This window comes from Tinamus guttatus, unplaced genomic scaffold (assembly GCF_059628265.1).
Source record: "Tinamus guttatus ecotype Peru unplaced genomic scaffold, ASM5962826v1 Tinamus_guttatus_pri_ptg000052l, whole genome shotgun sequence".
NCBI lineage: Eukaryota > Metazoa > Chordata > Aves > Tinamiformes > Tinamidae > Tinamus > Tinamus guttatus.
Window position 1 is genome coordinate 5,944,705 of NW_028288586.1, and position 63,357 is coordinate 6,008,061.

The 63,357-nt window shown below is 38.4% G+C and overlaps 1 protein-coding gene across 1 annotated transcript; it reads left to right on the plus strand.

Annotated features, from left to right (window-relative positions):
- Positions 1-22,584: 22,584 nt before the first annotated feature.
- Positions 22,585-60,218, plus strand: BOD1L1 (biorientation of chromosomes in cell division 1 like 1). The gene is made up of 25 exons (XM_088540066.1): positions 22,585-22,755; positions 23,169-23,293; positions 24,637-24,827; positions 25,974-26,585; positions 27,060-27,209; positions 28,515-28,684; positions 29,872-29,995; positions 30,292-30,436; positions 30,904-30,979; positions 31,870-38,005; positions 39,579-39,646; positions 40,974-41,043; positions 43,389-43,441; positions 44,267-44,345; positions 45,424-45,503; positions 46,092-46,176; positions 47,156-47,229; positions 48,676-48,748; positions 48,830-48,864; positions 50,498-50,543; positions 53,531-53,562; positions 53,670-53,754; positions 54,197-54,350; positions 57,512-57,655; positions 58,803-60,218. The coding sequence occupies exons 1-25, from the start codon at positions 22,585-22,587 to the stop codon at positions 58,909-58,911; spliced, it is 9,087 nt and encodes a 3,028-aa protein (XP_088396192.1). The 3' UTR covers positions 58,912-60,218.
- Positions 60,219-63,357: the final 3,139 nt, after the last annotated feature.

Consider the following 63,357-nt stretch of genomic DNA (forward strand, 5'->3'; position numbering starts at 1 on the left):
TGAACTTTGTCTTCATACGGAAAGATACAACATTACATGGTCTAAGACAAAACGTGGAATTGCAACCATGTATTTTAGTTTTGCTTGAGACACTAGCATATTCACAATACTGCCAGCTTTTGAAGGGAAGTACAAATTAAAAAATGTGTGTTATTAAATGCTTTCTATGTGAATAAAAGTTAAAATGGCCCACAGCTTTGCTTGACTAAACTAAAGAACTCATATAATATATTAAAATGAAACTATATGTGCTACAATGAAGAAAATATTAGCAGGATATCAAATTCAGTTTATTATTACCTGCTATCCTATAGAGACTCTCTAAAAATGAAGGCTTCCAAATTTGTGATTTTCTACTACAAACAACCATCCATCCTGTTTACTTTTAGAAATTATATAGTTTAAGAAATGTACCCTGGGATGGCTGATATAGCCCACACATGCCTATGGGTGAGCTGGTAATGCAGAGTTGTTAAATCAAGAGCGCAGATCTTGGGAGCTACACTGCGCATTTCAACCTCTGCATCACGCAGCCCGGAGCCGTGACTGCAGGGGTACTGCAGGGTGAGAGCACAGCCGCCTGCACCAGCCCTGCACAGTGGTTTGCTAATAAAAACTGTAAGTAGATGGAAAGGAAGAAGAAAATATATATTATCCTAAGCCGTGTTGACAAAATTTCTACAACAGAATGTTGTTTTTTTCCATGGATAAGTAGAATCTGAACTGCTGTGTTTTTTAGAAATAAGAATAAGGCATCTGAGGACATACAGCAGGTATCTAATTTGAGAGCCCCCTTCCATATCTGTATCTGGGAAAGCCAGAAAGAAATGCTCACAGTGGGAAGTTTTCTTCCACCAAAGGCAAGTGGACACTAAATGAGATGTGAAGACAACAGAAAGAATAATCTAATCAGACAGGAAAGTGTACTGAGTGCAGGCGTTCTCTGCAACACCCTGAATCCTGTTAAATCTATTAGGAAAGGGCACAAACAGTTAAGTAACAGCACTTACTGAAGCCCCAGGTGCTCAAGCCTGAGCTTGCTCAAGGGTGATATAAGGGATACTCTCTAGCCAATGTCCATTTACGCCTTCCTCCTCATCTACTTACTGAAATGTTTTTCCCCACTGAAAGAGGCAGCTAGGCATGATTTTCTGAGCACCTGCTTTGGAGAATTTCACAGTCTGTAACTGTTCCAGTTGCACATAGGGAAAGCTATGAGAAACTCATGTTCCACTGTTTAAATTTTTAAAACATTCATCGCAGTAGATGAGATGAGATCCCATTCTAAGAAAGAACGAGACCAAACAATTGTTGCTAAGAGATACTTGTGTTTAGGAAGGAATAGACATTTTCCTTTCAAAAGAAGACAAGACAGAGACAGAAACTGCTTTCTGCTGGAAAGACTGTACCACATATGCAAAGCTGGAAGATGCCTAGGGGAAAAGACAAAGTTGGTATCAGTGTGAGTGGCATCTTGGGGAAAACCCGAGCTGACAGAAGGAGGCTGCATAGAGGGACGAGTGTTGGGAACTACTAGACGACTGACTGGCACATATGTGGTTTCTGGTGATTAAAATAAGCCATTTAAAAACAGACCTGCTTGAAAAGCAAAAAGTAAATGACATAATACTGGATAGAACAGCTACCAGATGGTCCAGTTATCAGCAGCTACTAGATTTTTTTTTTTTAATACACACATGCAGTCACACGAGCAAACGCTCATGGGCCAAACTGGACTGTAAAAGCCATCTGGCACTGCCTGTGTAAGTGTACTACACAGCAAAACTCCATTCTCTCTAACATCATTTGTGGTTAATTCTAGTTTTAGCCAGACAGCTAGGATGCAATCTGGAGCAGGGGAATCAGAGGGCGAGGAAACAAAGCAGGGAGCCACTAAATGGATTTTCAACTGTGAAGAGAAAAGCAAAATAAACTTTACTTTCTCTACTCTTACCATGATATTGAGATGGTAAAAGCAAATTCTCCTCATTCTTTGCTACAAATAGAGCTGGTAAAAGCAGGGCTCCACAATCCTTTTCTCTAATTCTTTTTTTTTTATACCCACTATTTTCTTCTGCCATCTTTAATTCCTGTCCATTAGGAATTCACTGCCTTTGATGAGTTTCTCTTCTCTAGTCACTTGTCTACACCTAGTTCAATTCTGCTTTCCTGCCCTGACAAACTAATAGGGTCATGATTATTTCCAGGTGTGTCCTAAAAATGACGTAGACCATAGCTGCCACCATGCAAAAACAGGCCATCTGATATGTCATCACAAAACATCCATAAAACACCCTTGTAGGGGGTAGCCTATTAATATCTCTTGTATTTTTCTTAATTTTTCAGGTTTAATGATGTGCATTTCTAAAAGAGCTCATCACTGTAGTGACTTGGCATTATTTTTATAAAACAATCAAAGCATTAAAAACCTGCAAGCCTGAAGACCTGTGTACTGTTGTACTAAAGACAAGGTCCTTGCCTAGCTGCCTGGATCAAAGCCCAGCGTCCAAACCAGGCCTTAAAAAATGCTGCAAACAGAGCCTAAAATAAGCACCATATTTACCGTGAGATTCCTGATAACTCTCCACCTGCACTTTGAATTGCCTGAATGTGAACCAGCTCTGATCCACAAAGCATCTTGACAAATCTAAAAACAGTACAATCAATGCCCAAGCTACTAACACGGCCTTACGGCCCACTTGTGAGGGCAGAGGGGCTTGAATTTATTGAATTCATCTAGGCAGACTTACTGGCTGCGCTTTGCCAAGAAAATTCAAGGCACTGAAATTATGGCTAAGAACATTCACTCAGGGACTGAATGTGGTTCAGTTTGTTTTCAATATTCTTACATAGCAATTTAGAACTCTGAATTAGGAGGCTATAAACCTTACAAGCCTTTAATATAACATTTAAAAAAAAGATTATGAAGGATACAGTGGAAGCTGCAAGTTCCCCTTTGTAAGGCTGCTAATGCTTTATAACCAATTCAACCCAAAACGTTCCTGGGAGAGGAACACTTCAGGGAAAGTTTTTTAAAGGGCCAATTACCACTATATATAACTCACTCTAAAATAAAAAGCAGAAATATCAGTATTTTCATGGTTGTGACCTGAATTATTATAACCAGGCTATCGGAGTTTCCTTTCACTGCATGGAAACACTATACTTCTATTATGATAACTTTGTGGAATTTACAGTAAAAAAAAAATCCATTCCTCAAAGACCTGTGTATCATTCCACCAAATTTTAGAGCAGACCTCCAAATTCTACAGGAGAAGCCTAAACCCATAAAACCTTCACACGTACTTACAATGCCCTTAATGGAATTTCACTGGTGGCAGACAGCTCTTTAAAACTTTTTGCTGTAGGAGTAGAGGGTGGCAGATATATTTCTTTCCCTTAATTCCTAAGAAGGAATTCCTTTCCCATTCCCATTGTAAACAAAGAATAGGCTGGAGGCATCACTTCTTTAAGCTGAAATGATCATTTTGCTTTAAAGCAACTTTAAAGCACTTTACGTAATACTTAATGTGGAGTACTGATTTCTGGTTCACTGGGCGCAAACAGATGGAAAATGCATATCTGTTGATGGTTCTGTTGCATATTGCTGGCCATAAAAGTTACATACCTTAGCTACATACCTTAGCTTTGTAAGTTTTGGACTACACTAGCCATTGGCATTTCTTGCTAGACACTAAGCATCAGCAAGCCCTGTCAAAGCAATGAGATCTGTGAGCATATAATCAAATGCACTATAGCATTGCATGTTCCTGTGTTACTTAAATTACAGGTTACTGGGTATGTCACCTCCTACTTACAATCAAGTGCTTCCATTAAAAAATAACGTATACATCACCGTTACTCCCCCCTTCTGCAATCACCTATCTTTTCTGGTTGCAGTTCCATGAGATTTTTTAGAGGGGGAGGAAGGGGTTAAAAGAAAAACAACCTAATCACCACTCACACATTTGTCACCTTCCCCAAAATAGCTGTAGAATTTGAGCATAGCATGCCTTCCTGACAGGTTAATCTGTTTATTATTCATCCATTTAATGAAAATACTGCGTGCCATGCTAAGTACAAAACAAAACCTCCAACGCCAGTACTCTTTAAATCATGTTCATCATCTAGCACAATGCGATTCGCCTTTGCATTCAGCTTTATTTTCTGAACTACAAGTTAGAAGTAGAAAATCTATTTTTTCAGATTTCACATTGTTGCCTCTGGCCTCGTTTATGGAATATATTCTAGCTTTTTCAAAATTATTAGCGTTTCATTACCTGCTTCTGCCACAGCCATGTATCTACTGTGAAAAGGTCACCTAAAATCACAGAATCGTAGAAGGAATCACAGAATGATTAAGGTTGGAAGGGACAACTGCACAAGCAGGGTCACCTAAGGCATGTCGCACAGCATGGTGTCCAGGCAGGACAGAGTCCAGTCCAGAGTCCTGTCCAGTCTCAAGAAAAGGAGAATCCACAACCTCTCTGGGAAACTTATCTTACAACATAGTTATAGAAAATGATCACATTCCCCTCCAGTATTCAGTTCTTCCAGAAGATTCCCTGTCTCCACTGGAAACACCTCTTCTGATGCATCAAAGATTTCACTTTTTTCACAAATTCAGCAGATTAGAAGCAGAGATACCCAAGTAGTATACTTAGATCTTTCTCCACAGGAATTTTTAAATGGTGAACGTTAGGTACAGAAGAACAATATACTATTATCACATTGATTTTGGACTATCAAATTTCATCCCATTTCTTATTTCAGCCCTTGCCTTCTATATAATATCCCAGTCCTTCTGCATTAACAGAGCCTCCAGCCTGTGGACAGTCAGCATGTTCCCTTGTGTTGGGATGAAAGCATTAATGAGAGAATGAAACAGGATAAGTCCCACGACTAAAATTTGATTCTCTCTTCTGATAATTCCTTTACTGATGGCTGACACTATGTTTTTTGTCTTAAAAGTTCCTTCAGGAAGCCAATATTTTTCCCTTTTGTACTAAAGTAAACATTGACTCTGATAAAGGAATGTCATGATATTAGCCCACCAGAATCTATTCCTAGTGAACTTTTCTTACTTAGTCCATTTTGCATCTTCTAGGTCCAAATATGAGAGAAAAATCTGTGAAAATTTAGTGCACATTTAGCTATTTAGCTCAAACTCACCTGAAACACTTTGTGGAACCTGTCACTGCCTCAGAAAAGAAAAAGCTGCAGTTATATTTGGAATGTGATCTACTACCAAGACAGTAAAAGTGCATGAAGAAGTTGCTGGGGGAAAAAAAAAGACTAGATGTGATTTTATTTATTTATAAGGAAATATGCTTGCACCAAAGAGTACATTCAAAAGGAAATTAAAAAGAAACATGTAAAAGACAAGAGCAGTTGTTTGGGGGTTTTTCTGTTTTGCATTAGAGGCAAATTGCTTGAAAAAAAGAAATGTTTTGTCTTTTACTCTTAGAGGAAGTGATTACAGCATTAAATGTCTGTAAGCGAACCAGAAATAGAGCAAGACTTGAGTTTAAGGGATATTAATTCAACTGAATGCCAAATCTCCTAGACTCTCTGGTGTCTGGGTTTCATTTACTGATAACCAGAGTTGCTAGTTTGAGTGAACTGTGATATTCACCTACATCTGACACCCAGTTCAAGAAATGCCATTCCCAGAGCAAGAGGCTATGCTGTCTCATGCTCTCAGCTGGTGATTAAGAGCTGGCTTCTTCCAAGTAAAAGTGGTATGGAATGTAATAAAAGGCATTTTCTAACAAAAAGCCAAAATAATTATAAGGGATTTTTTTAAATGGAACTATATTGTTTTCAGAGAAAAAGAAAATGTGTTTTTCCTTCCCTACAGAAACTTCCTATCTCCACTTAAAAAAAAAAAAAAAAAAAAAAAAAAAACAGAATGGACAGTCTGAAAAAACCCAGAAGTCAAGAGGTCTGTGATGTCTGTGATGGCCCACACTGGACCAAGGATACTGACTTAGTCTCTCGTATGTCCCACAAGTGTCCTGCCAATTGGTTAATGGTTAGTTTTGGCTCTGGGAGATATGTGTTTCTTTACCTTTCCTTTGAAATGTCTTTCTTTCACTCTAGTCCAAAACAGAAAGAAAAAAGCTGGAGTGAGAAGGGTTCCTTCTCCATCTCCATTACTGAATTCTGATGTCAGCACTTGCTTCTCCCAGGGCCCTTCAGCAAGTTTCTCCGCAGTTTCCCCAACTGCAACATGAGAAAAGAGCTCTCAGAACTACTGAAGGTCAATTGTTTTTTGAAATACACCTTGCAAATGGACAGCAACACTTGCGGCAATGTTGTTCTTAGGGCCAGGACTGAGGCATAAAAGCACTCTGTCCAGGTGCAAGCTTCAAGGTGACATGCCAGTACACATGCAGAAATCACAGAATTGCTTGGGGTGGAATGGACCTTGCAACCTGTCTAGTGCAACTTCCCATTCAAAGCAGGGTCAGCTGTGAGACCAGACCAGGTTGTCGGGAGCTTTATTCAATTGGATCTTGAAAATCTCCAGTGATGGAGCCTGCACAACCCCTCTGGCCAAACTGGACCGAGACTGCATGGACTTCCTCACCAAAATGTTTTTTTTTTTAATATTTGTTGGCCAAGTGCTGCCTCAGAACAGCGGTATTTCTAAGGCCTGAATATTCCACTCCTTTAAAGTCCGTAACCATCCCTACTTATCTGTCTTCACAGAAGCTGTCACCATGGTATCCGAGCACCTGGAACAATTACCTAAGGGACAATATGGAAATTGCGAGGCAGCTCCCAGCACAGTTCAGAGGATTCGAGGGTAACACAGTGCCCTGTGCATCTGCAGGCTTCCAGCAAGCCCATCGTTAATGACACTCAGTTATTTCAGTCTAAACCCGGGTGACTCAGCCTTGGCGTGGAAACCTCAGGCTTCCTGCCTGCAGCAAACTCAGATTACAGAGGCTGCCACTGGATAAGACACTCAGATATCCTAATGAGCAGTGCATAAATACATCCATGGGTAGGTAGAGAGAGGAGGCAGGTCATAAACAAAGTAGATTGTGTTCTTAAAAATAGTAAAGGGCTGAAATTACATTTGAAAATGGAGAGACCTTTCTTTAGCTGTTCCTCTAAGTACACAAATTCCAGAAGGCCTTCACTTTTAACCGAGCAAAAATAATGTTTCGTATTCTCCTTACAATCAACAGACATAATGAACCTGTGTGGGTTCATTTGCTCTGCTGGACTGCATGACCTTCACAGAATTGTTTAACTTGGATGTAAGCTAACTTAATTTCCTAATTATCTTCACCAAATTTCCACAAGCTTTTAGAATACTGACTGTATTTAAATAGCAGATTCTAGGTATTAATACTCCAGAGCTAATGGCAGTTGGGACAATACACAGCATTTCTTCTTTTATCGTCACTGCTCATAGTGCAGCAAGCAACTAGGTGTCTTAGTTTGCTGTGTCCCTCAGAATGCCAGGCTCAAATCAAAATACCTGTTCTGAAAAGACTTGTATATTTCTCTCATTATTTCAGAGAGAGATTCAAACTTCCCACTGAGCTTAGGCAAACAAATCAGTATTCATTCATTTTCACATTAAACCATGCACTACTATACAATTTGGTATGCAAAAGAGCTTTCAGAATGTGGCAGCAAAAGGGGATGTCACTAGTGAAATAGCCTCACATAGATCTGCTCTGCAAGACTGGCACTTACACAGCAGAGCGCTCAAGGACTCACTGACCTTGGTTACATTACTGGCCATTTGTTACACAAGGAAAGGACATTAGATTGCTTGGACCTAATAGGCCAGGCAAACACTTAACAACAGGCAGAGAAATACCAGTACTTTTTTCTTGAGAGTCATAATATCTGTGGTTCATAACATCTGTTTACAAGATTTGTTTGAAATATTAATAAGACACATTAAGTGTGGATGTAGAACATGCAAGTTTATGAGGTCTGAGTGCTGGCATATTAATTAAGGTTTACAGTAGCAAATAAGATATACACCAATGAATTTATATATATTTGGTTTTGCTTTGTAGGAGCTTCAGCACATAATTTAAAGCTGCTGAAAGGAACAGCTATCCTCCAACACAAGGCTCTATAAGTCATGCTTTCAAAAGTACATTGATGACTGAGTAAGCACTTAAATGTTAAGAGAGATGTGGAACGAGGACTTACCTAGCTCCCCGTCTGAGTATGCCCTGCAAAGTAGGAGCATCTATTCGAGCAAGCAGAGTTAGCGTTTGCAGCACAGAACTTTTGTGCGGCTCAGATGGAAATCAGATGCTGCCATCTGCTGCCCCACGGGGAGGTAGCAGCTGCACTGCAATCCACTGGCCTCCGGGAGGGTTCGGCATGAACTTCAGCAGGCTCCGGGTGTCACTTGTGCTCTTAGTTTGCCTAGCCAAAGCTGGAGCCATCTTTGCAAAATTCCTTATTTGCAAAGTTTTATGTGTGGAAGAAAAGAGGTTTCCAAGCAAGAAATATGTCCAGCCAGCAGATCTCAAGCTTTGGTTTCCAAGATCCTAATAAGAAAACAACAGGGAACCGCACATAAATGGGGTCACCTCGTGGTGTGAGGGACCCCATAGGTCTACAGGTGGGGACATGGGATGGTGAACTGCACCTGTAAGGGACTGGGCAGCAGTGGAACCATTATAGGGCATGAAAAATATCTCAGAACAGCATGGATATTTATTGCTGGGTTTCATACGGAAACAAGGCAATGGGAACTGCCTCTCAAAGTGCATCCATAATCATTTCTGAACCTATGGGCTCGTTTCAGCCAGAGGTAACCAAGTCTCAAAGGTACAGAGTCCTTACAAGTTCTCTAAAACAGATGGCAAGGGAAGGGAGAGAGGGACCCTGTTAGACCCTAAGAGGGAGGATGCAGCCTATCACCCTTTATTAGCTACCAGAAAACCCATATGGACCTCCAGTAGCTTTGGCCACAGGAAAAGTTTCAAATCAGAGCTCACATCCCCTTAAGCATTGAAGACAATAAATTTCATGATAAATCTATAGCAAAGTAGAATACTTCCAAGCAGGTCATGAAAACAACTTCTTACTTTACCAGGTGTATCAGGCAATTGCTACTTTGTACTGTTAATTCCTTTCCATACTGACAAGGCAGAATAAAGGACATAAAAATCAAGGGGATGTTTGCTTTGTTTTCTTTCAGAAATATCATAGACTCTTTCAATCCAACATGCATAGTATGCACTTCTGGAGACATATAAAAGTATGAACTCTTTTTCATACTGAAAAGTATAAACATTAAGTTTCAAAATGTTCCTTTTTTGGATGTTGGAAACACATTTTTTCATTCAGGCAAAAAAGTGGCAATCAGTGGTTATTGCCAGAGTCCACTGGACACAGGAGTGGGGTTGTAAGAGGCTGTATGGCACCCAGCACAACTCCTCTGGCCTCTCCAGTCCAGAGATTGTTTTTGTCTGGCCCTACAAGCTCTGGTGTGGACTACTATTAATTACATCACTAGCACCTAAACCCCTGCTTTAAACCATGATGTAGGCACTATGCTGAACTTTTAACAGCCTTAAGAAGACTTTGCCCTTCTCCTGCCTTTCGACCATACCTCCCTACCCCTGTGGCTGCAGCACAGCGTGATGAAATTCTGCCTGTTGTAGGTCCTTACTGTAATCCAAATCAATAAACTGTTATAGGCCTCTTTTCTGCAGACAGGGAAGATATTTTTAACATTGCTCGATCCAGTGATTTGGCATACAGCAAAGCCCCACTAACAATTATATGATCACAGATAAAGCAGTGATGCAGAAGCAGGAACAAGCAACCTGAACTGGCAGAAACTCCTTAAATCTCTTAAGATGACTTCACTACCAAAGTTAGAGTACCATGAAACTGTGGGATCCAAAATTTGTGGCCACTGTCTAATAATCTGAAGCATCACCACCAGGTTTGCCCTGCTCCTCAATTGGGAGTACAGGTACAGACTATTAATAAATTATTTCAGCAAAATGTTTTTAAGCTGTATTTTGTAAGATGAATGGGACCAAGATCACATCAGTCATACTAAAAATACAAATATACATCTCAAAACCTAAAATATATGTCCAATATACATCTAAACCAAAAGGTGGAATGAATTAGGCATGGCAGTGGCATCTGTTTCACATGCACATTAAGCAAAACCAGGAGTTTCCAAACTGTCAGAAAGTAATTTATTCCTGTCTAAAAAAATGTTACTGCAGTAATATTCCAAGTGAAAAGCACTTTCCTGTACTGCAGGCACAAGCATAGGCTCTGAACCTGCACATTTCTCAATGCCAGCTTGCTTGTGTTCATAACCTTTAAACAATTTATTTGTTTTGGATAGGTATGTGTTAGTCATTCACTCTTCCCTTTTGCTTCTTCCTATCCCTGCAGCCAACTGACTTACCACCCACTGAAGCTGTTGATGGTGAGTGCTGGTTTAGTACTTGTCTGCATGGACTAGGACTGGGTTAGTACATGTCTACGTGGACTACAGGAACATATTAGATGTTACAGGGAACCTGGGAACACTGTTCTCAGTAACAAACCTATATGCAGACTAAAGGAGTGAGTATGTCCCCCTATATAAATACTAAAGATTTTTTTCCTCTGAAGACCTAAAAAATTAGGTTCAAATATGCTTAGCTTTTGAGCTATACAAGTGTCACTAACAACAGAGTTTGATTCACCGTGTCTTAGAGAAGGTTAAAGGGAAAAAAGAGCATATGGGAATTGTCATCCTGGAAAAATGTGATGGCCATTACTATGGACCAGAAGAAACAGAATTGCATAATTATTTTCCAGAAATTTACAGTAAAAAAATGCACATCAGATCTAAGTAAATGTGTTGGCAATATGCAAGCAATATCTAAGTAAACGTGTTGGCTTTTAATAGACATGTAAATATTGCTATAGGTAGTAGCGTATCTAAACTGTTTCCTATTTGCCATTTTATGTCAAACTGAAGGAACATAAAGGAAGGGTTAAATTGGAGAGTAGAAGGAAATAAACAATGGCAAAGTTTTAATGAGTTTTTCCATTCTTTAAAACACATGAAAGAGGACTGGAGGTTTAGCAACGAACAAAGAAAAGATAGAAAAGGAAATCAGGTGCATGTTAGTGGAGATAAGAGCAGCATGCAGCCAAATGCCACATACTTAACTGAAACATTCACTTCATTAGATTTAGACCTTGAAGAGAAACTTTTCTTCTTTGCATTATCACAATGTGAAGCCTAAAAGTAAAATTGTGCTTTGAGACCCTAAATAGATCGTGTCTCCCTGGCAATTTTAATTAGTATGCTTCTGTTTATACAAATGTGTCTGTGGGGACCTGGTTTTGGAGAATGGAAAATAAGCCTGGATGAATATATTGAATATTTTTAGCATCCATAATTTAAGATTCTTTTGTCTGCCCATGAGCAAAAGAACCAAATATATATAATATATAAAAATTATTCAAAATCCATGGTAATGTACTATTTACATTTTCCTAGCTTGCTCATATATTAGTGCAAATAACCATCTCAAATAGCAACACAGTTACTCAGAGAAATATTTCAATAAAATAGCGTTTTGAGAACAAACTTTTAATTGCATGTAAACTTAGAATTGAAAAAAAAAGAGAGAAAGGGAAAAGACAGAGAGAGAGGAAGAAGGAGGAGAAAAGGCACGAAGGCAAGAAGGAATGAACTTTGAAATATTGTCAGAAATATAGTCAGAAGACTCTTTCTTCACTGTTTTAGGATAGGAAGAGAATTTCAAAATAAAGGAAACAGCTAGGAGAAGGTCTCCCCTAACCATTTACACAGAATGTGTTAATATCAGAAGAGTAATCTATAATACACATCCCAGAATGTATAGATGTAGATGTTTCTAGATCCCAAGAGGATCTAGAAATATTTTTATCTTCTCCAAAGGTTTGGATTACTCGTCTAATAAGTGAGGCAAAGTGAGAAATTTGGCATGTGGCAAATTTGTCCTTGCCTCCTCAGCTACATTTAAGGTAAAATACCGTACTGATTTACATGCTGTACTCTAGCACTAAAGGTAATGGAACTGCAGCAGGATGCGTCAAAGTATAATCTAGCTCTATGTACGTTTCTCTGGAACGGTTGCTTTCACAAACTTTCAATGTTACCAGCTTTTACTGAGTTCTGAAAGTTCACATATCTCTCCCCTCCCTTCCTCACTTGAGTTATTTTATTGTAGGCTTGTAAATAAAGTTCTGTTATGCTGTACAGGATTTTATAGAGTGTGTGTACATCTTATTTGTGGTCATTATGTCTCTTCAGACTCTTTTCATCAAGCAATAAATCATGAAACTGTATCTCAAAACTACTCAGAATTTTGGCTGAAACAAGCAAGTACATAAGGATATTTCTATTAAATGACAAAAAAAAATCCAGTTCTTGCCAAACACCTTTTTGTGCTAGCTTTTAAATCAAATTGATTTTAGCAGACATTCAGCATTCAAGACTGAAAAAACTTCCAGAGCTTATGCCATGACAGGCACATAAACCAGGGAACAGAGATTAGTTCTGTTCATATAGGTAGAAGATAGTGGGGCAGTCTAACAGATTTGCTTGGATGCAAACTCTGTGGCACCACCAGTCCTTAGAAAGTCTTGTCCTTTGAATGCTCTCAACAGCTACAGTTTCAGGGTTCTCCTCCACTTTACTTTAAAAAACAAGAAAGAGGAGTGTGAATTTTGTTCCCACTTCTCTCGCATCTATTCGTACTTCTGTTACTGCAATTAAATACAGAAAATGGCATCAATAATGTTCCTTCATTCATAACAATTTGACGAGATAACTGAAATGGCTGTATTTGAGTATTTTGCATCAACTGCTCAAAGCAAAGCTGTGTGAAAGTAAGTTTTGAACTTGTTTGGAAAGGTTTGCAATCCACAGTCATTCTACTTTTCTGTCATTCTGAGGGAGTCGGTGCCTCTCTGTACATTGGGCTTTGACAGCTTTGTCATCCGACGCGCATGTTTCCTGATCACTGCAAAGCACAGCTGGTTTATGAAGACACAGCCAGGGAAAAGTGACTTCTGCGGAAGTTCTTCTAGAAGTCCAGAAGTTCTCCCAGTTCTGTAGCAGGGCTAGCTGTGAATCAGATGAACTAGCACAAAGAATATAAATGAGTTTTGATCTTGCTGGGGAGAAAATTTCAGGTAGAGTGCTGCAGAGGAATTAGTGTTTTGGTAGTGAAAGGCTTCCTTCTTAATCTACAGACTGTAATAATGAAGACAAGTCACAAATCAGTGGAGATCAGCAAGAGCTTTTAATAAAAATATGCTGTTTTTTCTATTTTCCACTAGTAATATGAGCAGCAGTGGTGAAAGACAATGTTCTTCATTGCCATAGCTACCTAGGAAGAGAAAGGACTAGGCTAAAAGGAAGAGAAAATACTAGAAGGAAAACATACTTTCTCTCTACATCCATATTAATTTTGTGGAAGAATTGTTTGTGGAAGAATTGTTTGAAAGCAGGAACTGAGAGGAAAACTAGGGCCTAACAGAAGTTTTGGCATTACAGAGGGCTGCTTGGGGTGATACACAGTTGCCACTTCCAGGATGGCTGGTGCGCACGGACTCTGCTCCTCCACAGTTCCCTAGGCAAGACAATCTGAAACCTGCTTTGTAAATGTTGCATTTGAATAAATCATACTGTTTGTGAACTCGACTACTTGTTTGGGGGGAGGTAATTGGACCTATGGTCCACGGACTGTTTGTGAATCCAATACTGATTTGATATCTCCTTCCCCCCCCACCACCACTACCACTACGGCTTTCAAACTGCAACATTTTCACAATTTAAACCATAACAATTACAATAAAAGGCACTATTATTTGGAAAAGGTTTATTTCTACTACCATGATTAGTTCATTCTTGTCCGGTACCGCTTTAGCCATCAATTATTCTATCTCAGTGAAAAGAGACCTTGAAGCTCTTGCTTTTTATATTATCATGCAGAATTAAGTACAATCAAAATGCTGGAAAACTTCAGCCTATGTTTTCTCACAAGACAACAAGCAGTCCTGGGAAAGGACTGGCCATTAAGACTCTGGGAGAAGTCAAAGGAGTAGATATCCATCCATACTCGATGTTCAGCCTGAGAAAATCGTAACAATCTTAGATCTATTTCTTTGATTCCAGTAGCCTTGGCAGGACTGCAGTATTTTATCCTCTATGGTAAATCCTGGAAGATGAACCTCAGCATGTATCTATCACTCGAGAGCAGCAGCCTGAAGTCTGGGAGCTGTCCTGGGTTCAAGGTAGGTGTCCCACCTCTGAATCTGACACAAACATTTTAATCAGGCCTAAATACACTGCAGCATACAGAAGCACTTCCTTCCCTGCAGAAATGTCTGCTGACACTATCCAGAAGCACTGGTACTGTGTGATGGCTAAAGACACAGAGATGGTGAGTAAGTTCTTGCCCAAGAGTTCTTAAGACAGAGGCTGAAGAAGCAAGGAGTGCTTAGGCTGCAGAGGAAAGCCAAGGATTATTGATAGTTTATATTTTAGCTTTCCGAACCCACAGATTTTCTTTTTCTAAACCTGCCGTTCTTGAAATTGGAACTTCTAAGATGTTCCTGCAACTGCCAAGCAAGCAGATGCTTGTGAAAATCAGGTTTCGTTTTACTGATCTGCTGTCACATAACAGTATATGGGAAAGTGGGGCATTGCCCACAGTTTTCAGTGCCTTACAGTTATATGCCTGAAGAATATGCCTTTTAACTTGGTATTGTGCATATAGAGGAAGAAATTGAAACTGTCTTAATGTAAAACACACCATATAGCTAGATATAAGGGCCTGCAGCAAGCAAGATAGTTTTTAGACATTTCTAATTACAAAATAAATGAGCTGTAGTGCAACACTGCTCTATTAAGAATTACTCTTACAAAACAAACTATCTGACAATAACTCAATTAGTCAGGTGGTGGCAGTTAACAAAGACTGTGGGGTAAAATAGGAAAATAGCAGGTTAGTGGTGCCTGAGGCAAAAGTTTGCAGAGGAGGTTGCAGACAAACCAGTCTCGTCCCCCGCACCTCAGACCAGCTGTAAACAAGGCAGCTGGGTCCAGAAGCTGCAGGCAGTTGGTGTCAGGATGTGCATCAGCCCCTGGTCCCACTTCAAACCAGAAAACTCTTAAAACATGTTCTTTTTCTTATTTTTTTATTCCTAGATATAAAGTGAAGGAGGTATGGGAAGTAGGTCAATAGCCACAAATGACCTCTCTCGTTCCCCCCTCCACCTCTCACTTCTTCTAAAAGTATATGGCTGAAAGGTGATTCACAGTCCCTTTTCACCTGAACGTGTGGAACAAGTCAAAAGCCCAGAGTTCCCATTTGAAATATTTAATATTTTAGTAAATTTTTAATATTTTATTTTTTTCTATACGATTTTCAACAATTTCCATGAAAAAATGCAATTTTTGTATTAGATACAGTAACTTTATTTTTTTCTTGAGGATTCCAACCAAGCTTGCAAAAATGATGGCATGAGCAATTCTGAGCCCCCTTTTATTTAGCGGCAAAGCCCTGCTTTGATCCATCTCCCTGCTGACTTCAATGGAGCTACATGAGGTATAATTAAAGCAAAATTCAGTCCATCAGCTCTACTGTAGGCTTCACGCATCCCATTTAAGCAATGCCTCCACCTTGACTTCACCTTGCTACAGTCAAGAAAGAACGCTGATACAAAAGGCATCTTGCTTTTGTGTATCCACTCACTATGCTTTCCTACATTTAAGCAGTACCATTTTACCGCACCATTAAAATTACATTTAGGTAAAAGTGAAAGAGCACCTAATCTCTTGTGCGCTTTCTGGAGAACAAGCCTCCATTATGTTTTTCTCTGTCTCCCTACACACAAATAACAAAAACATGTATTTTCCAGTCAAAAACAAACAACAAAAAGTCTATTACACAGAGCACAATCACTCATTCTAACATTTTTCATCTGAATGGAGAAATAAAGTGGTATTTCTCCAGCAGACAGGCACCTACATTTCACAAAAAGGGAGGAAAAAAAAAGATACACTGAGATCATCCATCAAGTTAGAGGGAATTAGATGTCCAATCCCTTAGATGCCAATAACAATCCGAGCCATATTGCATCAATTAGTCATTGATTGCTTGCGAAGGGAAGGAGTGAGAAAGCTCCAGTGCTCCTCTCCCTTCCCTCATTTCCATGGAAGAGTGCAGCACAAATAACCGTGTCATGAGATGTGGAGGCAGCCATGGCGATATGCATTCCTCCCACAGGCAGGTCAAGACTGCATCTGCCCCTGAAGATTTCTTTTGATTAGAGAAAAATAAATCAAGTAACTCCATGGGTTATACTTACTTGCCACAGAAATCTTATTTTGTTTCTAAATGTCATTCCCTAACAGGCTCTGCTCACCTTGTCACAGGACCTGGGGGTCCAGGATCTCATTTTTTGGTCTTAAAGAAGATATTAGATGAGATTAAAGGGAAAAGAGGCCTAGCTGTATCTCCAAAGTAACATATTTTAAAAGCATCATGTGCAAATTATATGTCACATTGGCATTCTGACACTGGGAAAAATAATCTTAATATTTCAGGTAAAATTACGATCAGAAGTATCTTCTAAATCACTTTTACAGGGTAAAACTAGATAGATGAGTTCATTTAATGGCATGTGAATTGAATGAATTGAAAAAACCCTATGAAAACTAGTTTGTTGAAATGTGACTTAGAACACTTTTTTTTTCTCCAAACTTTAATCATTTAATCTTCCAGCAAATGCAAACAAAAACTATTGCTTACTGAATAGGAAAGCCACAATATTTTTAAAGAGCACTTAAGTAAATGGTTTTGACTCACCACTTTGAGGAATTACAACCTGCTGTCTCCATTGAACTGCGCTGTCACTGACAACAATCATGGCATTTAGTTCCTGTGTGAGAACCAAGATCTCCCAGTAATTTTAGTTTTGTTCTAGGAATCTCTTTAGAAGTGCCTGAAAAGTACTGGAGATGTTAGCACCAAGGTCATGACATGCTGGTTTAAATAAAAACTTTTCTTTCATCGCTTTAAAACCTGTTGTCCAGTGACTGTCTTCAGTTCTGCCAAGTATTTAGCCTGCCACAGGCTTGCCTTTGGAAAACACTTAGGACAGGCAGCCTCCCACTGACTCAAACTGTGTTTGTTGTTCAGCTGGATAACACACCTAAGCCATCAAGCATCACCTTTTACATAAAGCCTGCTTGCCAGTGCCAAATGAAAAACACACACATACACATATATATATGCACACACACATACTCGAACAAATAAAAGCGACAGTAACAACCTGGAGAGGAAACATGGTCTTGAAGCCAGAAAGAGTGCATCAAGAATGCTTTATTAAGCAATTAGTTTATCCATATATTTTTTTAACCCAGAAAAGACAACCAAATGACATCCTTAGATCTTGGCAGTCCAAGAGAATTTCACATACCATTACCATATAACTAGATGGACAGCAAGCTGATCATACCACAGCTAACAGTCTGTGTCTTGGCTACATCTCAGTCGTACAAATAGAGCATTTTATGCCACAGCTCAGCTGATACCACATTTACTTTTATTGACAAAGCATAAAACTTCAGCATTTCTCTGCTGTTTCAAAACAGTGGACTAGACTGTGATTACTGGTGTTGTTCTGAGGCATAATAATTTTACCCTTTTAGAAAAAATGTCATCAGCAAGCCTCAGAAAATCTGAGACACTTTCTTCAATTGCAGACAATCAAAAAAATATATATAGTTTATGCACAGGGGAGAAGCAAATGTGAAATACGCATCAGCAGATGCGCATTCATTCAACAAATCCATCACTGTAGGTTCTAGGCTTATTGTATCACAATAAACAATACATAGACTACAGGGGAAAAGAGAATAACCTTCACAGAATGAAACAACGGTGGTAATGTGGACAGCGCAAGGCACAGACATGTCACCATATATATAGGGGAAGAATTGAGCAATTTATCCTAGGCAGATCTTTCTTTAGTGGTGTTAGGGAGCCTTATAGTTTTCACTATGCAAGAACCCGCTCTAGCGTTTCAGTCATTCCTGATTAAAGGTTTTTACCTTTCCCTAGGAAAAGCAAATTACTTCTAAATAGCTCTCTCTTCTGTGTGCCCCTTCTTGTAACGAAGTCCAGATATTTAAGAGGCAGGTCCCACTTGCAAGGTTTTCAGCCTCATAGTTCAACACAACCAACAACCCTTTATCTTTAAAGAGCACAAAACCTCATAACAGAAAGCTTATCATAGAGGAAGTGCTAATCTTTGCAAAACTGAACTTTCCTTTCCACTGGGAGTTTACTCATATGCAAAGAAGAGGAATATCTGCCTTCACTATTTAGGACCCTGGAAGGAGCTTTTACATGTGCAATTTAAGGTCATTTCTTCTGTTCTGACTTACTTACTCTCAGATAAGCACCTTTAGAATTAAGTTAGCTGCCCTCAGCTAACTACGTAGACAAAGAATTTACTCAGATTAACAGTTTATACACGCAGCAGTCACACGAACTTCAGATATTTCATAAATCTAGATAGTTTAATCAGGATATACTGAGTAAACATAAGTTTTTGAGATAGATAAAAAAGACAAAATGATATTTTCCTCAAAGAACTAGCTAGCCTGCCAAATTTTGTTACCATTTCTTATCAGTTCTGTTATGATGGTTATGATGGATCTCTCCTCAAGAGAGTTCAATTCTATTCACAACCATAAAACCCACTAAGGATGTTGACCACTATGAAACTCATGTTTGTGGAAAGCATTCACAAAAACAAAGTAAAATAAAATAAAATAAAATAAAATAAAATAAAATAAAATAAAATAAAATAAAATAAAATAAAATAAAATAAAATAAAATAAAATCTTGCAGCACTGTCTAAAGAGAAAGAACAGGCACTTTATTGTGATTTGCACTAGTATCAAACTTTCCGAATCCAACTCCAACGTGTTATTTTATTCCTACTGAATTATTCCATTGATGTCCCCAACTACTCAGCCAAAAGCCAAAAGGGTCTTAGGCTGCAACCACGAGCTGCGTGCCTCAGTGCCGTGACAGGCAGGACTGCAGGGTGTCTGCCCGGCCTTTGCGTGCGCTAAGGGACGCACAGCAGACACCCGGGGAGGATGTAAAGGCGAAGATACTCAAACACTCTCCCAGGCCTTGAGAGCACATAGGGCAGGTACCTTCTGGCCCAGATTTATTTCCTCTGTATTTCATGACTTTTAACAACTCTCTCTTTCATGTATTTTTCTAATCTCCTCTTGCAAACACACAAACCTTTAGTTCCCACAGCACCTTGTGCATCTCCTTTTGTTTGTCTTGAATTCTAGTATTTATTCAGCACCTTAGATGTTGCCAGGACTTTCAGAACTGCCTGTGGAACTGAGAAATATTTGGTAAGTGGTCTACTGAATAATTAAGTAGGATGTTTTACTAAAAGACTGGGAAAGGAACATTAGTCATTACTGGCTTGTAAATTCCCATAGTGGTGATTGCAGGGTATGAAAATACGAACTAGTAAAAGTAATAATTGATTTTTTATAACAAAAATTAGATTTCAATAAAAGTTACCAAATAAAGTAACATGTAATATAGTTAGAAATTAGAGTAGAAATGGTTGAGAATTCTCATACTATGATTTGATGTTAACACTATAAATATTCCAAATATGTTGTGCATGACATTAGCCAAACAGACTCTACTCGCAATTCAACTTTAGTATATAAAAAGTGAAGATGTGAGGAATGAGGTGAATATAGAAGAAGCAGAAGTTAAGGAGAGATACTCTTAGGACTGTCCAGAAGAATTGGTCTAAGCACAAGCTAAAACATGAGGTGTGTGCTTGGAACAATTAGGTTTTTTTCTGGGTAGTCCAAGAAACAGAAATAGTAACAGAAATATAGGCTAGGAAAATTAGCTGGGGTTGTAAAGTTAAATGAGATGACTGAGCTCAGAAAGAACTACAAATTAGTGAAGAACAGGTGCTCTGCATCTGTCAAGATTTCAGCTCGAACTGTCTCTCTCAATTAGCTGACAAGCCCTTCTCAAAGTTATCTCACAAAGAAAGACATTTGACTATCACTGCATATCAGGCTTCACTAAATGACCATATTAGATGGCAAAAATAACTACAATAAACTATAAAATAAATAGCTTCAAGAACTGAATAGTATGAATGGTCTGGAACAATTGAAGAAAAGAAAATGCTTATGAATATAAGGAAAACATTCCTTTGTGAGCTCACTGAAGAAAGTAGGATTGAGAGGCACATTTCTAGTTGTTTGCATAGCTACACTGTAGTGGAATCAAAAAATACTTCATCTTTCTACGAGCAAACAAAGGCTTTTTGTAGTCAATTCTCAGCTAATATAAGAGTGCAAAGCATCTTTAAGACGAAAAGACAACTGAGGCCAGATTTCAGTTTAATTCAAACTAGTGTTTTATTTTCAGGAGACTTCCAGTTTCCCCTACAGCATTTTCCCACAGGTCAGTGTACAGTTAGACCCAAACAACAAATAAGACATTTTCAGATGCATTTAGGACTGAAGTTGTGTGGTGCTGGATTACTGAGGTTGAGACGGGACAAGCCTGGAACGGGCACTCCACAAGCTGCAGGCAGCACGGGCAAGCACGTCACGCACAGCGCCCAGCAGCCGTCCACGCTCACCTGCCGGATCCGTTGCAACGGGGGCTGCTCCTTGCAGCAGTTTCAGACCACTGCATATAATTGATCCCTCTGAAATTCCCAAATTGCACCAGGGAGTTCCTGCTCCCCAGTATCCCCTGCAGCATATTCGTTGATGTAGGTAACAGCCACCGAGTTGCTGGTAGCTGGTGACACATCTTGTAGCTAATGGCACGCTACTCGGTGAGGCAGGCGCCTCGCCTGTCCTGTTAGACAATCACGCTTTTCTTTTTTTTTCTTCTTTTTTTTTTTTTTTTTTTGCATTGTGCTGGCTTCTTATTTTTCCCCCTCAAAAAAGTGAGTGGCAGTGCTTTTCCCTGGCGCTCTATTTGAAAAATTTGCTAGCTTCCCCATAAGCTCTGGAAGTTTCATCCACAGTTAAATCAAACAATTTCTAAAATCAGATGCATTTACTAAAATGACACCGTTCTCTTCTGCCCTTTCTTGCTTACTGTTACATGGGTAAGAACAGTCAGAAGTGAAGAGACTTCTCCCTATGGAGGGATGCATGATTCCCTCCCATCCCAAACCCTGCAGCTCTCACCCTTCTGGGCATCATATATTAAATATGAAATTACACAAGCAAAGGCCAGATTTTTTTAGTTATTCTGGCCTCCAAAGATAAAAAAATCACAATATTTTTAAGTATTTGTCAAGATTTTTTATCATAGGAAAACTAGTGGGGAGCTTATGGTCTACTTCTTTTAAGTCTGCAGTAACAATCCTGAAACTCTTGCTTTGACGATCAAGATTTTTAATCAATACTATAGCTGCAAATGGCAATTTCTAGTTATTTGTAGCTGGACGGAATCTCCACTCATTACACCACAGAACTTGTGCAGTCAAAACATTATTACTGCCGAATCCCCTTTCTTCTACTGTAAGCCTTTCGATTTTCACACAGATTTCTTTCACTTCCCCTCACACTTTTCCACCCTGGGAGCTAGGCAGGACAAGACGGCCGCACCAACTCCTCCTCGGTCACTCAGTGGCCCTACAAGTTATCTTCCCAAATGCGGGAGATTAGGATGAACGAACTTGTCCCAGGAAAAGGTAATTTCTCCATTTACGGATTTATTCTTCACGGACCCCGCTGCCCCGCTTCAGCCCTCACACGGCCCTCAGGGCCTGCGCATCCCGCCTGCGCTCACGTACAGCAGCGCGGCCGGCTGAGGCGGTTCCGGGACGCGAACCGGGGCCCCACGGTCATCGGGGGGGGGGGGGGGGCGCGCATGCGCGAGGGGGCGGTGGGAGGACGACCGCCTCCCCCCCTCCCCCGCCGCGGGGAGGAAGCGCGCGGGGCGGCGCCGCCATCATGGCGGCGAGCGCAGGAAGGGGCGGCGCGGGCCGGGCGACGGGCGGGGCGGTGGTGCCGCCGCCGGGAAACGCGCAGCGGCGTCGGGCTCGACGGGCGGCTGCGCTGCCCGCAGCGCCTCACGGGACCGGGTGGCGCGGGGAGCTGCCGCCATCGCCGCAGGGGGTGGGCGGGCGGGCGGACACCGCGGACAGCGTCGCTCCCCCTCCCCCCACAGCCTCCCCCCGACTCCCGCCCGGTGGCGCGGTTGGGTCCGGGTCGCGGCCGGAGCAGGGCGACAGCGGCGCCGCCGCCGTCCCCGCCCCGTTGAAGGCGCCGCGGCTGCGCCCGGCCGCGGCGCGCAGTGCTCGCGTGGCGCCCATGGCGCCGCTGGCGGCCGCGCCGCTGCGTCCCCTCTCGCCCTCCCTCGCTTTCTCCCTCCGTTCCCTTTCGCTTCCGGGGCAGCGGCGCCGCGGCCGCTGCTCGGTAACCAGCGCCCGCGCCCGGCCCTGCCGGCAGAGGCGGCCGCCGCGCCCGCCATGGCCACCAACCCCCAGGCGCAGCCCCCGCAGCAGCCGCCGCCGCTGCCGGGCGCCGGAGCGGGCAGCGCGGCGGAGCCCGAGCTGGTCTCCATGATCGTCAACCACCTCAAGAGCCAGGGGCTCTTCGACCAGTTCCGCCGTGACTGCCTGGCCGACGTGGACACCAAGGTGCGGGAGGGGAGGAACGGGGGGACCTCGGCCCGCGCCGCTTGCCTCGCCCCACGGTACCGGCCCGGCCTCTTGGCGAGCGCGGCCTCGCGGCCCGGCCCCTCTGCGCGGGGGGCACGCGGTGCGGCCCAGCCGACGGCTCCCGCTCGGCCCTCGTGCCCCACTCTGCGTTAAAGCCCCTTTTGGGCTTCCCCGCGGTTCGGGAGAGTGTGGGCCGGCGATGCCAACGCGAGCGGCCGCGTTGGGTGCTTCCAGCCTCGCAGGCCCGTGGGACGCGGCTCGTGCTCTGCAGCAGAGCTCTGAGAGGCTCCTGCTGGCCCAGCTGCGTCCCAGGGGCTCCTGCTGCCCCTGGCCATGCCCCGGGGACAGCAGTGTTTTCCAGGGGCCACAGCTAACCTCCCTGTCTCTTCTAGCCAGCGTATCAGAACTTGAGGCAGCGGGTTGACAACTTTGTTTCCAACCACTTGGCCACTCATACCTGGAGTCCGCATCTCAACAAGAACCAGCTGAGAAATAACATTAGGCAGCAGGTTCTCAAGTAAGTGAAACATTTGGAGATCGTCTGTTTGAACGCGCTTATGCACTCTTCTTCATGACTGACACCCTGTGTTAGTTGTAAAACCCTGGTTTTCTTTAAACCTGTTTCTAAAGAAGCATTTCTCTCTTAATGTTTAAAAGATGCCACTATTTCAGATAGCAACTTTTTACCAGCATTAGTTGGAGTTACACTGCAACTATTATTTTGTCTGACCTGGCTTGTTCCAGGCATGGAAAGCTTGTATCTGACTCACGATGCAACATCCTAGCTAGGGAATTCGGTTTTACTCTTTTATTTGCTTATTAATTTCTCACTTGGCTCAAAATTAGATGATAATAGGAACTGTATTTATTTTCTCTAAGTAAAGTTACAGGGAGCAGAAATCCATTAATGCATGATACAATTTGACAAACTAAGGTTTGCAGAGCATGAACTTAAGTTCATAGAACAAAAAAAGTGGAAATAAATCTGTCCGGCCAGAGAAGAGTTGTCAGGGAACTAATATTTAGTTATGTCAAAACAAAATCAAGCACTTTTTCAGTGTTATGTTGATTCATGAATGTTTATCTAGTTTGTTTTCAGCATATAAGAGTCATAAGAAACATCTGGAAATCTCTTCAGAGTAGGAAGGGTTTGGTCACTAAATTGGATCAAAAAAGGGTTTTGAGAAGGGATTTATTTTTTTCCCTGATAATGAAATGATGCCTTTAATAATTGGTAAAGAGAATCTTGGGCTCTCTTTTAATAAGCAATAGCGACAAGAGTTATTGTAGTCATTTCTGGAATGTAGAGGGGAACTGGATAAAGCTGTAGATAAAAAGCTCTCTGTTATGATTTATTTGATTTTATTGGAAGGTTGAGAGAGTTTGTATAAAGCAGCGAAACTCTGAGCTGTCAGACAGTTTTGGGAAAAAACAATGGTAGTTATGACTGATGTAGTATGCATCTGTGCCTTGTGCTTCCTATAATTAATTCCCATAGAGAAAAACAATAAGATTGTGTTTCTTCTTAAGTTCTTCCATGATGGTCACTTTTACAACTAACTTTTTTTTTAGGCATAGCCAATGTTGACATTACTTGTTATTTTAATTCTCTATGTTTGGGGCACTTTGTTTCTTTACCATAAGTTTTTTAGGGGGAAAGAAATGTTTTACGTTCATAAGACATTGTTAGAGCTGTTGAAATGAAGGTAGCTAACTAAGTATACTCGTGGTGCTCGGAATATGTTAATGCTTCACCGGGAGTTCTTAAACATGTTTACTTCACACCTAAATGAGCATATTTCATTAAGATGCTCTTGAAAAGATATTTCCTTATTAAGTATTAATGTAACTTTGTTCCAGGTCTGGAATGTTGGAATCTGGAATTGACAGAATTATTTCTCAGGTTGTGGACCCAAAGATCAACCACACGTTCAGACCTCAGGTGGAGAAAGCTGTCCATGAATTTTTAGCCACACTGAATCACAAAGAGGAGGCAGGCCCCAGTACAGCTTCAAGTGAGGAGAAAGCAGATGCTTCTATTACAGTACAAGGTATTCTACCATTACTCTAAGCAATCTGTTACCAGAATTTTGTTTTACTCAAGAGAGGAAGCATTCACTAGGTTTACTACTAGCACAAAATGCTTAGCATCAGTATTAATAAGCTGAGCTCCAGGCAGTGTACCATAATATTTATCTCTTGCTGTGTGTGTAAACCTAAAGGCATGAGAATTGCCAACCATGCACCAAACTGTCTCTTCTACCTGAGGTTACAAGAAATTAGCTTAATGTAGAAAAGCTCATCACAAGATTTAGCCCTGTAAGTATTATAGGGTCAGATTAGAAAGAGCTACAAGGTTTTTTTTTTTTTTTAAGGAATTGTTAGATCAAAAGAGATCATCTACAAGACATTAACTGTCCTATTGCAGTTACTGTGTGCAGTAAAATTTGAAAGGCTTCTCTCAAGAGCTTAAGTTTACTCTAAATCAGCCATTTTCTTATTTATGAATGTAGCACTTGCTTTATGATTTTCATCTATGTTGCAAAACATGGTATATGCTTCTAAACACTCCTGCAGGTAGCTCTACACTCTTTCCTTCCAAGGAGGCTCCAGAGCAGTCTATCTAGTTGTAACCAGACCCTTTATTTAAATCCTAGCTCTTTTCCTGTGAGGCCCACTTCCTTTAAAGTAAGTTGGTTAACAAGCCAGCTGCAATTCTTAGTGCTTGTCCAGTTAACTATTTCTCATCCATCTTCAAAGTTCCTTCTAAGAGAATGGGAAAATGATATAGGATTTCTGATAGTTCATTGTCTTCATGAAGTCTGAAAATGCAGTATCGTGAGTCCACTTTCCAGAACATCCTTCATAGACAACTGCTGCTTCCTTTAATGATCTCAGGAACAGCCATATGACACAAAGCAACTCAGGTAACAAGAGCTGCATCATTTTACAAGTGCAGCTTCTTGTTTTTCTCTTTTGTAATCCAGAGTGTCTATATAGTGAGATTCAAAACCTTTTGGTTAAGTTAGTTTATTTTAAACAGAGTAACAGTATTTTTGTTTTACTAGATGCATATACTATCTGAAACACTACTTCCTTTCAAATGTAATCTCTCCAGAAATAAATATTTCCTTCCAGGAAAGTTATAATTGTTATAAAGTTTGATGAGCTAAAACTATGTTTTCTTATTCTTTAAGGTGTGCCTACTACCGCTCCTAGTGGCAACGTAGCTAGTGATGCAATGTCCATTTTGGAAACAATTACTTCTCTTAATCAAGAAGCGAGTTCTGCGAGGGCTTCAATGGAGAATTTAAATTCAAAGACTAATGACAAAGTTGTGAGAAGACTCTTGACTCAGCAGAGTGTTGATGGTAGCACTGAGAGAGACCGAAGTGGAGAGGACTTGCCAGACAGAGAGAAAGCAATTTGTGATCTTTCTGGAGAAGGAGCAGAGACGTTTGAAAAGTGTGAAGATTTAAATGAGCTTCCCTGTCAAAGCGAAGAAATAAAAAATGCAGCAAAGGATTCTAATAGTGTAACTTCTACAAGTAAGGAAATTCAACAGGAAAGTGAAGATCAAAAGAATAAATTGGTTGATAAATGTGACAGGAAGCCAGACAGCATTGAAAAAGGGGAAAGAAGAAAAGAAAAGAAAGAAAAACTTGAGAAGAAGTCTGACCATTCAAAGAAAAGTGATGATACTACAAAGCCAAAAGAGGAAAAGCAAGGGAGAGAGTCAGAATCACTGAAACAGTTAGTTCCAGAGAAAAATAGCAATAAACATAAAACAACTGAAAGCACAAAAGAAGGTATGATGTGGGAGAGTCTTTTTCCTTAGGATATGGCTGTTTATTTTTCAACAGTGTATTTGGGAGGTATGCTGGAAGTATATTTGGAACAAGTAGCTGTGCTGATTCTGCAGAATGTTTCTAGCTGCAAAACAGGTGGTTGTTTGTCATTCTTAACTGAGGAACTCGCATCAGGAATCTGATCATCCTTGATCATTCAAGCACATGTTGATTGAGAAAGCTCACCAGAGTGAAGGCAGGTGGCCAAAGAGTCTGGTTTTCATACAGCTTCTAACTGTACCTCAGCGGGATTTTTGTTTTAAGTAAAGTCAGTCTAACAATATTTCTGTACAAAGTTATAAATACATTTTTTTTTCTCACTCTTAAGACAACAGTACATTTTCAGTGGCAAAATAACTGTTTTGGGAAGAAAAGCTTTGCAAATACAGTGTAGTGCATTATAACTTCTTTCCTTTTTTTTTTCTCCTTTGCAAGACCATACTTTGATAGATTCAGATATGGATGTACTCAGTGACATCACTGTCAGCTCTGTCCATACCAGTGATCTTTCTTCCTTTGAAGAGGAGAGTGAAGAGGAAGCTGCAGTTTCTGAGAGTACTGAAGAAGGAGAGATCACATCAGATGGTAAAATGAACAAATTGTTAAATCTGGTGGTAAAATAACACTAAAGAGTATGTAATGCTTTTGACACACGAGGAAATCATGTTGTATATTCCACATTCTGCAGTATATTTTATTGTGCTTATTTATGCAGAAGAATTCAATGCGAAATTGATAGAGCTTTTGCAATTAATAGAGTTGAATAATGGTACATATTTTGAGTCTGTCTTTTAATAGCATGATACATTCAAAATGTAAATCTTATTTGTGCTGCAGTGTTTCATAGGTAACAAGAACACTTAGCGACGATGGGTTTTGGCTTTGAGATTTTTACCCTCTGTTCCCCATTAATTTGATTAACATGGGACTGCTTCGTCTGGTGCCTTACGGTAGTATGTAAAGATGACTTGGCAGATCAGGGCACTGTTAGAGCTTTTTGACTGCAGGGACAGCCAAATTCTGTACGGCCACAGTGGAAAAAAAAAAAATGAATGAATTTTAAAGCGCCAAAGCTGTTTGCCAGGCAGTTTGCCTCCTTGTGTTCTCTTGGTCTGGAGCAGACTTTGAACTCTATAGCTTTTGGAAATGTGTGACTTTTGTAATTAAGACAACTTCCATCTTACAAGATAGAGTGCTTAAGAGCCTGCATGAATTGTCTCTAGTATGCCGTGAATTTATCTTTTTGTCTCTAAGAATATTATTTAGAAGCACTGAATTGCTCACTTATTGCCAGACAACATTTTGGCTTTGACCTGTAAATATAACAGTTTGCATTCAGGTATGACAACAAAACATATTCCTTTCAAGGACACAAATTTATTGTATGGCATGGTATTTTGCTTGTTTCATAATAAACCTGATGAAATAGATATATTTACTTGAATAGTACTCACGAGTATGAACAAAAATATTTTGTTTATATATTTCAGTAAACTAATTTTTAAGTTCTGATCTTTTGGTGGACATAGCAGAAATTATATTTTGATTTCTTGCAGAATATTAGCTTGATAAGTGGACAGATTCCTGTAAATCATGTTGGGTTTATATGTTTTAAGAGAGCAAGCACCTCTGTTTTATCCAAGTTTATTGTCCTTTTTGTAATGTGCAACTTTTTGCCTGAATAATGTGCACAAATGGATGAATATCCCTTTCAGGCTTTGATCTAACAATATTTTGGTATATTACTGTTCTTGTTTTTATTGTATTTTTAAAGAAAGTAGATGTATTATTTTACCTTGTCATAAGGTAGCACTTGGCGTGTTGAAACTTCTGCCATATTTTATCAACATATCTCTAAACTTTGTTTTTTTTTTTTTCTTTCTTTTCCAGATGAAGAGGAGAAGAACAGTCGCAGTAAGACGAAGTCTCAGGCCAGCGAGTTGGGTGATGGGAGAGCGAAACCTGTTCGTCACGCTTATGTTCACAAGCCATTTTTGTACTCCAAGTACTTCAGTGACTCCGATGATGAACGAACCGTAGAGCAACGGCGTCAGTGCATTGTAAGTCTGAGAACTGTTACAGTTCTAAAATTCCAGCATCTTAAGCCACCACCACCAATTAAGAAAATTAATTTTTGTACTGAAAAATTAAAGTGCAATAATTCGCAGGGTTTTGAGGGTGTTTTTGTTTTGTGTGTTTCAGCTGCCCCTTCTTCCCGCTTTGACCAGTATTGTATGATTTGAAGGACTGTACTCCAAAAAAGTGCTCTGCTGGGTATAGTTTGGAGATTTTTAGTCGTCAAGCCATTACGCACTCCCCTCCCACCCCAACAATCTTTTCCCTCTTTAAAATGAACACGCTTCTGGTGTTCACAGAGGAGTTGTTAACTATGTGAAGTGTCTTTGCAGAATCACAGCAGTAGATTAATTCATTCTCAATTGAGTCACTTGATGTGGAGATTGAGAATTACTGTGTTCAGGAGACTTAGTGACAATTCAGTAGATTTAGTGGTAGTTTGAATGGAAAAAGTATATCATTTTTCATGTGTGTGTGTGGTTCATGTAGAGCAGGCTTGAACTGGCTGCAGGCTACTTCCTTACACTGTCCGCTTACAAATACATTTCTTCCTGTCCATGAACCCAGTGGTCTGTACCATGTCTGATGGCAGTGAGAATGGGTAGAGAGGTTTAAACACATTCACTGTGCTGCACACCTGAAGGGCCGGCAGTTCTTTTAGATATTTCTCCTTTGGCTAAATACATGCTATCAGGATAGCATAGTTTTTCCCCATTTATTTGCCTCAATAACAGTGGATACAACAGGGTCTGTATTTTACTTACACAATTTAATATGATAAAATACAAAGATGGAAAAAAAATTAAATAATTGGAGAGATAAGTATGTCTAGAAGAAAAATGTTCTGAGCAAATGAGACTTATAAACTACTGTGCAGTCTGATTGTGGGCCCATATCTTGGATATATACTTTAAGAAAGACTCATAGCTTTCCTTTCTTTGCAGTGTCAAGCCACAGTGAATCTTTGAGGTTTAGCATAATTTTACCTCACAGAAGTGTTAGAGGATTCAGTTAACTGTCTTTCTAATAGCTATTTATTTTTTATTACTTTTTGCCTCAAGGTAAAATATCTTGATGTCTACAGGATTTAAAAGTATACCTGTATAATCAAAGAGTACTTCTTGTTTGGTCAACGGTAAAAATAGTCTTTCCCTTGTTCTTATATCTTCAGGCCAAAGAAAAGGAAGAGAGACTACTAAGAAGACAAATTAACAGGGAGAGACTTGAAGAAAAGCGTAAACAGAAAGCTGCAGAAAAGACAAAGTCACTGAAAACTGGGAGTCAAAATGCTAAAGGTATTGGAAATATAGTATCTAACTTTGGGGGGTTTTGGAGGTCTTCCTTTTCCTCTTTTCTTAAGAGAGAAAAATAGCATCCAAGGTAAAAACATTGGTAGCCTAAGGTTTTGCTAGAATGCAACAGAAAAACTATTTATGAAAATATTTTTACTGTAGTTTCATATATCCTATGATTATATTGCTGAGATGCAGCAGCCACACCTACAGATTAGTACTCTGCACTTTGCATTTGCAAATAATACAATAATATAAAGAGATGTTTCTGTAGTTCACTGTTTTGTCCTGTATTTTAGGAAAAAGTGGCTTGAACTTAGAAGAACCTTCGGCAAGAAGCCTCGAATCAAAAGCTACTGGAACCAGCATTAAGGATGTACTTAAAGAACAAAAATTTTTAGAAAAAAAAGTATTCCTGAGCAGAAAAAGAAAAAGAGATTCAAGGTATATATGTGTTTGGTCATAAGGCATAAAGTTTCATTTTTTCAGCTTGAAAAGGTCCTGCTGAGCTTTGTAAATAGTCTTCTAAAAAGTCCTCTTAAAATGTATGAGCAGTTTTGCTGCTAATAAGCGTGAAATGGAGGCATTAGTAGTGACTGCTTATTGTATTGCTGCTCAGCCAGGCTGCAGTAGGAGCCTTTGTGTGGCTTTTCACACAATGTGGTAATAAATACACGAGAATAGGCAGCTGTTTGTGTGTCTAATGTGAAAAATTCATATGATGTGTTTCCATTAACTATTATATTCTGATCTGACTGTGTTTCTGGTAGATGTCTACTAGATTGTATAGTGAATCCTTTCAATGTTTCTCTTTACAAAAAAAAATCTATCTCCCTTTGTGAAGGCATGCTTTTTGCAGGCTTTTGTTGTTTGTTTGTTGTTTTTTCAATTGCTTGCTTTTACTGTTTCAGGCATGTTGAAGATAGTGGGAAAAAGAAATATGAGCCATCTGAAGATGACTCTAAAGATACGCAAAAGACAAATGAGGTAGGTATCTTAAACTATTAAACATATTTCAACAAACTTTTTAATGTAAATAAACTTCATATTTATTTAATTGTATAACTTTCAAAATATGCACATGCTAAGTTGAATGCTGCTGCATTCATTTTTATGAATTAGGATTTTTTTCTGCTAGTTCTTTCATTCAAGTTAGTGAATCTACTGAATTCTTAGAAGTGCTAGTGTAGATTTATGTAACTATTATGTCTAGTGTTGATATATACATGGCACCTAATTTAAGGTCTTATTTTGCAAAGCCCGTTGGGTCCAAAAAAGAGCAAAGCATGTCTTATACCCAGAGATATAAAGAGCTTGATCTATTTAGGTTTATGGAGAAAAGCTTAAAGTGAAAACAGAATGTAGCCCAAACAGTACAGGAAAGAGTTTGTTTCATTTGTTTGTTTTTCAGATTGGGACTTTTTACCACTAATGTTATCACCAAAAAGTGATAGCTGGAAAAATTGCTTAAAATCAAGAATTATCTTTTGGAGATCCAGATTTTTCATTAACCAGCTAGCATATTGGCTCTTAAAATTTTGTGAAATATTCGTAGTCACAATGGTCCGTTTAAAAATAATTTTAAAAATCATTAAAAGAATTAAAGTGATACTCTTGTTAAAAATGCTTGAGCTTAATTTTTGTTTGGTTGGTTGTACCACAAATTTGTGATTTTTCCCACAATGGCAGATATTTGAAGTAAAAAAAAAAATCTCACATTTTGAGGTTTTTTTTTTTTACTGTTCACATTATACGATTAGCTTTTATTACAGTAAGTGGATTCCCTGATATAATGTGCTTATGGAGAACAATTCTGTTCAGTTACAGAGTGAAGGAACTATGTAACACTTGCTTATCTGTATGATTTCCTTTTGTAGGCTTGTGAAAAGAATTCTTTAAAAGAAGTGAAGCATAATCAGGGAAAAAATGAAATATCTAAACCTCTTAGAAGGCTCTCAGAATCAGTGCATTCAGCTGAAGAAAACAAAACTGATTCTAAAATGGAGAAAGAACATAAAAGAAAAACATCCACCCATCTTCAGGTTGAAGGAAACCAGCAGGACAGTGAAATAAAAGATTCAAAAAAACAAGTAGATAAAGCAGATGTTAATACTGAAGAGCTACAGAAGCAAAAATCTGTATTTAAGAATGAAAAACATCCCAAAAAAGATAGTGATGCAGAAATTCAACATGTAAAAAATGCTGCCAAAAAAGAAGCCAAGTCTTACAGAGATAAAAGTGAAAAGGAAAGAACTGCTTCTGAAGATAAACTTTCTTTAAAGCACAAATATAAAGGAGACAGTGTTCATAAATCAAGTGAGGAGGTTGAACTCCATTCTTCTGAGAGAGGCTTGAAAGGAGAGGATGGTGCTCAGAAGCATAATCAGCAAATAAAACTTTCTTCAGATGACAAATCTGAAAGAAAAATTAAGCATAGAAGTGAACGGAAAATATCAGTATCTGAAAAAGATGGAAAAAACATTTCTGAATATACTTTAAAAGCTGAAGAGTTGCTGCGTAAAGAAAATAAAAAAGACAGGCATCTCTCAACTGAAAAATCAAGAGCAGAACACAAGTCTAAAAGGTCACTCAGTGATTCTAGGCCACAAAAGGATTCTACAAGTGCCTCAAAACAAGCTGCTTCTGCATCACACAGGAGGAGTGAAAGTTACTCAGAAGACAAACATGAAGTAGAATCACCTAACTCTGATTGTAATTTGAAACAAGCAGATAATGTTCACAAAGATAGACGAAGATCAAGGAGTGTTGTAGAAGACAAGTTTTTATTAAAGTCTAAGTCAAAGAGTCATAGTAAACAATCCAAAGCAAGTGAAACAGAGGTACAGGAAAACTTAACAAAACAAGACATGGTTCAGAAACTAGACAAAGATAAGAGCATCGAAGAGAATAACTCAGAAAAACAGAATAAATCAAAAAATGAAGATAAACATTCTGAGGAAAGTGGTGGTGTGTTTGAGTTTGAAAGTGGTATGCAATCAACTCAGGGATCACAAAAAGACTTTAGTCACAGAGTTAAGTTACATTCGGGAGAAAGAGGATCTGTAAAAGAGAAAAGCAGGAGTGATAAAGATTCAAGCAACTCCAAACTAGAAAGAAGGTTATCTGAAACTCATAAAAGCAGAAGCTTAAAGCATAGTAACAAGGAAATAAAGAAAAAGGAAGATAATGGCAAATTAGAGGATAAAAACATTAGAAAAACAGATAGTAGTCATGAAAAAATGTTGGGCACTGTAATGGCGATGGATAAAAAATCAAGTAAGAAAACGTTGTGTGAAAATAGAAAAGGCAGTATATCAAACCAATATGTGCAAGCAGGAGAGGAAAAGCAGTCAGTTGGCACAACTACCACCAGCCGCACTCCAGCCCTTCAGAGGTCAAGTACAAATAGTGATGCCTCTTATTCTGCCCATGAGGGACAGCCGATGGAACTTGATTTGGAACAAACAAAAATACAGGGAATACCTAAAATTGAAGGAAAAAGGGTTCAGAATTCACTCCAAGCTACAGATGCTGAAAATACAACAAAAGAAAAAGTCTCTCTTTCTGTTTCAAATAAGAAATTAAAATGCAGCTTGGCAGATCTTGATACTTGTGAATCTCAGCTTCTGGCTGCAGTTGAAAAAACTGCTAAACAGGAAAGCATCCCTAGTAAAGACATAGGTGCCTTAGACTCTTTGTCCAAACAAACTTCCATGGATCAAGGCCCCAGTAAGCAAGGGGCTTACCAGATGAGCATTGTATATGAAACAAGTGGTAGAATCTTACTGAATGCTCCCAATACGGATCAATCTTCAGAAGACAGCAAAAAACCAAAGAATTCCAAAACTGTGATAAACCCTAATGTAGATAATGAACCTTTAGCTATTAACTCTTCCAGACAAGATGCTGCTGATGTGAAGACCATGGTTACAGATATCGCCAATTTTACAGATTCCTCGGGTGGTACATCAAAAGAAGAACGCCCTAATTCAGATGGGACTTCTCTAAATAAAGGTGCTTTCACTTTAAAGAATGATGCAGCACAAACCGCATACATGGAACAAGGCAGTGCCTCAGTAAGTTATTTTGTGAAAGATGATGGCAACAATGCTGTGACGGACAGCATCCAAAAGGATAGTGAGGTTCCCCTACCCGATAAACAGGCAATGAAAAGCAAAGCTAACTTATGTGTTCAAGATTATGACAAAGCAACTAAGTTGGAGAGTTTTCAAAGGAGTGAATTTAAAATAAAAGATGAAAGCTTGACGACTGACATAACTGAAGCTTGTGAAGATGCAACAACAAAAGAACTTGCCCCAAGAAACCTAAAAAGAAAGGAAGGAGAATGCTTGAATACAGACCCTTCTACAAAGGGAGAAAGAGGCAGGATAATAGATAATGTGAAAAGCAATGAGGTATGTGATATTGCTGATACGATACAATCTTCCTCTGTGTTAGTAAGAGTTCCAGAAGAAGCGGACAAGGACTCTGTTATAGCTAGTAGAGAAGAAGAGAGTGGTGTGACTGGCATGGAAGATAAAAATGAAAGTAGTGCAGTAGGTAGCAGTGCAGGAAGTAGTAAACTTAGTTTGTTGCACAGCAGCCTTCGAACAACTGCAACCACTGTGATAGGAACTAGCACAGAAACAATCGAGAGCACTGTAATAGCCACTAGTACAGGAGAAGGAAGATCTGAAGGTGCATCACGTTCTGAAAAGGAAAGTGATGCTACAACCACTTGCTCAGAAGAGAGTGAGGTGACATTAATTTGCACAAGCATAGAAGCTGATGAAGGCTTCACAACCGGCATCTGGGTAAAAAGTAGCGAGGGAGGTGACTTTGTCACAGGAGCAAATGGTGAGTGTACTGTTGCAGCAGCTGAAGAAGGTGGGAGTGGTGTTGTCACCGCAGGATTAGCAGAAAGTGAAGGTTTCCTAACTAGTACAAAAGAAGAAAATGATGAGTATAACATGGTTGACACAGAAGAAAGTAGTAAGGATTCAGTCAATGCAAGTGGAGTAGAAGCTGAAGACAGTGTGAACAGCGCTGGAGTGGAAGAAAAAGATGATGCTGTAACTAGTGCAGGCTCTGAAGAAAAGCGAAAAACTTCAACTTCTGGAGATGTTGGCAAACTTGAAAGTTCTGTATCCTGTTTAGGCGAAGTAGAGAGCGATGGTGCCGTAACCAGTGCAGGGACAGAAACAGGTGAAGGATCCACAAGTGGTGACAATTTGGGTGAATTTAGTAGCAGCGTGGTAAGAGGTGGCCAGCTCAAAGAACACGAAGGTACTGTGACTTGCACAGGTGCAGAAGAGAGAAGTCATAACTTTATAATCTGCTCAGTGACTGGTACAGATGCCCAAGGAGAAAGTACTGTAACGGGTGCGTGTATAGAAGTGGACACAAACAACAGTGCCACAAGTGAAACTAGTAGTGACAAATGTGAGGATCCTATAAATGGTGAAAGTGCAGTGACAAGCACAGGCATAACTCCAGAAGATGATGCTGAAGTTTCAGTAGTCTGCACAGGGCTAGAAGACAGCAATGAAGGGTTTGCAGTTTGTTTGGATGTTGAAAAATGTGAAAGCCTAATGGACAGTACAAGAGCAAAGGAAGAAGCCAGCATCACTGTGGTCAGTGTAGGTCCTTGTGATGATGAGGACTTTGTGACTAGTACAGGCTCAAAAGAGGAGGATGAAGAAGGTGAGGATATTGTGACCAGTACTGGAAGAGGAAATGAAGAAACTGAGCATGCTTCTACTTGTACAGGAATGGAAAGTGAGAGCACAGTCCTTTGTTTAGGTGGAGAAGAAGGTGAAAGTTCCATTATTTGTATAGTTGCTGAACAAATGGAAGCTGAGTCAGGAGTGGCTGGCACAAATATAAATAAGCTTAGTGTTGACAGCATGACAGGTGTGGAGAAAGAAAGTAATTGTGGCACAAACTGCAAAAATGCCAAAGGAATCGTTGAAAGCAGTGTAACCAGCGCCAGTACTGCAGCAGAGGATGCCCTGACAGCACATGGAGGAGAACATGAAGATACCCTGATTCCAGCAGATGCTGAGGAATGTGAGGGTCCTATGACTGGTGCTATGACAGTGCAGGATAAGAGTCAGGCTGGTACTGCAGCGGAGCTCGAGAATGCCATGGTGTCCTTTGGCAGCAGAGAACTTGATGGCTCTATAAGCAGTGCAGTTCCAAAGGAAGATGAGAATTCTCTTACTTCTGCTGACAAGGAAGAAGAAAATAAAGGTGATGATATCTCTACCAGTACAGTGGAAGAAAGTGATGCTCCCTTACATTCAGCTATGGATGCTGGGGAAGGTCCTCTCACTGTAGCAAGAACAAATGAAAGTGGGGAAAGCTCTATGGTCCTAATAGACCCTGAAGGCACAGAGATGCCAATGCCTAGTACAGCTACAGAATTTAAAGAGAGTGTGCATGCTTCTAGCAGTAAACAAGAAAAGGATGAGTGCACTATGATTTCCACAAGTATTGTGGAGGAAATTGAGACTCCTATGTCAAGTGCCACTGTTGAATATGATGGCCAGCTCCCCTCTATGAGATCAGAAGAAATAAATGAGGATAGTATGGTTTCTATAGATATGGAAATATATGAAGTTCCTATGCCCAGCGCATCCAGTGCAGGAGGAGATGATGATGATGAAAGTCACCCAACTGCTAGTGGCAAAGAAGAAAAAGATGAGTGTGCTATGATTTCCACAAGTGTTGTAGAAGAACAAGTAATCCTCATGTCTGGTGAAGTTACAGAAGAGGCAGTTCAACTTGTCTCAGACACAGAATCAAAAAATGAAACCGTGATGATCTCTACAAGTACAGCAGAATGTTTTGAAGCTCCAATGTCTAGTGTAGGTGTGCAAGATGAAAACAAACTCAGTGCTTCAGAAACAGAAAGAAGATATGAAGCTGCTATGATCACTACAAGTATGACGGAAGAATGTGAGATAGTCCTGATTAGTGCAGCGCCACAAGCTGAAAGGGAGCTCGTTGTAGCAGGAGGAGATGACGAAGCCCTTCTCTCTGCAAATGCATCAGAGGAACATAAGGTTGTGGAGACCAATAAAACTGCAGATGAACAGTCTGAACTAGCAGCTTTCAATACAGATGGAAAAAGCAAAAGGATTTTTGTGGGAGAATGTGGAGCTCCTGTGCTTGGAGATCCTACCAACAGTGAAGATCAACACACTGCTTCAAGTGTAGGAGAAAGAGAGGAAGGGGCAGTGATTGCACTAAGCACAATGGAAGAGTGTGATAGTCTCTTTACCTTTGCAGTCATAGAAGAAAGTCAGCTTGCTGCTGAGAGTACAGAAGTAAAAGAAAAAAGTGAGGAAACTTTTAATACAGCTAACCAGAATGAATGCATCCTCTCAGCTGCAGGTCCAGAAAAAAGTAAGAATTCTTTGTTTGTCATTGGTAGAGAAAATGAGACCTCTGAGAGTATTGTGGGGGGAGTGTCATTAACATCTCAAACCACAGTAGACAGTGAAATCACAGAAACAAATGAAAATTCAGTGAACCTTCTGAGTGTAGACGAAGCCCTTTGTGTGGAGGTTAGTACGGAGACTGCTGCGAGTCCAAGCCCTTCCACAGAGGCAAATGAAGATGATGAGGAAGCCGAAGCCCATGTATCCCATGAGGATGTTGCATCAGAGCTTCCCTGTGTGATTTCAGAAGCAGCAACGGAGAATGAAGCCGTGAGGAATACAGACTATGAATTTAATTCAAACTTGCTTTTAGAAAGTGACTTTTCTGAAATAAGGACTCCACAGCCTAGGGCACAGGCTGTTTCCTTAGTTTCTGCAAATGCAACTGCAACTGTAAATACCAGCCACAGTGAAGTGACCCTAGAAGCAGAATTAAGGGAAAAAAGTGACACCCCTGTGTTGGGTGGAGAAGAACTATATGAAAATGATGGCAAGATGAACTTGGTCAAAATAGATGATGTTGGAATTGAAGTTACTTTCCAAAAAAGTAAAACAACCTCCAATTCAGGTGAGGTTCGTTTTTGTTTGTTTGTTTTTGTTTTTTCTCTTCTTTGTATAAGCTGATATAAATGCATTTTACCATGAATAGTTAGAAATAACTTAGACTGTTTAAACAGATTTGTTTGTCTGAAGGTTGCCAGATAAGTTTCAATAGTTTATTTAAGAATTGATGATAAATGCTCATTTTAGCATGTGATTCTTTGAGCATAAGAGTGATTAAAAAGAATACGGATGCATTTCACTTAGACGTCTCTTCAGCATTTTAAAACGGTAACTTTTAAGCAGTTGTGAAGATTGAGTGGCCACCCTTAATTTTAACTACAGATTTTCTCTGAATACTTATTTGATGGTTTTATTCACTCGCTGGGACTGAATTTCTGTCTTGTGGATACATTTAAAATTGTCCTGCTTCACATTACTAAAAGAATCAGATAATGATACTATATAAATGAATACTTAAAGAAAGTGTTGTGTTAGATCTAAAACTTAAGTTATAGCACTATACAGCACTAATCACTCTTTAGCTTCTTGAAAAATTGATATGAAAATAATGTAAAATGAGCTTCCACAGTTTCTAGTCTCTAAAATGCTGTGTAATGAACAATCTACTATTTTCAGCTTTTCTTCTCTTTAAACTTCCAGAGTAATTAAAGTGCCAGGCTTATGAAATAAACTCTGTAGATGTCATAATGAATTCAAAATTATTACTTCATTAGAGATTTTGGAGAAAATAAACTGTAAAAGAAATAATGGAGAAATCTGTTAATTCATTTTGCTTTGGTTTAAATAAAGATAATGCTTATCAAGTACTTGCTTTAAAACTTTCTCCCTCTTATGACTCATCACCATGATTTAAAAAATACGTTAAAACATTATAATATGATTTTAAATACAGCTTTACAAAGATACCCAGCTATTTTATTGATACCTGTGATGAGAAAGTTCACTCTGCGGATTTGGGGATTTTAGAAATAGGTCAGAAAAGATGCTAAACTTGTAAACTTGTAAAATGTTACTCAGTTTTTTATGCAACACAGGCAAGCACAAGCCATGAAAGTGTAAACTCCCACATTCAGATATTATGTTGTCTTTTTGATGCAGCTTCTGTGAATGCCAGTGGTAATAGCAGATTAGGTATTTTTATGGACTGCAACCACAACTTAATCATTTCAGCTTCTGAAATAGGCGTCTGAAAAGACTATGGAAGTTACGAGAATGCCATCTGCATGGTCTGTCTTTCAAGTGTTTTAAGCGCAGTGCTGCTCCCTTATGAGATAAAACACGTGGAGTTCAAGTTTTTATAGAACAACTATCTTTTCACAGTAGCGGGAGCTACTGAGCTCTCAGTCTTTATGAAATACAAGTAATTTGAGTGGTTATGTATTTAGAATTACTTGTGTTTCTGCAGAAGTCAAGTTATATTCTGAACTGGTATACTTTAGAGAAAAACGCTGTTGCATCCGTTGCCTACAATTAAATTCACGTGCCGTGTTTGTGAGAAACTACTAAGGAATAGTATCCTACTCTAGCATGAGATAAATGTAATATAACATACTTTTAATGTATTTTTATTTAATTAGGAAGTAATGCAGCATCGCCAAACTTGGCAGAAGAACTAGATCTTGAAACCAACTTGAGAACTGAAGAGGTACCTTAAAAATTTTGATTATACTTTTTCTTGTGTAATTGTACTTTTTTAGTATTTATTTTTATACCTTTTGATTTCTGTGCAGCCAGAACTGTATTGAACTTAGAAACTTTCAAAGGATCATTTCTTCATATTATTTAACTGTATTTTTTCTAAGCAGCTGTCATTTTTAAACTGTCCTTGTTGTCCTTAAGTTGTCCTTGTTATCCTTGTAGAACCAATTATCTTCAGCCACATCCTTTCCATAGCATCTAAGTTTGGTCTTTTTAGAATTAGCCATACTGTGAATATGCTGCTTGTGATAGTACTTGTAAAAGGATCATGCTTGCTTAACAGAGTTGATAGTCATGAGTTTAGTCTTTTGAAATAGTGAGCATACAGTGCTATTTGTTTTATTGTACCACTTTTATGCTAGTCTTTAGATTGAATAATTCTCTCTACATTTGAAGAAGGCTTGCTGTAGTTTGCCACTCCAATAACCACAGTTGCACTGTCTGTTCCAGAAGGGTGGGTTAATTCAGATGCAGGAGATGGTCCATGTGTGCGTATGGTCCAAGCCCACATTATGATCACTCTGATGGAGAATATGGGTCAGATAACCCTTTCAGAAACATTTGAAAGTTGCCTTTGGGCCTGAACAGATTCATTGGTCCCAGGGCAGACCAATTAAATATTTCCATATCATGGGTTTGGTGCTAAGGGTTCCACTAAGGCGAAAAAAATAAGTCAGCTTGTTTGGTGGGGTTTATTGGTGTGAATGCAAGTGGCTATGGTGTCAGCCAGCCTGAGCTGGTCCTGAAGTCAGGATAGCCATGTTCAGGAGTTTACAATATCCAAATCTGCCTTTTGTGCTGCATCAGGCTGTGTGTTCTCCATGCTTCTGTAAATACCTGCAGCCTGAATAAAAAAGTAAATCCATGAGTCACTAAGAGTTGACTGTAGTTTATTAAGCACTGCAGATGTATATTTTTCTATGAATGTGAATATTTTTAAAATAAATCTCATAATCAGAACTTCTCTTAGAGTAGGAGTAGCACCTTATGTTCATGAAATTCTCTTCAGATCAGCTTGTTAAACTTACCCGTTTTTATTATGTCAGTTTTAACTCCAAGGTCAAGCTCATAGCAGAGCATTATTTGTCAGTAATGTGACTAAGCTCGGCCAGAGTTCTTTATTATTATTTGTATTGCTGTCTGATTAGAAAACCTTAAAGGTTTTTATTGTAAATGCCTTGTGATAACATGTTCCTTTACATGAGGAAGGGGAATAAGACATAACTTCATTCTGATTGTCTGCAATATTTTTGTCTACTTTCATTTTTGTTTAGTCTCAACAGCCTGGAAGGCCAAGAAGTGAAGAAGTATATGTGGATCTTCATACTGAAGAGTTTCAAAAAGGTAGATAGCACTTTACATTTTCATATTGCTTTGACTATTACTCATGAATTTCTTTGTAGGTTAAATATATACTGTGTCTAGAGGAATTAATACAAAGCCAGCAGGAAATCTGCTTGAAACCTTTTTAATGGGTCATGTGGATTTGCCTGGGAGGGGAAGTCCTCCTTTCAACATGGTATCTTGAAAGAAGAGTCAAAAGTTTTCAGTGCTTTAAAAAAAAAAAAAAAAAAAAAAACTTAACATTATATCTAAAAATCCATAAAGAGAAAGAAATATATTCTGTGTTCAGGCAAAATGCAGAAACTTCCCCAGAGAATGACTTTCTTTTTTCTGAACTTAGAACATCCTTGTTTCTGGTGTTGTAGCAGGCCCTGAGAAGATTTGACAGTAGTAAGTACTGTATGATTAAGTCACAGAACCTTCAGAGAGATTTATTTCTTTAGTCTTGATGTTCAAATGAAGAGAGTATTTCTGGCTGTCCACTGAGATTTGAAAAGCACTTATAAGTAGGTAATAATCTAACTAGTCTAATTTAATCTCAGTTAGTCAGATTGTCTCTATACTCAGTAATTACTTTTAAAAGTACTAAACTAATCTTAAATGCAGAAAAAAAATCCTGTTTTCCTCCACAAACACTACGCTAAAAATGTATTGCCATTGTTTGGCTTCCCTGTTAAAGCATGAGCAAACCCATACTTTGTTCCCATTTTGATGAATTTTGTGCTCCAGATGCTTTACAAAGATGTTTATAGCAGTACCAGATGAGAGTTAATCTTCAGTTAATGGAATAACAAGCAAAACTGAAGTGAATTCCATGCAGTACCAGCATTACTATTGTATATAGAGTTCAAAGAGATTAAAGATGCATTTCCTCCTATGGAAATTTGCAGCTAAATGCAAGAAAGGAACACACTTGCAAAGATGTAAAGCTTATTTTATAATTATTTACACAAGTATGCTGAAATAAGTATCACAAAAAGAAAAAAAAGACTTAGTAGTAAGGTGAGTTAGAAGCACTGATGATTGTAGAGTCTTATTCTTGAGGGATGTTGAAATCACATACCTATTTTAATGTTGTAGTGTGCTCATTTAAGTGATGAGATATGCTTTGCTTATAAGAAAGAAAATACATACTCCGAGAATGATTTTGAAGAATATGATCTTCAGAACAACAAATCCAAAATTGTAAGAAGTTTTTCTTTGTTGCGAGGTTTCTTGGCAGTGCCTGGAAATTTTGGCCACTTCAGATCATTCAGTCACCCGGACAGACAATAATTAACTTTTTAAGATGTTCATATTGAATTAGCTGTGATAATCTTGTTTTGTGTAAAATGTTTAACAAAACTCCATTTGTTGTGTAAATCATGTTGGATATGACACACATTGAAGAATAGGACTTTGTTGTTCTTCATAGAGTGTTGCATTTTTTTCCTTACCCACCACTCAATAATCTTTTTAATATATAAATGTATATGTATGTATATATACATAAATGTATATATATCTCAGCATACGTAAAAGGAAGTTGTTTAAAAGACAGATGTGTGTCCTGTCATGAGTATGAACAGCAGACGCAGTAGTTTAGTAGTCCAAGATTCCTTGGAATGTAAACATATCATTGCTGTTTGAGTGGGTAGGATCTAGCTCTTCATTTGACACTACTTTAAAAATTGAAAGATGTTTTGCAACCTAAGGGCATAGCCATAGAAAATTGTTTTTAAAACATGTAAATTGAAGAAATTGACTACAAATTATATAAAATACATAGATTGTTTGTGCTTTATCATGGACTTACATTCTTATTGTGTGCTTGGAATGTTTAAGTAGTATAATAGTGGTGTTTGGGTTTTAAATTCAAGGACTAATTCGGTATCTTCATGATATGACACAAGAGTGTCCCGAAACTTTTAGCTCTGCAGAATCTGACAACTTGTGCATGTGTGTTGTATCAGCCACAGGTCTTGCTACCAGAACTAGGCAAGCCTTAGTTCTTTGTCAAGTCTTATAGTGCAGCATAATTTTCAGCCTATTTTATTCTATCCTGTGATCTAACATCTCGGTTAGTGACTTCAAATTTATGGATGACCCATTCAAGTGCTAGAACTATCCTGTATTTGAAATTCCAGAATTACCATATATTTAAATGATCCTAGCCTCATGATTACCTATATTTTAGCTGTTGTCACCTTTCCTGTAATTTATGCGTATTATTTATTTTGTTTGTTTACATATGATTATGGAGGAGATAAAGTGCTTGGGTATTTCTAATCTGCATCATCAAAAGAAAATTGCATAGTTTGAGAGATGAAGTAGATATTTTACTATTGCTGATTTTTCTTTAATAGGTTTGCAGCAGAGGAGTATTTCTCTGGAAAAAGAAGCTGTATGTGTAAGTTCTGTTTTTAAATTTAGTAAATTATTCTGCTTTTTTCTTACTTGCATTCCTATTTACATTATTCTCTAAGGGAAAATGGTATTTCTTGTAAATGCAGAGCCTATATATATTGAGATTGTGCAGCTGTGTTGGTGGATGTCTAATTATTCTTTCGAATTTGCCAGTAGATACGTCTTCTTGTATTGTTGTGTGATATTGCTAGTTCAAAACTGTTGTTTTGTCCTCTTCGAGAATAAAGGACAAAATGAGGAACTGTATTTGAGGCTTTGATCAGGATTAGAAAGCTGTTCTTTTAACACCATTCACTGTGATCCACATGTACATGGAGAAAGAATAAGAAAGTGTGTGGGTTTGGTCTTTTTTATTTTGCTTTCTTGAGACAAAGTACATTTCTGTGTACTATGTTAAATGTTTATTGCTCACAGCTCTATTCTAATGAGGTACTGTTTTCTTTCTGTCTATAGGGAAGTGTTGTTCATTAAATTCAAAATTAAAATCATTTAAGTCCAAAAATATTTTAAATAAATTGCTAATGCTCTATGGTGTTTTTAAAGCATATAGTAGTAAAACTGAGTGCTTCTTTTTTATTTAATAAATAGCAGTTAGAAATTCTAAAAGTACTAGAAGTCTAATTTTTTTTCATGATGCTGCTATATAATAGGAGCAAATTCTGTTTTGTTGTTCTTATGTTTACTACTGATTTTCATTTTAATGCATGTTGTATTTGAAAGTAGCAAGTAGGAAAACTTAGTCCATTCTGTTCCTATAAGGTTTATGGAAAAAAAAAATGAAGGTAGAGTGTTATTGTTCTTTGCATTTTATGCCTAGGTGGATCAAAAGATAACTGAAGAACATAAAAGTAGAGAAATGAAATCTAAATCTTCAGGAACAGTGGATAAAGAAAAATGTAAGTAGTACATATCTACGCAAATTGGTTTAAAGCTTTTCTGATGGAAAACAGTGTTTTACTGAAATTAGTGTATTTAGCCAAAGATACTTTTTGGAGGAAAGAATGGAGGGAGAATTCCAAATTCAAAAAAAAAAAATTACTTTCCAGAATAACTATTAATATTTTGTTTCATACATTTGACAAAAACATAGTAGTAAATATAATTACAGCATGGAAGAGAATAATGTGGTTGTTATGTTATATATATATATATATATATATATATATATATATATATGTATATATATGTATATGTTGTGTATATTATCAAAGCATAAAAACATTGGGAAGGAATATAAAGCTGAGAAAAACAGAGCACCAGGGAAAACTCTAGGTTTTACTCTGGAGTCGAATGTTTCCTAATGTTAGTCTGGAAAGTCCTAAGTTTTACTGTAATGTTCTGTCTAGAAACAAAAGGTGAGTAAGATGTCAATCCATTCAACATCATAATATTTCTAGAATAGTGTGGTCATTGATGTCAATAGTGTTGACATTATTATGAGATTGACTATATAACATCTATGCAAGCCCTGCCCCAACTGCAGCCAAAGTTTTTAGTAATAATTTTTGCTTTCTTCTCTCTAGCAGCAGAACAATAAAAGTGAAGAGATTGCATTAAATTAATTGTTAATGTCATTTCTTTGATTCTTCTGCTTCTAAGAATGCTGATTTAATGAAGCGACTGATTAGAAGTCATGCAGTGTTCGTTATAGTGTTGTATAAAGTGTTAACTACCTCTTGTGGTTGGGTTGCAGTTGGTTTGATTTCTTTGTGTAGTGTCTCTTCAGTTTTAAGGTCATGCATGAGAAATGAATCACAGAATTCTTTTTTTTTTTTTTTTTGTATAACCATAGTGTCTTTTCAAACTTCAGTATAACTTTCTGTTAATGTAAATGTTTCTATTTTGTAAGCAAGGCGTTACTTAAAAAAAAAATCTTTTGACTTATGCTAATGATGCACTGATATAAAATAGTGTCAAGTCAAAAAATGCAGGAGGCACTTTTTAAAATTCAAACTATTATTTATTTTTCTTCAGGCAACCAACTGATTGTCCAGGATGCTAGAAATGGTGAAGAGCAAAATTGGCATTCCAAAACAAAAGCTAATAACATCAAGGTGTGTGTATGTGTGGGTTTTGGGGTTGGTTGGTTTGTTTTCTTAACGTGTGTTAACTGTAACACAGGTAATACTGAACTCTCAAGTTTTTATTTCAGTGGTTTGGGGAGGCATTTTTCATCATTAACCAATTTACTTCTACATGGCTTTGAATAAAAGCATCTGTGACTAGAGAATGATTTGCTTTTCAACCAGTTTAAAAAAAAAAAAAAAAAAAAGCAGGCATCTGGTTTCTGCGTAACCTCTGTGCAGCACCCAGATTGCTGTGGGATACAAAGGGCAGACTTGCACCATAGTTATGAGTTTAGCACATTCAAGGCCATTCTGTTTGGAATCAGTCCCGAATCCTGGGTTTGCAATGGTACCCTTGCGTGTAAAACAGAATTTAAGGAAAAATAGATGTTCCTTGTAGGATTGATTGCAGGATGTTTTGAATTATCCTGTGTATTAATTTTGATGAAGGTACTTGGTCTCAGAGGTTTTGAGACGTTACAGGGTCTTAAGTGAAACAGCTATGTGTGTGTTTCTTGAATTTTAAATATGTACCTAACGTGCTCTTTTTTTTTTTATTGTTTCAAAATAATGCAGGAAGCTATTTTAGGTGATACTGCAGAAGTGACCCAAGAAAGTGATGTAAAATGCACACCTCCTAAAAGTGATGTGGAAGAAAAAGGTAATAAAAATGCATTTTCAGGGCAATTTCCTGAGCCTGTACTAAATATGATTTCGTTTGAATGATTCTAAGAGAATCTTAGTCCTGGTCAAATATCTGTGTCTATTCTATAGTTGTTTTCTACTCTACTACTGCTATCAAATAATGCATTTTTGATAGATGCTTTAATGGTTAGAGTAACACTGATGTTTCCACTAATGATAGTGTGGCTGAAGAGAGGAGTACACTGGTATCACCTGTGCACATTGTTGCTCTAGCTTCAGGATGTGGCCTGAGTAGGGCAGCCCATCAGAAATAAACAGTTGGCTGGGGAATAGTATAGTCAGGACACATGACAAGGCCACCTTCTAGCTCTCGTCAGACGTAAGAAATGCCCCTCCTTGGCAGAACTGTGACATGCTCATCTTTAAAAGCAGTTCTTTTTGCTTCCCTAGATAAACCAGTCAGGAAAGAGCATAAATTGCACTGTTTTAGATGATTCATTAAGCCTACCAAAACCAACAAGTAGGGGTCGCATGTCCTCAACATATGGACTTCAGTGTGACAGTAGTCTGCTTTCATGTGAATAGGGTGATTCCCTTTTCTATTACTAGTTGCTCTGTTGATAGGTTTGGCTCTTCAGTGAGCCTGTCAACAATTCTGAATCTGATTTGCAGTACATTTTGAGTGTATCCTCAGCTTCCTGTTCCTTGGAACATGGGAGAGAACGAAGTAGTGGTTTGTCTTTATCTTGCCTTTTTTAAGAGTTATGCCTTCAAACTGTTGTTTTTATCTTAGATTCAAAATCTGTGACTGTGCCAGTGAGGCATACTAACAAATTCAGTACGTTAGTGCGAGACAAATCAAGTTTTTAGTTTGGATGTTTCAGGGAGGTTGCATTTTGGACTGTTGAATGAAATAATGCTTCGACTAAATGCCAATATTCATGTACCTTTTCCAATGTCTAAAAACAAAGGTGTGCTCTTGTGTGTGTGTACAGATGAATTCGTTATCAAGCAGGAAATGTCTGAAAAGGCGAAGCAGAATCCAGAATCAAATGCAAGTTCAGTAGAGGTGAGTGCTTTTCAGGTAACTAACTGAGATAATGTATGCTCGCAGTACTTGCCTTCCTATTTTTGCTGACAGCAGTAATAAAACTTTACCAAACAAAAATAGCTGGGAAAATTTGTCTGTTGGTACTGTTAAATCAAACACTCATGTAATTCTTCATTGCAAAGTATCAACTCACAGTGCAAAGTATCAGTGCTTAATTATTTACCTAGAAGTAACTCTGCAGAAAGTAATCTGAAGAGACACTAAAGAACTTCATTTAATGTTTTCTTTAGTATTTACTTTGTTTCATGGTCTAAAGAAGTCAGGACCAAGAGTGTGCCAGAAACCCATCAAAATGGATAATTTCAGATATCTTGTTTTTAAAGCACAGTTGATCACATTTTTCCCTTCATTTTCTCAGAAAGTAACTTTCTCAGAAAGTATGCTCCAAAACTATATCAGTGCAGAACACACACAATATCAGTTTCAGAATAGCAGCAGGTCTGAGTTCCAATACTTTGACTGCTCAAGGTTTTGAAAATATTACCACTCAAAAGCTTTAAAGCTCTTTATCTTTTAGTCACATTTGTGGCATATTCTGCAGTGGTGTATGTAAAAGACTGTCTGAACCCAAATTGAAGGCTGTTGCTCAGCTCAAGAAGTGGATAACTCGGTGCTCATAAAGATCTTAAACGTCATCATTTGCAGTTTTGCCTCTTAATTGGAAATGGAAGAGGACCTTTTAAAGACTAGATCATTTGTTCCCTCAAGATTTGAGGCACTGAGATCCATAGGAGAAAGAAATCACCTTAGACCTCAGTAAATTTTCAGTGGGAAACTTAACAACTTTCCATAGTGATAGAAGAAAGGAATTTATTTTTGAGGATTATTTGTGAACTGAGCATATGACCAATTTCATTATTTGTAGATTTCTCTCAAAGCTTAACTTGAAAGTGAGGTACATTTTCTGCTAAAGACCCTGTTCCTATAGAGATTTTTCTGAGAAACAGGATAATTAAGATGCTGAGGTAGACATTTCCTCAGTTGCTATGATACGCAGTCTGCATTACATTACATTGCAAAAGGGACTTTCAAGACGCAAAGTTTGGAGCTCTCAAGAAAGTGGAAAAATGTAGTGGGATTTCTTTTTGGAAGATGATATTATTTATTAGACTAGGAAATCTGATTGATGGGACGGAAAAGTGTTACCTTCCCAGGTGTGCCTCGGGCCAGTCACAGTCTGTATATTCAGTAGCTTTTCTTTTTTCCCTGTTCTCAGTGTGTTTCATAAGAATCGATGTCTTTTCCTTATAAAACCTGCCTCATCTATGATTTTAAACTAACAAGCACTACTTCAATAGGTATTACATTAGGTCATTATCATTCTTTGTGTTATGTTTTTGAAATGGAAATCCATGCTAAATGTCAGTTGTAGTTTCAATTGTTTTTGTCCTTTTCTTTTCAAAGGAAAATCAGCCTATAGTAGTGAAACGGAAAAGAGGAAGGCCTCGTAAATATCCCCTTGAAGCTGTATCTGGTGGTAAGTATTCCATAATACCTACAGGAGCAGATAATGAAAATAGTCAACTCTCAAGTTCTGAATTCATATTTCTTCCCTCAGGTGGGGAGTCAAAAGCTGATATGAGCACTGGGAATGTAAGTGCCTTTATTTTTTGGGTGCATTTAAACATGGTAATTCAAAAGCTGTTTTTTTTTTCTTATTCAATATTTCAGAAGTATCCTTGGAAAAAAAATAAGTTCAGTCTAAGCTTATAAAAAATATAAATAAACCTAGAAGCGCCCTCTAATATAACTGAGCTCTGTGTCCCTAGACAAATAAGTTATGAAGTCTAATCATAGCAAATAGTTTGGCTGCAGTGAATGTAGGGAAACGTATTTAATATAAATGATACAAGGTCTAGTAATATGCTCCTACACAGGATGGAGCTGTGATTGCATGCACTTGTGCCTCCTAATTTGAGTAGGGTTGTTTTTGTCTGAGGTTCAAGAGTGGCTTCATTCAAACAAATTGAAAATTTTGTTTCTCTGCTGGTGTATCCTAACAGTAGCTCATAATATCTGTGAAACAGAATATTGTGTGATGTAATTGTATTGTCTATGTTGTGGTCCATGCCATTCATCTGGAAGACAAAGTCATCCTGATAGCAAATTAATAACTTCTGAAATATACCTCTGCCTTTTAAATATCACTGATATTTAAATTTCCCAATCCACATGAAGCACACTTACTGCCAAGGATTTATTCTGCTGAAGGTATTCTTGCAATCCAGTTGGATTACAGTGCATGCAGTGTAGTGCTGAATCGCACATTTGTGGAACGTAAGTAGAGAAGAGCCTTCTACCAGAATAAATCCAACTCAGGAATTTCTGTATCTTAAAATTATTGCATATCAAAGAGATGGTTTGTAAAGATTTGTGCTGGGGGTCAGATACCCTGGGTGCTTGTTTGGGAAGGAGCCAGCTTTGTGAGGAGCCTTGGCAGTTTGCATAGCCCATATTTGTTTGATCCCAACTCTCCGGTTGTTCTGCCCATGCAGCATTTCAGGCAGCCCTTTCAGAGTACTGTTTCTTTGTACTAGTCCATTTTTAGTACTAATTCAATGAAATATAATGTGAAGTGCTAACTTTGTTTCAAATAAGAATGAAAACTAATTTTAAACCCTGTTCTGAAATAGGTTTGCCTTGGCACTCAGAACGGAAACTGCATCTTCTTTTTGTAGTTTGACCATTTCAAAGGACTTGTACCTCTAGTGATGACTTTGACAGATTTGTCACTCAGTTACAGGTTGGCTCCAGAAGGAGCTGAATCAGCCCTCCATCTAAAATTATAAGGGAGCTTAGACATACTTTAAGTGATGAAAGCAAATGTTGTTTGATGTTGGTTTTATATATATATTGTTAAATATATTATATGGTTGTCATAGGAGATCGTACATGTCTCTTTCTGTGTATTTTGAGTAAATACACAATTTTGTTGATGAAAATTATGCAGGTTTGAGTGTGTGAATGACTGCTGAATTTTTATTGGTAAAATGAGAATACTTTTCAGAAATATATTTGACCAAAACTGCTTTTCACTTAGTGTTATAGTAAAATTTCAAAATTTTATCACAAATAGAAATACAGGCTACTGTTAATTCAAGAACAGAGATATAAATTTTCTGTATACTGATTAGAATATACTGCATTTATTAATGCAATGACAAATTTTTGAGTTACTGTTTTTAAAAATAATAATAATAATAATAAATCTTTGTTTTAATTGCAGCAGCAGTCTCCTACCTCTGTGAGTAGAGGGAAAATTCCTCAAACAGGTAAGCAAGTTTGACTTGTTAAAGCCAATAGTCAAAAAAGTGTTGGCAGAAATATGAGAAGGTTTTGAAGAAAAGCCACTGGGTCCTTCCTGAATGTCATCTCTCCCAATTAGGATTATAATTTTGTGAAAGTATGTGAGTAAAGAGTGGAGGTGTGAAGGCTTGTACCCAATTCCTGCTAAGGTTTGCATTTCAAGAAAGTAGCAGCTTGATAAGAATGTATTTCAATAGTCCTGGTGTATCTTTAAGTGTTGAATAATATATTGGAAGAATGTAGCTGTGCATTTGAGTGTGTGCATAGGCACATGACAAAACTTCACAGAAGCAGGTGGGTGCCCCATCAAACTGGTTCTTGGCTGTTAGTGTCTGTTCTCCTTTTGTTTCCTTTTATATAGTAAACATTAAAATAACAGGTATTTAAAAAAATACATGTAGATAAAATTGATCTAATTTTGTTCAGTTAATTTTATTATCCATGGATGTGAGACTAAAGAGGTTAGTAGCAGCTTGAGAGGGTATCTCTTCTCCCTTTCATGGCAACTGTAAGATCCTTAAAAGATGATCATGTAACTTTACTTAGAAATGTTCTTCTGGTGCTTTACACTAAAATTAAGTAGAAAGATCACATATTTTTGTTTTTTTTTCTCTTCAAACCTTTGTTATTTGTAAGAGGTCAATCTTCTTGTTGAATTTTGAATAATAATTTTTCCACTAATATGCTGATGTCTGAATCTGTGGTGGTTGTTTAGGGATGTGTCTTTAATTATAGATATTCATAACATTTTAAAATCCTTTCAGGAAAGAGGTGAACCTGGAAGGAGGGTTAGAAAGTTGTTTAGGAACAGATAAAAACACTCAACATGGAACAACATCTGAAGAAAGAAAAAAAAAGTCTTGAAACCTTCAGGAGTTTCCAAAAGCTTATGCTTCTACAGAGATGCTATTCTGGCTGCACTGCACATATGGACTGTTTCCTGTTTTTGTTGCACTTTTTAAATGTCAACTTTAATCCATACACTTTAGAGTTATGGTCTCTGGAGGGCTAACTGGTTGCATAGTGCTTGGTTTCTGTCAGCTGCAGACAGAACAGACAAGTATGTGAGAAAGGTGTAAAAGTACCTTCTGGATTGCTTTTTATTAAAGAGTACAGACACTTGACTGTTTACTTAAAGGTTAATTTGGTATGTTATGTAACACTTGGTTTTATAGGTAAAAGGCTGTTACATCACAGCAATGCTATGATGAGTGTGAGTGAATGAATCTCATGAAATACTTTTTTAGCATTGTGTGAGGGAAGAGCTTGAAACCCCTGGCAGGAGGGGAAAAAAAAAAAAAAAAAAGGAAAGAAAAGTGCAGTTCACTTAATTTTGAGATAATTCTGCACAAGGATTTGTGATAGGGACAGATTGGTATTTAGAGTGGCAGGCAGAGAGAGCTTCCTCACATTCAGTACGTGTAGCTAAAGACACCTGATGCCTCGCAGCATCCTCCCATAACATTTCCTCTGCTGTAAATACTCAGCAATGCAAAAGGGCCGTTCTGCCAAATTCTTCCTGAATGAATAGAAATGACTGATGCTGAATCTGGAACTAAAATCATATTACACCAATTAGTGGCTACTGCTGTAAAATTAGTAAGATTTTAAAAGCTGTAATTTATTATAATTATTTTCATATTCATATGTTGAGGCAAAAGTGCTACGCTCCCACTTGTAAAAGTATTGTACACTTTAAGAAGGCATGTGCTATGCTTGCATACATTATTTTTAAGATATAAAACATTTTGCTGTAAATTTGCCAAAAGAAACCAGGATTTTAAGTCCCTGTCTTTTGATCATGACAGAATCGATTAACTCTTTTATATATAAAATCCAGTGTAAAAATCATTTATACAATGGACAGCCCTACATTTTATTGCATTTCTTCATTGGTTGAGTTACACATTGTGTTTTATTTCATTTATCTCTGTGTAAATATTTTCCCCTTAATTTCAATGACCAAAAAGATTACTGTCTATGAATTTCAGAATATTTCTGCCTTCGAGGTCTGTTTTGATCCGTTGCATTGACAACATAGAAGGATGTGCTCTAGCAGAAAAGCAGTGGTAGTCTAGAGATTCTGTTGCAGGTTTCAGATAGCAAAGGAGCAATTTTATGGCAGGAAAAGAGCAGTAAAAATGTCTGCTTTTGTTTAGCTTGCGTCTGTCCTTTTGTTGCTAGGGATTTTTATCTTAACTGTACTGCAGATCGTGCTGGTTGTCAGACATCAAAAGTTTTTGAAAGTAATCTTCTACTCATCATACTGAGGGTAGAAGTTTTAAGTGCCCATCATAGAGAGAGACCTAGTGAGACAACATGAATGAAAAGGTTCATAAAATGTATTTTAAAATACGCAGGTCACTCTGCCAGAAGTACTGAATTGAGTCTCTAGGCCACTTCAACAGAACAAGTCAGATGGCATAATTTGCATGCCAAGTTTTAGACAGGGTTTTAATTTTCGTTTTTGAGCTATTACCATCTTTCTGCCTCACAATGGAAACAGTTAAGCACTGGAGCAGGATCCCCAGAGGGACTGTGGAATCTCTGCTTTTGGAGAGGCTCAAAATTTGATTGAACAACTTGAACAGTATGATCAGATTTTGAATTTAGCCTGCTTTGAAAAGGATGTTGGACTCTAGGCACCTTCCAAATTAAGTATTTCTGTAGTTAGTTTACTGTTATCAAAAGAGTTAAGTAACCAACCTTTGCTTTTCCATTGAAATAAAACAACATACACTTATTACATTGTTGCATAATAGCATTAGTCACATTACTACCTAAAAATAATTAAATCATTATCTTGTACAAAAAAATCCAAACCACTTGGATACAGAGTTTAAATGTTTTCTGAGTATCTGTGATGTTCGTGAGAAGTTGACAGTTTGAAAGAACTCATTTTTAAAGTGATTAGCAAAAGAAATTGAGAGTTGTATTCTTTTTCTTTCTTTAGGTAAAGAGCCATCTAATACAAAAGAAACAAATGTAAGTGAGAGCATTTTAAGTTTGTGAGTAGTATTTAATGAAAAATGTCTGTCCTCTATTTAAATTTAATGGATCTTGCCTTACTTGCTTCCTTTTTATTCCTCCAGGAAGAGGAAGCTGGGAAAGCAGAGATGGTTGTGCGCAAAAGGGGAAGAAAGCCTAAGCGTTCTGTGGCTCAGTCGGAGGAAACTGGTAAAAACATGAAATTACACTGCTCCTCTTAAGATGATTTTACTGTGTCTTTCTGTATGCTAATAGCAACAAGATAAGCTCTATTCAATTTTCCTTTCTTGAGGAAAAAATCATTGAGTTACAGATAGTGTAAATATTATGTAAATATGTGTAAATTGCTGTAATCTCATGTCAGAATTGCTACATCCCAGATGCTTCTATAAACCCTCATGAATTTTCTATGAATTCTGGCTATGAGCTGCATAAGTAAACTTTTGCGAATGTATTAGCCAGATTAAGTCAAACAAGTGTGAATTTAAAATGCTCAAGCACAAAGGAAATGGAAAATTACTTACTTAAAATGGGATTTGTGAATAGAATACTTTTTCTAAATGAAGTGTCCATATCCTTTTGGAGGACTTTTGGAAAATTATAGCACATGTCTAAAATTTTACATGGACAGAAATGCAGGAGCCAGAAAGAAAACGTCGGAAACTAACATCTGGTGAAGAGGAAATAAAAGAGCAGGAGGAAGGCGAGGAAGAAGATGGGGAGGAGGACGACGAAACATGTTCTGGAGCCACAACTAGATCAGTGACAAGATTGGAGACTCAAAGGTAACTGTTCAGAGACACTGCTGACCGTTTTTTTTTTTTTCTGCATTGTTCTCAAGTCTTTGGGGTTTTTTTTGTTTGTTTTGGAGAGAGAGGTATTTAAAGGAAGGGAAAGGTAGGTAATGCTTAAAAAAAATAATCATTCAAAGGAGTCAATTATGAAAAATCATATCTGTGTGCTACAGCTGCAAGGTTGTGGTTTAGTGTAAAACTGAACTCTTGCAAGCAACATACCTTCCTTGGCTGCATCAAGGAAGCAGTGTAAGAGGTGTTAGCTTGGGCAGAACTATGGGTCAGAGAAGTACTGGGTAGCAAAGGCCGCTTGGTAGCACCCAGCTTGACTCTTCTGGCTTGGGCTTGCCAGAAGGGGTAACTAAAAGATTTATGTTTCTAGTATACCTGCCTTCTTAGCCTTGTTTCTTAGTGCTCTGGAAAAGCTTATCCTCTCCAAGTATTAACTTTATGTCATAGTCTGAGCAGTGATTTATGGAACAGGCACTATGGCTTCAGTGATTATGGAGTCAACCTTTTCAGCAGTTGTACCTGCTGTACTGTATCAGTTCTGTACTGGTCTTGCACTGCTCTGCAGTGGGTGAGAAAAAGACAGTGTCAGAGAAACATTTCAAAATTTACAAATGTAGTGTGTGTGACAACTAGAAACACCCTCTTCCAGGTGAAGGGAAGAGCTGTACATTGGCAGATATGTCTTATAGACAGTATAAGCATAACCTGTTTCTTTGGTAAATCTTGGGGGTTTTCCCCTCTATAACTTCCAATAGTAATGGATTTAAGGTGGTGTGTATTCCTGAAACGTTTAGGTTGTAGGAGTGTGGCTCTGCTGAGCAGGAATACAGGTTTCCTGTTGTACAGGTGATCAGTTGATTGGCAACAGCCCTTGAAAGGATCTTGGCAGTATTAGATAACATAGTCAAGAAGGTTAAATATTCTAGGTTACATCTTGCCTTGCATGATTGCTAGTAAACATGCATTAAATAAATCAGAACGTCAGGACCTTTTGGGCATGGCAGGAAGACTTTACTTAACTCTACAGGTTGAAGCAGCAAGTCAGGGGAACTGATCGATTCTGGTTGCTCCGGTGGTTACCCTCTTGCAAACCTGTTCTTCCTAGGCTGTTCTGTCAGCTTTTGTTTTCAAAGGAATTGTTGATTGGAATATGCCATGGCTTGGTAACAGCTTACAGTTGAGTGTTATGGTGGGGTAGGATTTTTTGATGGTGTTGTCTATTGTTATTAATGAGAGCTTTCCAAATAACTTTGATTCTGATTACACCCCTCTAGGAATGAAGAGGCATAAAGGGAGGTTTCGTAAAAAGGGGCAAATGCTCTTGTTTGTTTTGGTTGTGAAGAATAGAAAGCCTCATTAGGAACTGGAGTTTAGATCTTCAGTATTACAGAAGATAACCTCATTCTGATTGTTCCTCCTGGCTTATTTTATGACAGTATTGACTATGTTTTACCTTAAGTCAAGGTGCCTGGGAGATGTTGAAACTGTTAGGGTCTCAGAAGACACACTTGAATATGTTAGAAGGTAAGAATTGATCCTGTTGTCAGCCTTCATCCTAGTGATACCTCAAAATTTGCACCTGAGAGATTTCAGTTCTGGTGGGTAAAAGGTTGAGTTGATCTGAAGATCTCTGAGTTGATTCTGTGTCAGTCTATTTTGTATTTCAGTTTGGGTCAAGGCAGAGATGTAATTTCCAATGTTCATTTCTTTTCCAAATGTTATGCGATTAAAATACATGAATCTGCAGTACTGAAGAAATTCATCCATATTTTAGTCATCTGCAAACTCAGAGCAGAAAATAAAACAAAACAAAAAACCTTAATGCAAAGCAATAGTTTGGTGTGGAGGATAGTCCGGCTTTTTGGAGGCCGTTCTTGCTATTCCTTAGCACAGGTCTGTTGTCTTGTAGGCACTGAAAAGTATCAGAGGCCATTGGCCTGACTCTGCAGAAACAAACAAACAGGAGAAGGTAGTGGCTTTGTGAAGTGTTAATCTGTGTTGCTGTCTCCCAGGGTAGAAATGAAGTCCAGGCCTTGTTCCGTGTTCACTGAGTAAGTTTCTGTAAATACAGTCTTCGTTCTGATGAAGACTTGGGATGCTCACCATGTTTCCTTCCTTCCTGAGGCCGTGTTACTGTATTTTAGCCTTTTGGAACTTAACTAAAGCTCTAATGACAAGGCAGTACATGGTTGATTTTATTGTTTTAGAGCTGACTCAGCAAGTAGTTATGCAGTCTATGATTTATATTAATCCGTAAAGGTTTATGTTCATATATATATATAGGTTTTAAATATGAGTTTCACATTGGTTTTACAGACTTATTTGTGACTTTCTATAGAGAGGTTATCTTTACTGGCAGTATCTACCCACAGAACAAGCTTCATGCTTAGAAATAATTCCGCATGTGCACTAACACTTCTTTCCACAATTATGCTGTACAAGGAGACCTTTTTTTAATTACAGTTTACTTACAGTTTTGTTTCTTGGATTTCCAGTGTTATTTTGCTAGTTCTGACTGGGAAAAGCATCTCTATATTAAAATGCTGCAAACGTGCATTTTAAGTAGTGTTCTTGGATGATTCCACGTGGAAGGAGCTGCCTCTTCAGCATTGCTGAGTTTTTGCTACTTCTGTAATTAGGTTTGTTTGGGAGCTGTGAAGTCAGTTGCCAGTAACCAGTTTTCCATGTTTCTGAACTGACGATGACTGAAGCTCCTATTGAGCTCTTCCTTTACAATAAAACAAACAAATTCTCTGCTCTTCAGTAGTCTGTTCTCCGTTGCCACTTTGGTGGCTCTGCTGGTACTCTAAGCTTGTATTTTTAGCATGGGCATTTCTGTGTCAGAATTATTGCAGATTTGAACTAGGAGTTTTATTTAAGTATTGAAATATTGTTAGTAAAATAGCCTTTCAGTTCTATGTTTGGTATGAAAATACATTACTCTGCTTTGGATTTAGTCTTGAACACAAGATTCCTCATCATGCAGGTGCTATATTTTTTTTTCACCTCTTCTTCTGGCAACTTTGATTTACTTGTTGCAAATACTGTATAGTCCTAATTTTCTGTGCTTGAAATGTGTGCAGAAAGCGACGTGGTAGAAGTGTTTCACGATGCACATTTGTCATTCTTTCGTGTTACAGAAAGCAGCCCAGCAAGCCAACCACACGTGCAGCCTCGAAAGGCAGCAGTCCAAATTCAGCTTCTCCTAGAAAACAACAGAAGTTAGCAGGAAAGAAAAGATCTCCAAGTGATACAAAAATGAATAAATCTCCTCCCTTGACACAGTAAGTATGAAAATTAAAACCGCTTCTCTTGTTTGTTTTGGATGCCACTACATTGATCCTTTGTTCTTTATTGTACTATAAAGATAACTGCTTCAGAATCTGAACGCAGTACTGTTTTGCTCTGTTCCATTCTTTTGTGATATATAAAAGCTCTTGGAGGATTTTCTCCTGTTCCTCTCTCCCCTTCTTTAATATTTGAAAGATTGGGGGGTTCTTTGTTTGCTTTTCTGAAAATGCTATCATGCAGTACTTCAACCTGAACTGTGATTCTCTCTTTAGTGGTGGGGAAAGCAACTGTAGTTCAGGTTAAAGCAACATATGATAGATATCTTAGTTCTGATACTTCAAAGATATTTTCAAGATCATATGGTAAGAGAATCTTTGTGAGTCCTCTTATCAAATTTTGAAAGTATTTCCCTTTCTTTTCTTCTTTGGCACACTTAATTTTTGAGACTGAGATCACTGTATAAGTAAGTAATAAATGTGATGCATAGTTGCTGTCCATTGCGTTGCTTACTTGTAAGAGACTATATGACAAAAATTTACTCTTAGCTGTCCTTCATTCTGAAATATAGCAGTGTTTGCAAGTTTAACTGCTGGCAGAGTAACAGACATGAACTGATCAGCTGTTACTGTTCACCTGAGGAAAATTATTTATGTAGTTATGAAAATGGCCAGGAGTTTAAGCCACACTTGGTTGCAGCTGAACTGTGATGGGCTTTTATGTGGGTGCCTAACTGGTAACAAAGGTACTTGGTATCTGCCCTCTTTTCCCTCTTGTGCGTGTGAGACGTAAGCCATTATTTCTGTTCCTGTGTGCTCGGGGTAATTCCGTATATTCTGTCCTAATCCACATGTCATCTCAAAAGAGTAAGAAGGAGGAAGGGCTCTAGTCCCAACTCCTGTATTTGGAGCAGTCTCCAGCATACGAATTTAGTAGGCACTAGAATTTGACAGTAGTTTGCGTGGTCTCCCTAGGGTCTGTGCAGCTGCATGTTGTCTTAAGAGTTGGTTATGAAATAATGTGTCCCAAGTGCTTCCTCGGAGATGGACAGCGTTGTTCCATCTTCTGAACGGACTGCCTGTTGCCCTTTTTATATTTTCCAGGCCCTACATTATTAAAATGATTGATAATTATGTTTTTTAGGTTAAAGATGCAGTCTACCAAGCGTAAGGGGGAAGGCAGCCCGACACTGGTACGCAGAAAAGGCCAGCCAAAAACGGAGGAGGTGCCAATTAAGAAAGCAAAACGATAATTTCTACAAGCAAGTATGATCCATGGAAAAGCTGAAAGAAAAACATCTGTGCTTCTATTTTTTTTTAAGCAAAAGGATTTGCACGTGCTTGTTTCAAAGCTCTAAGTTAACAGATGCAGTACCTTTAAGTTACATTTTAAACAGCTTTATAAACTATTGTTTATACAGAATATTATGTACATTTATTTCAGATGAAAAATAAGTTTACTTTGTATCTGAATGAAAAACAAAGTAGTTATATATTTTGTCACTGACTTGGAAGTTGGGGTTGCCTAATGTGACTCGCTAATGCAGATGCTTCCAACCCATGAGGTACCCCTGGGCCTACTAATACACTTTGTATATATACTTGTAAAAATAGGTTGTATTTTACTCTGTGTATGAATCTAATCAATGACGGACATTTTATTTATTTTATGGAAAGCATTGGTCTGTAAACTTTAGTATATACCTTAGGTTTTTTTAATTATATATTTTACATTCTATGCAGACGTCAGTAGGAAACTTCCCCTCTGCTCCTCCAGGGCCATCTAAAACCTGAAGTTCTCTAAAATATGCTCAGACAGTTGGTAAAATATTTCCTTGCATGCATTAAAGTAGGTTAGCTTAGTGGAAAGGATTTGGCTCCTTTTTGTTCACATTTGTGACAAAGTATAAAATATAAAATGTAATTCTACTGATTCTGATTATATTTTCATTTGTAAATTTACTACCGGCCTCAAGAAATAAATAGTATTAGGTTAGATTTACTTCTAGTTAGATGACACAACCTCAGAATGAAACAAACTGTTTTATTTTGCAACTAAGCACCTGTTCTTTCAGTATTCACCTTTTTCAACAGAGGGACCCGTTGAAGTCAAATGTCACTTCTCCTAACTGTAGAGCTTCGGTATTTTATGTTACATTTTATACACAGGTATTTAAAGAAAAAAAAAAGAAAGAAAAAAAAAAAAGAACCTGGTATTATTGCCAGATTTTTTTTAATGTATATTAACTCTGGTAAGAACAAATGTTCAAGTGAAGTTGTATATAAAGTTAAACTTTTCTTATGATCAAATGTGTCTCTTGTAATGATGTGATAAGTTGCCAAACAATCTGAGATTATTTTAAGCGTTTTGTTCATATTCTGGTTTATAATTAAAGAGGATTCTGGGGGTTCGGAGTTTTCCTTTTTTTTTTTTTTTTTTTTTTCTTTTCCTTTTTTTTCCTTTTTTTGAACTTCTTGTAAGGCAGATGTTTCTGTCAGATATTCTGCTTGGTTTCTTACTGAGATTTTTATATAAAAACTATAAAATGTTTGTCAAAAACCTGAGTTGCCATATTTTATTATGTTGTATTTGTTCTTATAATGTACTTAGTTGTAAACCACTGCGTAGATGCAGCCCCATGATTGATATTTCTTTAAAGTCTTTACAGGTTTTACAGGTGTTTATACTTCAAGGGTATAAGAAGAGGGGAGAGGGTCAATCCGTTTACCTGGCCTAGTTTCTCTGCAGTTACACAGGGTATAGCTTGTTTCCTAAGCAAACAATTTATACTATAAATTTTTAAAAAAAGAAAACCACTTGTTTCGATATATAACTCCTTTAATTTTCCAGCTAAACTCTCCTAGCATATTGCTAATATATGCCTGTATGTTACTAATCTATACCTGTTTTTCTTATGAAGTTATAGAATCCTTCTTTTTCCCCTGTTCCACTTGTAGTAGGGATAAAATAGTTTAAAAGTCTCGTCTCAGTCTTTGCCCCCTAAGGCCAAGCAGGCTGAACTCTGTGGGTTTGGTGATGGGAGGTTGTGTGTTGGGTTTTTTGTTTGTTTTCTTTTATCAGTACGTTATTCTGACTCTTGGTAATACTTAGAACCCTTCTCTGTATCCGTACCCCTTGAGGGTTTGTTGTTTTGTTTTTGTCTTGGCTCTGTTGTGTGAGTGGGTGTTTTGTGTGTGTGTTACACCGGAACTGAGTAGTTGCCTTGCTCAGGAGGTTGCAAAGGGTTTGCAGCGGAGCTGCCAGCAGTGCTGGACGGGAGCAGGACTGTTGGCACCCGCCGCCTGCAGCCAGCAGCTGCCTGCAGTGCTGCAGCTCCTGTGCAAGGTCAGGTGTCAATACTGCACATTCTGGTGCAGGGAGAGAGTTCTGCACTAGGAAAAGAAGAGCTGCTGCCCCACGTTTTTTGTCACTACTTCTGAAGAAGTATTGGGACCTTAATTTCATATTGAGAGCATCACTGCTCTGAAAAGAGGATGGACTGAGTGAGCTCTAGCTTTCCTTCTGCAGCCAGTGTCTGATTTCCTTGGAGCTGGGCCTGTTTGTATGGTAAAGAGTGAACTTCACTGCTTGATTTTTAGTTCCCATCAGAAAAAGTGGTTCCATGTGAAATGTTTTCAGTTTTAAGATTTAGTGTGGCCATCTTAGCAGGCTTGTGTGATTGTACATTCATTCACCATACCTCTTAATGTCTCCAGGGTCTTGATCTCTTGGGGTTTCTTAACAGTGCCCGCTTGGTCACTGCAAATACCAGCTCAAAAGCCCTCCTCCTCGGGGCTTCAGCAGCCCATCTTTCTCATGTGCCTGCGGCTACAGTTAAATGGCCCATGACACCCTTATGTGGGTTTTGGCAACATCCTGAAGATCCTGTGCTTGCTGCTTCTACTAGGTTCCTGGTCCCAGCTCTGTCTGTCACACTCCATCTCCGTCAGTTCTCAAAAATTCTGGGTTTGTTTCAAGCATGATGTTCTTATCTGCTAAAATGTGCTAGTTCAAACACCAAGAAATCTACATAGCACTGCACACATTTGTGTCCAGATTATGGTGTTTCACCAGAAGTCCTCTAAAGGCTGTTTCTAATTTAAAACCCTTTCTCAGCTTTTTAGCTCTTATCCTTTCAGACTATGTGAATGAAGTCCAAAAGAAAAATATAATAAAAATAAATGTCTCTCTGGGAGTCCCCAGATAGCTGTATTTAAAAGCTAGAAACATACCACTTGTGCCAAACAACTGGGGAAGAAAAAATGCAGTTTGAAATGGCCATAACTTAATAGGGCAGGAATAAATTCTTGGAAGTGAGTGCACAATTAGCTTAGGGTGTGATACCACAACCACAGCGGTTCAGGCTGCGACTACAGGCAAATTTCTGCCTTCCCTCTTCTGCGCCTTGGCCAGTGCCTTCTTCCATACCAGTGTTAAGAGTTGTATAATCACAGTAAGAGCAAAGTTTCAAAACAAAATGTCTCTGTGTTTACCACATGTCACGAAGAGATCATACAGTTGCTGAAAGCCAAGCCAAGCAAATTTAGATCTAGCTGTAACGTGGGTGCAGCTCAATGACTTGCCAAGGATTCAGTGGACTTTCCCCTTATATGATGCTTCAAATTCTAATTTGAGACAAGATCTTTCAAGGTTAACTAGAAGCTTTTAAAAGCTCCCACTAACCCATTTTTAAAAGGTTAGTGCCAAATTCAAAGATGAAACTGGATCTAGTGTTGAAACACCTGAGTTTAACCTGGCTTTCTCCGTAAAGCATTTAGGAGCCCAAATGTAGCACCTCAGCTTCCTCCTGCTTGGCACATTGGGAGAGTCAATGGCTAAGATGTGATGCACAGAGCTCAGTAAGCAGTATTGGAAGCTGCCAGGACTGACCTGGAGGAAACACCCTAGATGAGCTCTTTAAGGACAAGCATGTAGTGCTGGAAGATGATACCGACCCTCTGCCCTGACTTTTTAATGTACAATTTTCAGCATCTCACAACCTCCTTGTGAAACCCACAACCTCAAGATACAGCCTTGGTGTAGAAACGACAAGAGAGGCAGGTTTATAGCATTTTGGGTTAGTTTGCTGATCCCTGCTGCATTAAACTCTAGAGCTCTACTGGCACAGCATGAGGGAATTACACTGCCCAGGATATGACGAGCAAATCAGACCAGACAAGAACGTAGAGATGAAAAACAAATACAACAGAATTATTAGAATGGGTTTGCATGGAATGCCAGCTCTAATTTGTCATCCTGAGGTTCCTGTCATCTTAGCTTTTCTTTCATTTATTTAGTGTTCGTAGGCACCTAAGGACTTCCCAGGGACGTACTGGTGAACATAGGCCCCATATGCGCATCTGTGTCCTCAACATTAACATCTCCTGCTGGCAAACAAAGATACTCTGTAGCATTGAAAAGCTGAGAGCCGTGATTTCTAGTATATAACAACTATATTTACACTGGGAATAAGCATGATTTTTACTGGGGAAGTGTCGGCCTTTTTATCAAGCCCGAGAAGACAACACTTCTACTGCAGTCATGTTGAGCTCCACTTGGGACTTTCCATCATGGAAGACCAGTGTTCACATACGGCTCCAGCAAAGACTCACACACAGCGACACAGCCCAGCCCTCACCCAGCGCAGTCAGCCAGGGGCGATGGGACCAAATCGAATTAGAGCTATAAAACAGAAAGC

Bases quoted from the DNA above. Each gene is read 5' to 3' on its own strand.
- BOD1L1 (XM_088540066.1), top strand. From the start codon at position 22,585: ATGGCCACCAACCCCCAGGCGCAGCCCCCGCAGCAGCCGCCGCCGCTG. The intron at 38,006-39,578 runs GTGAGGTTCGTT...TTATTTAATTAG, and splicing joins TAAAACAACCTCCAATTCAG to GAAGTAATGCAGCATCGCCA. The intron at 43,442-44,266 runs GTTTTTAAATTT...TTTTATGCCTAG, and splicing joins AAGCTGTATGTGTAAGTTCT to GTGGATCAAAAGATAACTGA.